General features: G+C 40.6%; 2 protein-coding genes and 1 long non-coding RNA gene across 3 annotated transcripts; 2 read left to right on the top strand and 1 right to left on the bottom strand.

Moving 5' to 3' along the window:
- Positions 1-26,500: 26,500 nt before the first annotated feature.
- On the bottom strand, positions 26,501-34,453 carry LOC105036241 (putative 1-phosphatidylinositol-3-phosphate 5-kinase FAB1D). Its single transcript, XM_010912005.2, has 12 exons — positions 34,141-34,453; positions 33,957-33,990; positions 32,786-33,541; positions 32,542-32,686; positions 32,110-32,454; positions 30,167-31,114; positions 29,736-30,070; positions 29,513-29,639; positions 29,265-29,432; positions 27,557-29,080; positions 27,201-27,461; positions 26,501-27,114 (listed from the first exon to the last, which is right to left on the bottom strand). The coding sequence occupies exons 1-12, from the start codon at positions 34,397-34,399 to the stop codon at positions 26,770-26,772; spliced, it is 5,247 nt and encodes a 1,748-aa protein (XP_010910307.2). The 5' UTR covers positions 34,400-34,453; the 3' UTR covers positions 26,501-26,769.
- A 4,838-nt stretch (positions 34,454-39,291) lies between these two features.
- LOC140859755 (putative 1-phosphatidylinositol-3-phosphate 5-kinase FAB1D) lies at positions 39,292-47,137 on the top strand. Its single transcript, XM_073262255.1, has 12 exons — positions 39,292-39,605; positions 39,756-39,789; positions 40,195-40,950; positions 41,050-41,194; positions 41,282-41,626; positions 42,622-43,569; positions 43,666-44,000; positions 44,097-44,223; positions 44,304-44,471; positions 44,656-46,179; positions 46,275-46,535; positions 46,622-47,137. The coding sequence occupies exons 1-12, from the start codon at positions 39,347-39,349 to the stop codon at positions 46,964-46,966; spliced, it is 5,247 nt and encodes a 1,748-aa protein (XP_073118356.1). The 5' UTR covers positions 39,292-39,346; the 3' UTR covers positions 46,967-47,137.
- Positions 47,138-63,246: 16,109 nt separating this feature from the next.
- Positions 63,247-69,915, top strand: LOC140859763 (uncharacterized). The gene is made up of 3 exons (XR_012143498.1): positions 63,247-63,556; positions 64,758-64,792; positions 68,362-69,915. It is a non-coding gene; the product is annotated as an uncharacterized lncRNA (long non-coding RNA).
- Positions 69,916-72,089: the final 2,174 nt, after the last annotated feature.

Genomic DNA, 72,089 nt, shown 5'->3' with positions numbered 1-72,089 from the left:
AAAAACCCTAGAAGAAGACCCTCTTCTTCTTCACATTTTTCTCTCTAGACACTCAAACTTGCATCTTTTATATCTCCACGACCCAAAGGTATTTCTCTTTGATTTTTGGATGGCACAAAGGTCTCTCAAATATCTATCTTCTCCTAAAATTTCACAAAGAAACTCATCTTATATAGAGAGATATGATAGAGTCCTTATCTAGATCAAACACCTAGTCAAGGCTTATCCAAACATGGCAAGTTAAGGGATGCCCAACTCTTGAGCACCTCCTTCATATTTTCATGCATGGATTATCAGAAAAGGGTACACAATATGTACCCTAAAAGCCATAAAAATTCCAAAAAAAATTTGGATAAATTCGGTGCAAAATTGAAAGACTTTTGGATTTCTAAAACTCTATCTCATAGAATTCGAAATCCAAACTTATTCCTTTTTGATTTGATCCAAACCACCTTCCATGTAAGAAAGAAGAGAGGAGACCTTTTGTGAATGTGGGAGAGATCTGGGAGAGGGCTTTTGTCACACAAAATAAGTGGAGATTGGCGTTGAATAAGAGAGAGGGCGTGGAGAAGGCTTATGTGGCGCAAGGTGGAATCCTAGTCTTACTAGGATTCTGTCTTATGACTTGTTCTAATTTGGTTTTCCAAACCAAATCAAATCAAAATTAGATCAACCCAATTAAAATAGGTCTTAACCCAATTAAGAACCTAATTTAATTAGATTAAATTAGATTTAAATCTAACTTAATTTTCTAATCAAATTAGAAATTAGATTGACCCAAGTCCTAGTTGAACTAGGACTAGTTTTTTCTTGCACTTGGCTTATCCAATAAATCAATTGGACTTGATCCAATCAAGCCCAAAATAAATCTAATTAAATCATATTTAATTAGACTTAATCTCAACCCATTGGCTTAATCAAATTAAGTCAATTAGCAATCGAATTGCTAATCGATCCTCCTGCAATACTTGCACTGGTTTAAATGTCAATCGTATTGATCATTTAACCCTAGAACGATTCTTAATCGTTGATCAACCATCCGATCGGATCATGAACTTTAATGTGTGTGACCTCATAGGTCCGAACCTAAGCCGGTAGTATAGGAATAAATTTCTATACCAATCGAAGTGACCATCTAGCAATGGTACCCGACGACCGGATAGGTCGAATGTGTAGAACAACATCCTTAGAACCCATGCGGATATAGTTTTCATATAATTCATCCCCTTGACCAAAATGATCATAGGACACCCCAGAGCTCAACTGTCAACTCTGATCAGGTTGTCCACATTATATTTCAAAATATCAAATCCATCTGATGGATTACCCTGGCCAAGGTTTTGCTAAATTGAAATACAGCGACTCATTCTTCTCCAACTCTTGGAGTGGTCAATCCCATCTCGATCACACTCTGACTTTGCAAGTACTTGACTGTGCCCAGAAGCCTTCCGTCCCTGAATTAGAAATTTAGTTAGTCCAGTACCAAAGCACAGTGAGTTGCTTGCAAGTCACTGAGGCGATCTCAAGTCTAAGGGACACTTATACCTATATCCCATCAGAGACATTCTCGACAGCAGAATGCTCTGGAGTTGGTCACGTTCAATGATGATGTACCCTTACATCTCACCTGTATGCCATACGAGTGTCTCCACACTCTTTGGTTAAGAGGACAACCAACCCATATGGCCTACCGCTGACCTATGCTCGATAGAAGCTGTCGTCCTTATTAACAGCCTATCATTTGGTCGTGAACAGTTTTTAAGGACTAATCGATAAATCCTCTCTTTATCGAATCTAAATAGTCCTAAGGACTTCATCATAACAACGGAGTTCATTAGAAGATGAAAGCTTATGATGAAAATGCCAAATATATTTTATTTATTAACAAATCAATTACAATACTTGGTTGCTCAACCGTCAACAGCTTGACGATTGACTTTTTGAGACACATTTCCCAACAACTCCCACTTGTCCTAAAGCCACTCGGCACAGTATCTAATATCCATCTTTGACTTGTGGTTGTCGAACTCCTTTATTGCCAGGGCTTTAGTGAAGGGGTCAGCTAGGTTCTCTTTTCTGTCGATCTTCTGAAGGTCGACGTCACCTCGATCCACGATCTCTCAGATCGATTGGAAGCAGTGTAAAATGTGCTTCATCCGCTGGTGTGCTTTGGATTCCTTCACCTGAGCTATGGCACCAGTGCTGTCGCAGTAGAGCAGGACTGGACCATCGAGGGAGGGTGCTACTCCGAGCTCGTTGATGAATTTCCTCAGCCACACAGCTTCCTTCACGGCATCTGATGCTGCGATGTACTCCGCTTCACAAACAGAGTCTGCCACAGTATGCTGCTTGGAACTCTTCCAGCAGATGGCTCCATCATTCAGAGTAAAGATATAACCCGACACACTCCTGCTGTCATCATGGTCAGATTGGAAGCTAGAGTCTGTGAACCCCACAAGTTTCAGATCTGACTCGCCATAAACCAACCATTGGTCCTTAGTATTTCTCAAATACTTAAGGATGGCTTTAACTACTTTCTAGTGGTTTTTTCCAGGATCAGATTGGTATCTACTCACTATTCCTAGTGAGTATGCCACATCTGGTCTTGTACATGTCATGGCGTACATGATAGATCCCATGGCTGAAGCATATGGGACTCTACTCATACGCTCTCTCTCTTCAGGAGTTGTCGGACAATCCTTCTTAGAGAGAGAAATTCCTTGGCCTATCGGTTGATAGCCCTTCTTGGAATTCTCCATGCTGAACCTCTTCAGCACAGTGTCATGTACATGGACTGGGATAACCTAAGCATCTTTTCAGATCTATCCCTATAGATTTTCATCCCTAGGATGTAGGATGCTTTACCCAAGTCCTTCATGGAGAACTGTGATGACAACCAAACTTTTATTCCCTGTAGTGCGGGGATGTCATTCCCGATTAAGAGAATGTCATCCACGTACAAGATAAGGAATACCACAACTGGACCATTTGCCCATTTATAGATGCAGGGCTCTTCTCCATTCTTAATAAAGCTATACGTTTTGATCACCTTATCAAAATGCATGTTCCAACTCCGAGTAGCTTGCTTCAATCCATAAATGGATCTCTGAAGCTTGCACACCTTGGACTCATCTGTGGATGTAAACCCCTCAGGTTGTATCATATACACCTCTTCGGTCAGCTCTCCATTCAGGAAAGTTGTCTTTACATCCATCTGTCAGATCTCATAATCTAGATGGGCAGCTATTACAAGCATTATCCGAATAGATTTGAGCATTGCCACAGGGAAAAATATCTCGTCATAGTCAATACCATAACGTTGACGACACCCCTTGGCTACCAGACGGGCTTTATAGATCTCCACCTTTCCATCTGCGCCCCTCTTCCTTTTGAAGACCCATTTACATCCAATGGGTTTAACCCCTTCAGGTGGGTCAACCAATGTCCATACATCATTGACCTTCATGGACTCCATTTCGGATTTCATGACTTCAAGCCATTTCTCGAAATCAGATCTCTACATTGCATCCATATAGGTGATCGGATCCTCATTATTCTCATCAAGTTCGATGGGATCACCGTCCCAGACCAAGAAATCGTAGTATCTGTCCGGCTGATGCGGTACTCTATCGGATCGCCTTAATGGTGCAGGTATATTGGGCTCCAGATCTGATCTAATCATATCCGACTCAGGTTCAGCTATTGGTGTCGGTCCTTCTACCTGTTGAACTTCATCAAGTTCAACCTTAGAGGCAATGGTTCCTTCACCGAGGAACTCCTTTTCTAAAAAGATTGCCTTAAGGCTGATGAACACCTTTTGTTCATCAGCATGGTAGAAAAAATATCCTTTTGTCTCTTTGGGGTACCCTATGAATGAGCATTTGTCAGACCTAGGTCCAAGTTTGTCTGTGACTAATCATTTGACATAGGCCGGGCACCCCCAGACCCTAAGGTGTGAAAGTGCTGGCTTACGTCCCGTCCATATCTCATATGGAGTCTTAATTAGAGACTTACTTGGAACCCTATTTAACAGATAACAGGCCGATTCGAGTGCATATCCCCAGAAGGATATCGGCAAGCTAGCAAAACCCATCATAGATCGGACCATGTCTAACAAAGTCCGATTCCTCCTTTCAGACACACCATTATGCTGTGGTGTTCCTGGAGGAGTCCATTGGGAGAGAATCTCATTCTCTCCTAGATATGTGAGAAATTCACTAGAAAGGTATTCTCCTCCTCGATCAGATCGAAGAGTTTTAATACTCTTCCCAGTTTGTTTTTCTACTTCACTTCGGAATCGTTTGAACATTTCAAATGAATCCGACTTATGTTTCATCAGATAGACATATCCATATCGGGATAGGTCATCCGTGAAAGTTATGAAGTAGAAATATCCACCTCTAGCACTGGTGCTCATGGGCCCACATACATCAGTATGTACTAGGCCCAAGAGCTCAGTAGCTCTCTCACCTTTTCCAGTAAAAGGTGACTTGATCATTTTACCAAAAAGACAGGACTCACAGGTTGGAAGTGATTCACAATCACTAACTTCGAGGATTCCCTCTTGAGTCAACCTGTTTATTCTGTTCTTGTTTATATGACCTAGCCTACAGTGCCATAAGTAGATATCTGACACACTATCTAATCTAGGGTGCTTGCCAGTTGAATAGACTACATTAACAGGTTGTGATAACATATACACACCATTGTTCAAATGTCCACAAAAAATAGTAACACCATTCTCAATGATATTACAAATTTGTTTCTTTATTGAAATTTCATAATCATTTTTGGCCAGAAGGCCTACAGAAATGACATTTAAAAAAAAACTGGGACAGAAATGACAATCATTAAGAACAACGATATGTGATTCAAATACAAGTTTCAAGATTCCTAATGCTAGAACTGGAACTGGTCTTCCATCTCCAATGTTCAGGAACCTCTCGCCTTGCTCGAATCTCCTACTGACCTGCAACCCCTGCAACGAATTGCAAATATGGTAAGGGCTATCGGTATCCAATACCCAGTCAGTTATATCACAAATAGAGAAATTGCAAGGAGTTATCATATAAATACCTTGCCCAGCAATAACTTGCTGCTTTCTCTGCCTGTTCGGGTCTAGGGAGGCAATGTACTGGGGACAGTTCCTCTTCCAGTGCCCCCGCTTCTTGCAAAAGAAGCATTCAGCTTGACTCTTATCGGGTTTGATCTTTTTGGTCTGACACTGCACAGATGTCCCAGCCTGAACTTGCACCTTCTTCACTTTCTTCTTCTTGTTCTTCTTCCTTTTCTCAAAGGGTTGAGAACCAGAAGACGAACCTCCCACTAAGTTCACCGACTCCCTATGGAGTTGGTGATCTTTCTCAAAGTTCTGAAGTAACCCCAGTAATCCGTGGTAGTTTACTTCAGACTTTATCATTCTATAATGAGTGAGGAATGGGAGATAAGACTTGGGCAGCGAGTTCAGTATTGCATCTTTCTCAAGCTGCTCATGCAAGGGAAAGCCGAGCTTGCTCAATCGTTCCATCAGCTCGATCATGTACAATACATGATCAGTGACAGAGGCACCATCCCGCATTTTAGCATTGAAGATGGCACAACTAGTCTTGTGCCTCTCCACGTCATCGGGTGTGCCAAAGGCATCCTCCAACACTTGAAGCATGTCCTTTGGTTGAGCCGTCTCGAATCTGTGACTGAACTCATCGCTCATAGCAGCCAGCATGATACAGCGCACCGTAGTCCGGTCACTGAGTCACTTCTGGTAAGTATCTCTGACTGTTCCACGTGCATTGACAGCTAGCTCCTCAGGTGCAGGATCCATTATCACATATAGGATCCGTTCATGCTCCAGGACTATCTTCAACTTTCGATACCAGCTACCGAAATTGGGTCCCACCAACTTATCATTGTCCAACAACGATCGGAGTGATAGGGAAGTGGCCATATCTGCACAAAAGAGAACCATAACCTAATTAGTAATTGATTCATTAAACCTAAAGATTTGGACTTTAATCAAAAGGTTTCTCCCACCATTTTATTCGAATTGATAGCCTCTACCTCCAATTCGAGGAATTACCCTAATTCCTTAGCGGGTACTAGAATCCACTTAGACTGCACACAAGCCCAACTTTGGTTGGTCAACCCATGTACATCTAAGGGTAGGTTCATAACCAATTATTTCTCTAAATAATTTCTAGTAATTTTAATTTTGCCCCAGAAACCTAATCAGTAGGCTTTGGCCTCCACTGTAAGGATCCGGTTAGGTCCAACCATTAACATGATCATACTTGGTGTATCTAACCAATGAATGATTAAGCCCAACTTTGGTTGGCTCACCTAACCACCATTAGAGAGCACTTCCAAGTCGTCATATGATGAGTGATAATTCCATTAGTCAACAAGCACCAGGCCTTTGGGTCTGCAATGATTATTGAGTTAATGGACTCATTATCAAACATCTTAATGGGAGGCTATGACTCAGTTATCTCCATAACTTTGTCATTTTAAGGACCTAATAATTTTAGAGGATTTAAATAATATAGAGGATGAGGTCAGATGAACCAGCTTATCATGATCCTCCCACTAGCTTCACCAAGTCAGCTTAAGGGAGACCATTAAAAGGACTGGTCTAGGAGCACCTAAATCAGTCACACTGATTTACCTAGCTGACATGGGTCAGCTCGAATAGTCAAGTGATCCTGATCAAAACATAATTTCACCAAGAGGTCAGGTAAGTTCGATCAGTGGGAGGGTCTGCCAAAGCTTGCCTTAGACACCATCAGAAATGGCCAGGTAAGCGGGCTCCCAATTAAAAACCACCGGTCTGGTTTACCTTAGACACCAACTGGTTTAATTAGTTTCAATTAGATCAACCTAACAGTTCGTGCTAGACCGCTTAGCCAAGAATCAAGTCCATTTGGTTCTCGTTAAAGACATGGACTTGACCAACTACAACTATTGTAAATGATCTAGAGAATCCTTACCTAATCTAAGACAACAATTGATTAGATTTAGTCAATTCTCTAATTAAGTCCATCTTTAATCTAACCATAGGTCTAACCCAATTAATGGACCTAATTCCCACTAACCCATTAACCCAATGTGTTATGATTTGTGTCTTAGGTTCTTCAATTCACAATCCTAGAACCTAATCAAACAACATCTTAATTCTTAATTAAGTTTTGGGCTGAGGGTTGGGTTTGGCTTTTCAAAAAATAATTTTCATATTTGTAAAATAATTTTACAATATGATTCTACCAACCATATTGCATGTTTGATTCATAATCAAGATACAAGTGAAATAAACATGAAACTACTTTAGATCTAATCTAAACAGGTTCATGTAATTGAAACAATTTCAACTTTAAACAATTTCTTTGCACAAAAATTATTAACAAAAAATTTTATTTTAGATTTAAATATCTTTTAAATCTAATAAATTATAAATTTAATCTAGAACATATCTAACAAATTTATGATTAAAGATAGATCTACACAAACTAGGACAACCTTTGCACTATAAGGGGTAAACCTTACAGCAGGACAACCTTGCAGTTTGTGATTGATCTAAAATTTTAATTTTAGATTTAATAATCAGATTATAAATTAGATTTAATCTAAAAAATAATCTAAGCAAGTATAAATAATCATGTAATAAAGAACCTAGGCTCTGATACCAATTGTAGGAACCAGATCTAGGGTTTCAGGGTTAGATCTTGAAACTTTTTCAAGATCATACAGCGGAAGACTAAAATAAATCAAAATTTATTTTTTAAAACCAAAAAATCCCTAGATCTAAGATCTTATTACATGATTATTACATGGCATTAAATTAGAAATTAAAATATATAAATATAGCATGAACTACATGTTGATCATATCAACATATTTCTATACCACATCTAATGTATGTATTAAACAATAGATCAGATCTATTACCTTGCAAGTTAGATGATCTAACCTCGCTGATCCGGGCTTAAGGATAATGTTGCAAGCCGCACACACATCCGGCCTCTAGGAGTCGTCCACACGAGCCCACGAATCTCGATCAGAAGTCCTGCTTCAAGAAATCAGCACAGTATGCTAGTACTGCACTGATCCTTCTTTGATGGTTGATCAGGTGCCTCCTTCTTCTTGATTTGGACTCTTCCAAAGATAAAAAGTAGAAGGAGGAGTTTCAGATCTGAGACACTCTCAAGAAACTCAAGATAGAGGGAGGAAAGATATGAAAACAAAAATCCTAGAAGAAGACCCTCTTCTTCTTCACGTTTTTCTCTCTAGACACCCAAACTTGCATCTTTTATATCTCCACAACCCAAAGGTATTTATCTATAATTTTTTGATGGCTCAAAGGTCTCTCAAATCTCTATCTTCTCCTAAATTTTCACAAAGAAACTAGTCTTATATAGAGAGATATGATAGAGTCCTTGTCTAGGTCAAACACCTAGTCAAGGCTTATCCAAACATGGCAAGTTAAGGGACGCCCAACTCTTGAGCACCTCCTTCATATTTTCATGCATGGATTACTAGAAAAGGGTGCACAATGTGTATCCTAAAATCCATAAAAATTTCAAAAAAAATTTGGATAAATTCGGTGCAAAATTGAAAGAGTTTTGGATTTCTAAAACTCTATCTCATAGAATTCGAAATCCAAACTTATTCCTTTTTGATTTGATCCAAACCACCTTCCATGTAAGAAAGAAGAGAGGAGACCTTTTGTGAACGTGGGAGAGATCTAGGAGAGGGCTTTTGTCACACAAAATAAGTGGAGATTGGTGTTGAATAAGAGAGAGGGCGTGGAGAAGGCTTATGTGGCGCAAGGTGGAATCCTAGTCTTACTAGGATTCTGTCTTATGACTTGTTCTAATTTGGTTTTCCAAACCAAATCAAATCAAAATTAGATCAACCCAATTAAAATAGGTCTTAACCCAATTAAGAACCTAATTTAATCAGATTAAATTAGATTTAAATCTAACTTAATTTTTAATCAAATTAGAAATTAGATTGACCCAAGTCCTAGTTGAACTAGGACTAGTTTTTCCTTGCACTTGGCTTATCCAATAAACCAATTGGACTTGATCCAATCAAGTCCAAAATAAATTAATTAAATCATATTTAATTAGACTTAATCTCAGCCCATTGGCTTAATCAAATTAAGTCAATTAGCAATCGAATTGCTAATCGATCCTCCTGCAATACTTGCACTGGGTTAAATGTCAATCGTATTGATCATTTAACCCTAGAATGATTCTTAATCGTTATCAACCATCCGATCGGATCATGAACTCTAATGTGTGTGACCTCATAGGTCCGAACCTAAGCGGTAGCATAGGAAAAATTTCTATACCAATCGAAGTGACCATCTAGCAATGATACCCGACGACCGGATGGTCGAATGTGTAGAATAACATCCTTAGAACCCATGCGGAATAGTTTTCATATAATTCATCCCCTTGACCAAAATGATCATAGGACACCCCAGAGCTCAACTGTCAACTCTGATCAGGTTGTCCACATTGTATTTCAAAATATCAAATCCATCTGATGGATTACCCTGGCCAAGGTTTTGCTAAATTGAAATACAGTGACTCATTCTTCTCCAACTCTTAGAGTGGTCAATCCCATCTCGATCACACTCTGACTTCGCAAGTACTTGACTATGCCCAGAAGCCTTCCGTCTCTGAATTAGAAATTCAGTTAGTCCAGTACCAAAGCACAGTGAGTTGCTTGCAAGTCATTGAGGCGGTCTCAAGTCTAAGGGACACTTATACCTATATCCCATCAGAGACATTCTCGACAGCAGAATGCTTGGAGTTGATCACGTTCAATGATGATGTACCCTTATATCTCACCTGTATGCCATACCAGTGTCTCCACACTCTTTGGTTAAGAGGACAACCAACCCATATGGCCTACAGCGACCTATGCTCGATAGAAGCTGTCGTCCTTACTAACAGCCTATCATTTGGTCATGAATAGTTTTTAAGGACTAATCGATAAATCCTCTCTTTATCGAATCTAAATAGTCCTAAGGACTTCATCATAACAATGGAGTTCATTAGAAGATGAAAGCTTATGATGAAAATGCCAAATATATTTTATTTATTAACAAATCAATTACAATACTTGGTTGCTCAACCGTCAACAGCTTGACGATTGGCTTTTTGGGACACATTTTCCCAACACAACTGTCTTTAGTATTTTTAACAACTCAGGCAAAGAGATATTCAGTTTGTTCATATAATAATTCATAACAAATTGAGAAAAAGATTTTAGAAGTAATTACAGGATTAAATCCTGACTCAACTCACGATCCATCACAGAATCTAATTGACTCAATCTAGTGATCAAATTAATTAACATAAGGATATGGTCTTTTACGGAGGTGCTTTCACTCGTTCTTGTACAAAATAAATGCTTAGATATCTCATATTTGGTAATCCTACTCTGTTCTCCATACAACTCTTTTAAATTGAGAAGTATAGACTGAGCATCCATGCTCTCATATTGCCTTTGCATCTCATTGTTCATAGAAATCAGTATGATATATTTGACAATTGAACTATCATTCTACTACATCTTGTATGTGGCTACCTCTTCTTCAGTAGCATCATCCCAATCAAATCTAGATCGAGGTATTGAGGATATAGGAGAGCTTCTCCTGAGTGAGAACAATTTTGAAATTTCTCAACTAGTCCATATAATTTGGATCGATCAATTTATTGGCATCTTAGATGCCTCATAGTGATAGTAAAAATGTCATAATACAGAATTAATCTACATAAGTAAAGAACATTACATAAGCAAACTACTCATGATGACATATAAATAATTAGATAAGGACTTTTATCTAATTGTTACTCTCACTGTTTTATGAATACTATAGTCCTCTCCTATAATCAACGAGAAATCCTAATAGATTTTTCTTAGTGGAGTTGAAATCTCAATTTCTCATAAAGGTCTTATGGTTGTATAAAAAACTTATATGAGTTCAAAGGTAGGAAACTCTTTTCAATTACATCTCATGTAACTCTCAACTTTATCTTGACCTCTAAAATACTTTTAGTGTTGTGGTTGCACAATAAACTATAATATTTTAGTTAAGTCAGATCCTTCATTACCATACAATCATATCGAATAATGTTGTCCTTGTGGTTGCACAACAAAGCAACATATCCAAATATACTGTAAGCATCTTTATGCACCAAGACAGTATTACATCAGTCTCCATAGCAAGTTTTGTGGTTGCACAACAAATGCACTATAGTTCTTGATATAATATCGACTTAGCATGAAGGAAGGCCCGAGTAGTGTCTTCAATACAAAGTATTATGAATTTAAAATTTAATTAACCAAATTAATCAGATAAGTAGGTGGGAGACTTCCTATACTTTTGCAACGGTCCTAATTAAGTAACCATCTTCGATACTTTTCTAAACATCAATCGATCAATCGATCTCAAACTCAATTAGCTCATAGTTTCTAGCACTATGAATTAATATAATTTTTATGAGGGCTTTCTAGTCATTCTATCAAAGTAATAACTATTGCATTTCTTAGATGCATGAAGCAATCATAGCAAGGGATAACAACATGCATCAACATATATATGTAAATTCATATCATGACATATGAAAACATATAACATTGCTATCACATAGCAAACAACAATCCCTAGGTGAACATCAATTCTACACATAAGCATGATCATTTGATTGAACCAACAAAGGGTTGCTCTAATACCACTGTAGGGTTTTGATGGCATGATGAAAGTGTGGATTTCAAAATTTTTATTATGAAATACCATAATATCAAACCTTAGACCTAGGAATTCCTTGGTGATTAACAATCAAACATACAAAGTAAGGTAGGAATAGAAGAATACTTGTCACGTTAATTTCAAAATTTTTCTACAAGGTCCCCAAGTGTTCATCCTCCAATGGTGATCCACTTTAGAACTAAATTAAAGACTCTAGCTCTTTAGTTTGATTCTTCTTGCTGAATTCTTGTTCAAAAAATTTTCTTGGCTTTCCTCTCTCTTGGCTTCTCTCTCCCTTTCTTTCTTTTCTCCTTATCTTTTCTAATTCTCTTCCTATGCCCTTATCCTAAAATCAGACTTGTCCTTTCCAAAAGGACTTTGTCTTAACAAGAGAAGGAAGGAAACTATTTGGATAACTTTGGAGAGAAGTTGGTAAGAAAGAAGAGATCAGAATGGAATGAAGAACCCCAGGCACGCCATCTATTTATTGTTGGCATGGGGATGCATTTCCATCGGAACAAATCCATTCATTCACACTTTTCCATAACATCTCATGCCCATCCATTATTTCTCATGCCCGTATCTAATTTCTCATGTTCCATCAAGAATAACCATCAAAGAATTTAAATGAAGAGAAGTATTCTCTCAGAAGGACTCTTCACGGGGGCACTTGTTTGAATTAGCATCTTTTCTCCCGGTGTTTCTCCGAAGAGGTGTAAGCCATCTCAAGGGGTGGCAACCATTTCCATGGTTGGATCTTCATCCAATGGCCAAAAAATCAGGCACCAATTCCCATGTGGGGTGTGGAACCAAGGAGAGAAAAGATTTCGCATGAAATATTTTAAGACACCATAACCACTTAGACTCTAAGTCCTTATCTGGTTATGGCAACAAGAGATAAGATCAAATCCAATCCAATTGAACTCAAATAAATTCTGAAGAAGCCAATTAGACGCCAACTCTTGGCTAACCTAAATTAGGACATGATCTAACTAAAAGATTAAGTTAATTAGATCAGCTCAAATCAAGAATCAAAATTGAATCTGATTCAGATCAGGAGCTAGGATTTGCAACACATGCTAGCATGTTCATCTTGCAAATATGATCTAATCCAATTAAATCTTTGATTAGTTTTTTTTATATATGATCCATTGGGTTCCATAACTAGCCAACAATAGGTTCGGGTGCAAGTTGATCTGACTATTAGATTTGTGCCCTAGAAGTCAATCTTGGCTGACATATATTTTTCTTTAGGATATATTTTATACTTGATGGGCAGTCTTTATAACCAATCATGTAATATATGTCCATGATTTGTTTTAAAAATTAACAAAGATGATTTTGTATATTCTCAAGGTATTGAGAATTTGAGACATACATCATTAGTGGTTAATTTCTAAATGCTCTCGATCGAAAGATCATTATGGAGGATAGTGATCAATCCATTCAAGATTGGTGCATGGATCACCTCCCTTTTGGACAGATAAATCTTGAGTCTATGGTGTAGAGACACTGGAGTGAGAGTACAAATGATTGTTAGAGAATAACTTACACTGAGCATGACCAATATGAGAAATCATTTGGATGTCTACTTACTCATCAGTGATTTTTTCGATGCCGTAGTGGTGTGACTGGTCCTTTGACCTGCAGTGTATTGGCTATTCGCAATGAGGCTATTTTGTTTGACTATATGTTCTCTTGATCCTTAGTCATTCAGATCCTTGTTGTGTATGTTGGCTATTGTAGGTTCAGATTCGCTGTTTGGAGTAGGATGCACCTAGATGGAATGTATCATCCTTGATAGAAAAAGAGAAGTCCTATGCGATTCGTAAAACTGAGTTCAGAAAATTTTTAACTAGAGTAAGTTTGAATACTGAAAAAAAAAATTTCATAAAATTCACAGATGAATTTGAGTTGAGAGTCAATCTAGCATATGACTGATGATGGGGTTTGACAAGTTCTCCATGACCTCCGTCAAGTCGGAACTCATGATAGAGAGATTGTATCACATGATAACTACACTTAGGGGTTCACTTTTCTGTTCTATTGGATTGCTACTATATATTGCTAGATGTCGCTAGTGGATCGTAAGAACTCATTAAGATCATTTTTGGATCAACGATCTTTGTTGAGGTGAGTTGGAATCATTTCAATCTATCGAAAAGAGTTTCGATGATACCGTGATGGACATCATGGTATGTCTCACTACCAGACAGAATAGAACTTGAGAGGTCACACACAAAAAAAACATGACCTGATCAATGGCTTAGATCATATTTGAATTATCAATTGGATTGATAGTTTGAATTTTAGAAACTGCTAATTTATAAGCATTACAGTTTTAGCAGCTACTAATTGTTATTGCAGAAATATAATTATAAATATTATAATTTTATTAAGATTGATTAAATTATGAATTAAATTTTAATTAATTTAAATCAAATTTAATTTAATTTAATTTAATATTAATTGGGTTCAATTATCCAAATTAGATTTGAATTTCAAGCTTGATTGGATTAGACTTAATAGTCTTTCAAATTTGACTTGATTCGGACTCGATTTGAACCCAATTGAGACTCAATATGAACTAGTAGAACCATGACTCATAGAACTCAGGTTTTCTAAGACTCTCTCTCCAAGTTTCATGCCAATAAAGAGAGGGCATGCATGAAAATGTGCCCCCTTATTTTCTTACACATGTGAAGAGAGGAGGGGTGCCAATAGTTGGCGCCCCATCCTTTTGGGACTCTCTCTCTTTAAGACATCTATCCAAATTTGATTTGAATAGATGCCTTATCAAGAGAACCTTCTAATCAGATTAGAAAAGGAGGCGTAGGATATTTTTGGTGCGACAAAAAATTTTAAGAAAGGGTGGATGTGCGCTAAAAGATTGGCATGTGATTTCTTTTTGGCGAACCACTTGTTTCATTCCATTTTTCCACACTATTCTTCCATATTTGGATAAGATTTGATCTTATCTCTTTTGGGACATGAGGGATAGGTGGCATGGAATTGGTTTTGTGCAACAAAACTTAACGTGAAGAGAGGGCGTGCGTGAGATATGAAGGGTCTTCTTTCTTACATCACAACCTCCTTTCCAACATCTCCTCCTCCCTTCTCCCCTTCATCCAATGCCCAGATCTGATAGTGATTAGATCTAAGAAGAGAAAAGAGAGAGAAGAAGAAAAGAAGAAGGATTCTTCTTCTCTTCATGGTGATCTGATTCAGATCCCATCGGATCTGCGTGAAAGAGTTCGTGCAGCGATCTTCTTCTTCGAGATCTAGAAGAAGAGATCTAGATCCAAAGATGAGAAATGAGATCTATAAGATGCTAGTACACCGATGATCTCGATGCTCTGATCAGATATCCTCATGTGGATACCAGTAGAGGTCAGGCATATGCACGGCTACGATCAGAATCCGAGACATCCGCATGATCCGAGGTATGGAGATCTGATCTTCAATTTATTTTTCTAACTGTTTGTTTTTTTTTTAGATTTTAGATCATGGTTGAATATTTGTATTAAGATTCTAACTATAATTTTCAAATCAAATTTGGTATGTGTGTAAATAAAAAATATTTTAATTTATTTATTTTCACTACTTTATATTTAGAAAAAATTTTGAACTTCACGTACAAAATCGTAGCGATTTCTAACAGTGGTATCAAAGCGAGGTTCTGATAAGAATATAAAAATCTCTCAGATCTAAAATCTGATTTGTAAAAATTAGATTTGAAGGTTAGTTTGATGATCTACTCATTCTGAAATAAGGTTGTCCTGGCATAATCTTGTTATGCTGAACGGTTATCCTAGAACGATGTAGAACATCGATTAAGATTAGATCTGAATTTTCTACATGTTGTAATATGATTATAGAATTATTTTGGATCTAAAATTATTTTAGATCTAAAATAAATCATGAGTTATTTAGATCTGAAATTGATTTTAGATCTGAATATATTAATTAAGATTTAATTTGGATCTAGTATGATTACTAAAATTTTTCTTACATAGATAAATTCAAAGTTATTGTTCATATGTTTGACATATGAAAGACAATTAGATCTAATTTTTAATTGATTATATATGTGATATGTTAGATTAAATTCTTAATAGCTTAGTAATCGAATTGGGATAGTCACCATGGTCGTTCGGTCATAAGATGATGAGGGGATTAAAGTTCCTCTCTTGCCCATTCGATGGATTTTCTCTTATGACGTGTAGGAGTGCTGACTGTGATGTTTCTCATGAAGATGAATAGTGAATAAAAAATTTATATATGATACATATTTTAGATTTAAATCAGATTATGCATATATTTTTATATATTTTTAGATCATTAAAATATTATATTTAATATATTATTTGACATACGATCTAAAATTTAATTTCTACAAAATTTTAGATCCAAAACCCTAGGCTTTGTTTGCATGAAAATATGAAACTATGACTGGTATGCCTGTGGAGTCGACTCGATTCTCAATTGGGTCGACTTGAGTGCTTGATGAGTTGACTTAATTCGTTGAAGTCGACTCGAGATCCTAGTAGGTCAGCTCATTTGCTGATGAGCCGACTCAATTGTATAGGCTAGGTCTACAGATTTCTATTTATCTCAGTGGTGCCGACTCACTGTGACAAGTCGATTCGGGTACCAGGATAAAATCGACTCGATTCTGCAAACAATAATATTATATGAGATACAATATAAATGATTTAGATTAAAAAATATTTCAAGATCTAAACTTAAATCCATGTATATAAATACTTAATTAAGAATTAAGATTTGAAATTATAAGATCTAAAATTATATATTTAAGATCTAAATTTTAATGCATAAAATATGAGTTTTGAATATGGGTTGAACAAATTAGGTTTAGAAACTAAACTATAACTAGGATCATTAATTAGATCAGGTTAGAATCCTTTTTCGATTTTGAGCAGTTGATCAAACATAATCAACAGTTGGTTGGGATTAGGTCAACGGGGCTCAAAATTAAATTTAGTTATAGTTGGTCAAATTGATTTACATGTGATGTGAATTGATTAAGTCAAGATCAATATTGGCTCAGCGGTTCAAACCTGGGTCTATAGGTCAACCTAATTAATTCTAATCAACCAATTTGGTGTCTAAGGTAAGTATTAGATGGTGGTTATTTAGTTAGTTTCGTTGTCTAACCTGGCTAATTCGTTGGTGTCTAAGGAAAGCAACAGGGGACCCCCACTCATCTTCACTTATTTGGCCATCTTGGGAGATTATGTTTTATATTAGGTTACTTGTTGATCCGAGTTCACCTATACCGACTAGGTTGGTTAGATATGAAATATGCTAATCCAAACCAGATTAGTCATTACATCAGATGTATGTGACTAATTAGAAGAAATCTGAATCCAAATCTTTTCACTAAATATTAAGTCTACTGGTCTTCCACCATTGTAGAGATGCAGGTGTCTTTTTCGATGTTGATCGTTGTCGGCTGATTACAGTAGTTCGGTTGCATCAAGAAGGCACAACCACTTTAGTGGCATTAGATGTCCTGGGATAAAAATGGGGTTGGACCCAATAACTGTTAGGTAAGGGATCCAATGATGGCTTTGCACTTGCTGGTAAATGGTGGGTTAGACTTAACTAAGGAATGTGCCAATAACTGTTAAGTGAGGCCACAGGACTTAGAGACCAAGTCGCTGTAATATGCTTAGAGAAGCATCTGGATAAAGAGTTATCCACACATTGATATATGTGTCACCAATAACTGTTAGGTAAGGTACCGTACATCGATGGGACCGCAGCACCTACTAGAACCACTTATTGCATTAGGGTTTCTATTTTTCCATCCGAGGAGTGTGAGAGACTCAAAAAATAAATGAGAGCTTTTTTATTTATTTTTAAAATTTCTAGAATAAACTATTATAAGTGCAATCATCTAATTAAATCTTTACTCTCTATGATCAATTCTTCAGCTTCCAATCTTCTAGCTTGAATCCTAGATATCAACCACTTAATCAAAATCAATTACATATTCTGGCTTAAAATCTAAGAATAGTTCTTAGCTTTTAGAAATTAAGCCATGTTCTTGACCAGGTTAGCCCAATGTCATCAATCTGTCCAATTCATAGTTAATGAGCTATACTTGACAAATGGTTAGACATTGACAATTAGGTTAGGTGCTATAAATTGGACTTCATAGTTGATGAAATCTAATATACGCATAAGGACATGTAGACTATCAATGATATGCTGATTCATCTACAATAATTATGAGATGATCAAAGTCATACAGTGCATGAGATGCATGATGGGCAGTTTGTCCATGATCGATGATCAAGGATATTGAAGAGCTTGAAAAGCTCGACATGACCATACATAAGAAATTGCTAATAGATTTGATCCTGCAATCTCTTATTCATACAAATAGTTTATGAAACTATTATATAAATCAATATTATAGCACCTTAACTGAATTGGTCAATATGCTGGTAACTAAGGGACCTTGAAAAGTTCAGAGGTACATACCTAAAGAACCTAAAGAAATATTTACACACTTTTGAAGGTATGTCGAATTGCTCAAAATTGATCTTACAGTTTTTTCTTTTTTATTAGACTCTAGTGCATATTACGCACTTTAATATAAGGTCTAAAGAAGGAAGAGGACTAAGAGAAGGTGAAGTAATTCTTATGAGTCGGTAATAGTGCAAACATTGCACTGAGGCCATGGGCACCTAACTTCGATGATTACCGTTTAGATTTAGTTCTTGATCATTTACATGGTGATGTATTTGTGAACTTATTTGAGCAAATAGTGAATGCCATTGGGTCTGAGAGATCCAGAACCAAATAACCTGAAGTATACAGATGGCTCTTTTGGCTAGGTTATGTATGAGAACAAATGATTTACTGACTGAAAAAAATAGACCTTTGAGCTCATTGACTGTTAAGTCATATTTTTATAAATCATCTCTTTGAGGATTAATGATCAAGCTATCTTTTATGGATTAAAGGGATAAGACCACTGAGATACTTATCCTGATACACATACGATGTGCATGGCCCATTTAATGAGCCAGACTAGGAGGTTATCACTACTTCATCATCTTTATCAATGAACTGTCATGATATAGGTATGTATGTGAGATACTAATATGAAAAATTTTGAAAGGTTCAAAGAATTCAGATGTGAAGTAGAAAGAATAAATAAAAAATTTCTAAAGATACTTTGATCAGATCGAGGATGCCATACCAAATGGAGAATTTATTGATTATCTAAAAGAATGGCATAGTTTCATGATGGAATTCTCCTTATACACCTTAGCTCAACAGTGTATATATAAGAAGCAATGATGCTATATGAGATATGGTCCAGTCTATCATGAATGTCACTAATTTAACTATTATTTCATTAGGAGCAAGATTTAATTTTTAAAATTTAAATTAGGTTTTTTCTAAACTTGGTTTCACCACACCATATGAGACAGCTTGATATGGTGGATAAATTAGAGGATAGGTCTGTGAGAACTCATTTATGGGGTATCCCAAAAGGATTTGAGATGTTGCTTTCTCTTCCTGATGGTTCACAATATGATTGTGAGCAATCATACTATTTTTTTGAAAACAGTGGGAGGATGAACTCAAAGAGAAAATCTTTAAAGAACAACGAGTCACAGAACCTGTACAATCTATTTAAGATGAGTCAGTATATGTAGTAAATCCTCCACCTCGTAGATCTAGTAGGAGCTCCAATCTTTTAGAAAGGTACTTGGTATTCTTACAAAGGATTCAGAGAAAGTATTTCTCGAGGGAGATTGAGAATATAGGGATGATCTCAAAAACCTACAAGGATGTGATGTGAGAAATCATGTAGTTACATGAAGGTTAGTGGGAGAGTCCCATACTGACATTGGTTATGATGTGGTTACATTTAGAATTTTTTTTTCAAAGATCTAGGTCAAATATTTTGAAAATAAAGGTCTATAGAGATAGATCTTAAAAAGATGTTTGATTTTTATAGATAAATACATAGAAGAGGTACTGAAAGGGTTTAGCATTGAAACCTTCAAGAAGAATCTGTTATCCTTTTGAGTATAGATGTATGCCATGCTATGTACTCAACTTGGTATATCTTACTGTGAAAGTCACGAGCTGATATTAGTCGAATCTAGATTGGGAGCATTAGATTGCTATGAAAATATTCTTAAGTACTAGAGAAGCACTAAGAGATTATTCCTCATCCTTGAAGAAAGGTTAGAGTTAAGAGTGGAAGGATTCACTGATGCTGATGATAGAATATCTACATCAGTATGTATTCTTGAGTTATATTGGTTTGATATGTTGGAAGGGTTCTAAGTAATCGACCAATGAAAGCTGAATATGTTATAGATGTACAGGATGCGTTCTGGTTCTTATGATAGTTACAGAACTGGTTATCATATCATTGGATACTTTGACATTATACTACAAAGATAATGGTCTATAGCCCTTGCTAAGGAGCCAAGGTCTCAGCAGAAATCCATGCACATAGAATAGATATATACGTGATTACCTCAAGTAGAAATAAATGGAGGTAAAGAGAGTAAACTCTACATAGAATGTGGTAGGCCCGAGTCACTTAGCTAGCTAAATACCGAAGCCTATCTTCAGAAGATGGGACTCAGGTATATGGCAGATTGGCTTTAGTGCAAGTGGGAGTTTGTTAGATGTGTGCCCTAGAAGCCAATCTTGACTGACATATATTTTTTTCTAGGGCATGTTTTATACTGGATGGACAGTCTTTATAACCAATCATATAATATATGTCTATGATTTATCCTAAAAATTAACAAAGATGATTTTGTATATTCTCAAGGTATTGAGAATTTGAGACATACATCATTAGTGGTTAATTTCTAAATATTCTTGATCGAAGGATCGTCATGAAGGATAGTGATCAATCCATTCAAGATCAGTGCACGGATCACCTCTCTTTTGGACAGATGAGTCTCGAGTCTACGGTGTAGAGACACTGAGGTGAGAGTGCAGGTGGTGGTTGTTAGAGAATAACTTGTACTGAGCATGACCAACATGAGAAACCACTTAGATGTCTACTCACTTGTTAGTAGTTTTCTCGATACTGTAGTAGTGTGACTAATCCTTTAACCTGCGGTGTGTTGGCTATTCGCGGTGAGGCACTTAGTTTGACTGTACGTTCTCTTGGTCCCTAGCCATTTGGGTCCTTGCTATGTATGTTGATTATTATAGGTTCAGATTTGCTATTTGAAGTAGGATGCATCTAGATGGAATCTATCATCCTTGGTAGAAAAGGAGAAGTCCTATGCGATTCGTAAGACTGAGTTCAGAAAATCTCTTGCTAGAGTAAGTGTGAATACTAAAAAAAAAATTTTATGAGATTCACAGATGAACTCGAATCGAGCCAATCTAGCATATGACTGATGATGAAATTTGACAAGTTCTCCATGATCTCCGTCAAGTCGAGACTCACTAAGATCGTGAGAACCCACTAAAAACTCACTGACCTTTCGAGACTCTCTCTCTTTAAGACATCTATCCAAATTTGATTTGAATAGATGCCTTATCAAGAGAACCTTCTAATCAGATTAGAAAAGGAGGTGTGGGATATTTTTGTGTGACAAAAAATTTTAAGAAAGGGTGGACGTGCGCTAAAAGATTGGCATGTGATTTCTTTTTGGCGCACCAATTGTTTCATTCCATTTTTCCATGCCATTCTTCCATATTTGGATAAGATTTGATCTTATCTCCTTTGGGGCGTAAGGGATAGGTGGCATGGAATTGGTTTTGTAAGACAAAACTCAAGGTGAAGAGAGGGCATGCGTGAGATATGAAGGGTCTTCTTTCTTATCGGATCAGCACGAAAGAGTTCATGAAGCGATCTCCTTCTTTGAGATCTGAAAGAAAAGATCTAGATCCAAGGATGAGGAGTAAGATCTGTAAGGTGCTAGCACACCGATAATCTCGATACTCCAATCAGACATCTTCGTGTAAATACCAGCAAAGGTTGAGTGCATGCATGGTTACGATCAGAACCCGAGACATCCGCATGATTTGAGATATGAAGATATGATCTCCAATTTATTTTTTTAACTATTTGTTTTTTTTTTCAGATTTCAAATCATGGTTGAATGTTCGTATCAAGATTCTAACTATGATTTTTAGATCAGATTTGGTATAAACTTCACATACGAAACCATCGTAGTTTTCCAACACTGACTTGATTAGAATCCTTCTAATCAATTAGGTCAAATCGAAATAATCTGAGTTTAGCAATTAAAATTCTTTTTAATTGATGATTAAAATAAATTTTTTAATTCGATCAAATTTATGAGACAAGATTGACATTTAGCAATATATCATGTCTACATGAAAGATATGAAATTTGATAAAAATATAAAATGTACCCTTCAGTGATAAGTTATCGTGCAATTCAATCCTTCGATCATCCTTGCGTCCCGAATATATTTATGAGTATGGATACATATCAAACTCATTTACATATTCAGGTCTCTCTCAATTTTATAATGATTATTTGATTAATAAAATATTAATTTTTTTTAATTTTTATTTTACTTTGATCAAAGACTTCTTGAATCATCATACGATTGAGTATGTAGGATACGATCTCCTCTTACTGGGAGTGATTGATTCCTTATTGATCTACTCATAACCTTCGTAGACAATCCATCATATCTAGAATACTCCATACATGACTTTAGTCATGAATGAGCATGAACCAAAATATGGATTTATATGCACAAGATACCATGGTGGTCTCAGGTCTAAAGATCAGTTGCACTACTCCCATTTAGAGAACTATCTTTTAATATGTAAGTAAGACTCCATAAGAAGTTTTCTTGATGGGTCAATTCATTAAACTCATTCTCTAATGAGCACCTTCATCCTTGTATTAGTATCTTCACATAAGTGATTATGAGATTAACCATCCTTTCTATTAAGCATACATAGAATATGCCAGTCTTTTTTGTATCATTGATCTCCAACTCAATGTACCAACGATTAAAAATATTTTAGATTAGGATTTTAGAATTTTAGATCTCACTGACATGATTTTATCATGATCCTAAAATCATTGTCCTACTTTATTGGGTTCATCATAATCTTAATAATTATAAGATACAACATATGATGAAATATAGTCTTTTATTTATTCATAAACTGTCATGTACATGAGCAGGAAGATCAAAGAAAATTCCATCGCAATACAAATCATGATTGGCTTATAAGGCATAATTCTTTTACTTGATGTTCCTTATCTATGATGACAATAATCGAGCTAACCCTCCCGAGGCTCTAGATGACCATTCGGTGCTCCTCATCCATGGATGAGTTGAGTGGAGGCTGAGGATGATGATGAAGGGGCTAAACCTTCAAAAATCTCTCTACATGGCCATCTGGTGCTCCTGATTCATAGACGAGTCAAATAAAAGCGAACGATTATGGTGACATAGGTAACCCTCTAGGGATGCTTCATGGCCACCTGGAGCTCCTCATCTATGGATGAGTGGAGCGGAGGTTTAGGATGACGTCATTGACTTGGCAAGATTTACTTCCAAGGATCAAACTTCTAATCTACTTCGAATATTTTGATTTTTGATCTTTTTAGATATTTCGACTTCTGATTTTTTTTGGATATTTTGACTTCAAATCTTTTTCGGATATTTCACTTCTGATGTACTTCAGATATTTCAATTTCTGACCTATTTAGGATATTTCAACTTTTGATTCTCTTCGGATATTTTGACTTTTGATCTTCTTTGGATATTTCGGCTCTTGATCTTCTTTAGAATCTCGCTTCTGATCTACTTTGGATATTTCAACTTCTGATCTACTTCAGATTTTTGACTCCTGACTATCTACTTCTTTTGCTCAAAGTAGTGAAACCATTTCAAACTTGAAAGTGAGGGATAACTATTATGAAGATTATCCATCTTTCGACCCGACCTTTCTCTCCTTAGTTTATGATTGAGCACTCATCGTTGACTCATCAAGGCTATCATAGAGAGCTAAAAAGCCACGATCGAATGAATTCATGCCATCGGCTTCTGCCTAAACTCCAACTCGGACGATTACTGACTCCAAGGTCAGAATCCAACTGACGACAAAGAATGGGGCTCGATGATCTACATGGGTATTGACACATTCAAAGTAAAGCTTCGGCTTTGTACCAATCTCAAGCCACCAACCTACTCAGCCATGTGGATAATCCCTGGGACTACTTAGACAATTCTCAGGATATGGGTACGATCTGCGTCTGACATGTATGACTAATAATTCTGATCCTCGAGTTAGTGGACGATTTTCTCATCCCAAAGAATTTCTCTTAGAAAATTTCTAGGGTGATGTTTGAGGGTCTTATAGGTGGTATTGGGAATGGCAACGGGCGGTCCAAGAAGGCAGGAAAGCCCGACAGACGGCGATGTGGTTCAACTTTCAGATGTGGGATGGTTGGGTCGGCTTCAATGACAGGTGTGTTCCTCCTTATTGAGCCTGCAGAAAGATGAACCCAGAGGAGGTGGGTCCCGATGTCTCAAGGTACCCGAAGGCACGATCCTTGATGTTGCTAGAACTCTCCGATTCAAAGGAATGGCATTAGCTCCAGTAGCATTAAGTTTTGGCCTTGTGGTGGTACCAAGTCGGGTGTGGACACCATTTTGGTTATGAAGTTGGGGGGTCTTGGGAGTTATAGGAGCAGTGCAGAGTGAAGCTTGAAGGCTTGAAGGGTGGTGGAATGATGCTTTCAGGGTTTGCCTCCTATAATTTCTAAAATTTCTCATTCTAGGATTGTAAACCTTTTTGTTTTTTGCCTTTCTAAACTCCATCTTTTTCTTCATGAAACGCACCTATCATTTTTGGAACGGGATACTTAATTTAAGTACCGCACGGTGCTGTGCACATATTGGGACGTCCATTAAAAAAAAAGATGATTATGTGATATTTATCTAAACTATTCTAATATCCCTGGGATTTATCTATTTTTTTTTTCTTAATATTTTAACACGCACGTAAGCGCGCGCGACCACTCATCTTTTGATGGATATCTCCGAAGCATGCATAATATCCTGTGGTACTTTTTGAGTATCGTAGAGGATCCGTTCCTGATGGGGTAGCTTTTATAATGAGGCAGATTTCGTTGTCGAGAAGGTTGTCAAGGCTGGTCGGTGGGAGGGGTGGTAAGAGGGTGGGGAATTTCACACTCTTGTTTCTCTGGAATTTCTCACTCTAAACATGGAGTTTCTCATTATTAATGTTGATCTGAAAACATATTGTGCTATTCAAACAGACAAAACCTGCAACAAAAATATACGATAATCTATTCTTTTTCTCTGTCATTCTGGAAGCAAGTCGAGAAACTCGACGGAAGAAAAAAATTCCACTGTAAAGATGAGGTTTAAGCCTTTTGGATTTCTAAAAAAGGGAAAAACCAAGAGATCACTGAAATGGCACGACAAAAATGTGAAGGATAAACAAAAACAGAAATATATACAGGGAAATTACAAAAGGTTCTAGTTTATAGTTGACATCTCAATATATTCATACATAAGTATTTCTCCTTGTTTTTGTTTTATTAATCATAGAAAGGGGATTTCCAAAGTACTTTTGCAGAAGAAGAAGAGGGTGCAAGCAGGATACACATGGCCAAATCATTAAAAACTGGACTTGATAAATAATAAACCAGCATAAAACACCCAGGATTTTGGCAAGCTCAAAAGAAAAAAGAAACCTAAAGACAAGCTGGGTCTAGAAAATGAATCCAAACCCAACTCCAACAAGAGAGGAACTTGCTGCCACAAAAATCAACAGCAAAGCTCCTTTCAAACCATGAACTGGCAGTAAAATAGGTGAGGGAAATTTTCAGAAAGCACCCAGAAGGCCAAAGTAGTTCATCATGCACTTCATAACTGCAGTTTGATTTATTTCATCCGTGCCCTTCATTAAAATTTTACCCTATTTGCTTTGCCGAGAGCTTAATATACATCATCAGAAGACAATGCATGTCACCATGGTTTAGCTTTCACACCCTACAAAAGTTGGTGAGCAATACACCACAACGAACCTGACAAAATCAGCAGCAAATAAAATTCAGAGATATGTAACTTCGAAAGAAACGAGGCCATAATTTACCAATTTATTCCAATAAAATAAATAAATCGTATGGATGGTTATGCAGCAAGAGATCTTCTGCGGCATGGCTAGATGGCGAGAAGAATACTCTAAGCACTACAATATGTCAACACCTGCCTTTCAAACATTGGAAAGATTGACTAACAAACACGCAATTTTAGCAAGTCTCCATGTGCATGGGCATGCCAAATGAAACAACTACTAATTCAAATGACCAAATGCCAGTGTAAGGATATGAACAAACAACATAGAGTACTTTGAATAAAACAAAAGGAAATGGCTTTCAGTTTTTAAGAAAACAAGATCTTCCATCTGAAAAGTAGTATATGTCTCAACAACGCACAGCTTGCACTTCAGTGTTAACACTGACAAACCAATTCTGAACCTAAAGAGTTACTAGGTTCAACCAGTGTAAAGTCGTGTCTTTGGGAGAATGAGCTGCATGACAAAGATACAAAACCGGCATCACCTCTATTTATTGAAAGCTTATTATTTCAGAAAATAAAACAAGTAATATGCATTCCTGACAAGAAATGTTGAGCATTCTTGCACCATATATATTTCCAAGGAACATTAATATAACTGATCATCTTTTCTAATTTCTTAGAGATTGCTATGTACGTATTAGTTTAAAAAATGTCTACAGATGTGCAAATACACATTATTGTGGACTCACTTGCCCCAGCAATTTGCCAAAAAATAACCGACATTGGGAGGACCCAATATGTGAAGAATATCAATATACAGCCCTCGCAAAACAAGAAAAAAAAAAAGAGAGAAGTTGCACGAAATAAAACTAAATATTGGTTTAACATCAAATAAATTTCAAGAAACTGTGATCTCCGAATTGAGATAAATGGAACTCATGCCTCATTTGGTGGTTCTGGAACCTTTGTCATGTGTGCATCAGACGAATTGATGCTGTCATCGAAACAAAACTTGCAGGGTTCTGAGCAACGTTCAGAACTCCAAGTATCTGGGATCATCATGAAATATTTAGTCATAAACTTCCTAAATCTTTTCTTGTACTCTTTTGGGGAAATCACAGTGGGCAATGAATTTTTAGGAACGATTAGAGAAGACTTCACCCATGTCTCAAGTTGCTTGTCCCATGTATACTGCCTCAAGTAATCTATAATGCCAAACACAAGCTTATGCTGCTGTTTATCCACTCCGACAAGTAAGGAATAATCCATGACATTGATTAACTGCAAAAAGAATCTAGGTTAAAAATCCCATTTGTAGATTCTAATTGCGATGATGTTAAGGGGTGAAAAGTAAACCAAACTCTTACAGTAAGAAAAGATGTATCATTCCAAATGGCACGTTGCAGAAGATGTTTTGTCTTCCCACCAATATAAATGGGCGATACACACATGTCTTCAACAAAGTTTTGATCCAAAAGAACCTTTTCATGTTCATTTGCATCTGAAACATATCGAGAAAAGACAGCTCCTTTAAGATCATATGTACGTGAAACATGATGTCCAAAGAGAAGATTTTCCATCACCATTAGATGAGTTTTAACCTCTTTGCCACTTTTGTAACGTCTAACCTGAAGTTTGAAAAAACCTACATTAAATAAGATGGGGTACACGTAAAAATGTACAGTTAAAAAGACAGAAAGGACGTAATAATCTAGTAGCAGACCTGGTATATTCCCAAGATTTTAGCAAGGCATGTTTGGCTTCCCGATTCTATAGAGTCAGAAATGTACTTAAAATAATCAGGGGCAAACTTTATAAAGGAATCAAGCTCTGTCTTCTTAATTTCTTTTATAATGAACCTGTCATCCATTGATTTTACAAAAGATGCTTTACTCTTCCCTCCTTGTGCATCCCACTTCTTGCAACGGCTTAGGGAAGATATATAAGCTAATTCTGATGGGCAGCATTTCTTCCTGAGAGCATAGAATTGTTCTGCATATATACACACTACCAAATATTTACACTTTCCAGCAACTTTTCCAGCTCCCACAGGAATTTCAGGATGCAGATCTTCTGAAGCTAACTGGCGATGCACAGATGATGAACCATCAGTGGATAACTCCTTGGACAAACATGATGAACCACTCTGCAATGAGTGGATTCCTTCATAGTCTAAGGATCCAGTGGATGACCAAACAGATGAATGGACAGAACCATTGGATATCTGGGTGTTAGAATTTACTGTTGTTTTATCGGTCTCTCCTTTGCTCTTCTCTGCTTCCTTTTCAGCCAAGTTACGGTACCGATCCTCAAGTATGGCTAGTCCACAAGCAATTATACTCGATATCTCATCCTCTAAAACTGACAAAACATTGCCACCTGGACCAACTGTGAAGTACAAGTTCATTTCTGGAGCAGATGGTTGACACATTGGAGATAGGTAGATTGGAGTGTAGGTATTAATAAATTCAAACTTTTGCAGTGAACCACCATGAAGATCCTTTTTGCATGCCCCACGCAATTCAGAAAAAGGAGGCCAGATCCATTTGTCTGGGTCTTCTACTTTGGAATTGCAAAACTCCTGGGACATTCTTAGATGTTCCTTGGACAAAGACATGGCAGGCATTAAACCACTATTAGCTTTTAGTTCTAGATCAGTAACCATTCCAAGGTTTGGTTCTCTTGTAACTTGGATAGAGCTGCCTACGCGCAGCATATCATCAGAAATAGGAATGCATGCTTCTTGACCATTCTTGCTACCTCCAGTAGGAGTAGAAACATCAGCTAGTCTACTAGTACAATGTTGTTCAAGAAAAGACGATGAATGCTCCTCAAATGTGGATCTATCAGAAAGCTGCCTTGATGCACTTCCAATTTCAGCAAACCCTGCATCAAGAAAATTTTGGGCTCTGCTGCTCGTGTCACCGAAGTCATCAGCTGATGCAGTTTCCGGCTCAGTTTGTATATCTTGAGCATGATAGTTTCCACTGGAAGAAGAGGACACATCAACGCCTTTAAGAATCTGACTTGCAGCTTCCAAAACCTTTTCACCATTTTCTTGCCTATCCCTTTCAGCATACGTGTTGCAGGTGCTGCCATCCTTCTCTTGCTGGACTTGTTTGTGCTGTACAAGGTGATGCAAACGACGGTCCCAAACATACAGCAGAAGGAGAAGCTCCTGGTTTAGCCAATTTAAACCAAGAACCTCATGCTGCCCACTATGATTTATAGCTTTTCGCAAATAAGCCTGCTTTGTTGACAGCAAAAAATACTAAGTAAAAGAACTGAATATTATGTTAACAAGATTGGTAATAATTTTTGAGTAAATGAAGTAAAATAACAGAATGACATGGAAATACTGAGCGAATTAGGAAAAGAAAATCGTGTTTCCAAACCAACAACTCTCTAAAAAAAAAAATAGTAAAAGCAACCTCAAACTCAGTTTCTTCTTGAATCAGCATCTCTTCCACTTCAGAAAATTTTTTAACTGAACCTGATATATCCATATAGTCTTTTGAGATTGGGCCAGAATCTTTAGGCTTCAACTTCAGCAGCAAGTTTGCAACCTCAGAGAAAAACAGATGTGCTCTAGCCAGAACCTTATAAGAAAACAAAGATTAAATGGTCAACTTGTGAAAAAAAATATGAAAGCAACAGAAACCACAACTTGATAACATACATTTTGCAATTCGTGCTTAAGCCACTCTTGTCCATGGGGATTTTGGAACTCTAGGACTGGTGGTGGCTTACACGCACCATAGATTTCAATCGATGAATATCTGAACATGGCAACTTTGGAGCCTAATCTGAGCATCAATAAGCATAAGTAAATAATTTTGAGATTAAAAAACAAGGAATGATAAACAATGTTCAAAACAAAAGATTCAATACCATGCACATACCCAAAAAACCGAAGACAGTCCCTGTGCAATGAATGTCCACATTTAGATAACCGACGGGCTGCAGAGTGGCTCGAAAAGCTGAGCTCTAAGAACTTCCCAAATGAGAGACCACGTGCTGCAATTGAAAGCACAACCCTTCGCGTAGATTTTGGGATCCCACCTTCATGCTCACAACTTAAGCATCGGGACCACATCCAGATCTTTCCTTCACCTTCGCCAGACAGACATGACTCTGGAGGAAGTCGCCTGACAAGAATACTAAGATTTCCATTCTGATGGGTGTAACAGTATACGTGTGATTCTGGTGGTTCACCACATGATAAGCAAATGTGTTTCTGCCGCAATTGCAAAGATTTCATTAGCACAAACAAGTATTGTATTGAATAATTTTTCACACAGTTTTAACAAGCAATGATATAAAAATAAGTAACCTGGTTGAGTAAAACATCTTGCAGATATCGCCCCAGCGATACATCAAAATTCCCATAATATTTTATACGAGAAAGATGGTTCTGCTCCGAAACAACTTGTTTTGTGATACACTGCCTAGACAGCAAAACCACTATGCTTTGAGGATCTGAGACACTCTGAATGTCATCCTGTTTTAGCACTTTAACTTTGTTGCCAACCTCAGAACTGCAATGCTCAATAGACTCAGAGAAATCGGAGGAAAGCCCAAACTTTTCACTGTTGTTGTTTCTTTCATCTGGCTTTTCTTGATTAATATTAGCAGTTTTAACTTTATCATGATCAAGCATCTGCAAAGATGAAGAAATAGGGAGATCAGGCATCTTCTCCTTGCAGCCAAAAAATGATGAAACAGACTCAGAAGTGTGAGACCGAAAGCTTTCTCCTAGACATTTCTCAAGAGAAACTGGGACAGATGATAGAAGCTGGCTAGGGTGAAACAATGTTGATGAATCAGACTTTGGGATTCCATTGTTGCAGGGTATGTCAAAATACAAATCTCTGCAATTAATACTATCTCCAGTCGAACTAACATCAGCTTCGAATTCAGGTGAGGCACAAGGCATTTCAGCAGCCACATCAGAAATTGATGGCATTTGACCATGAGCATATTTTTCTGGTTGTCCATCAGAAATTTGAACATCTAAAGCATGTGCTGAGGTAATGCTAGAAGTGGAACCTTCAATACTAGAAATATCTGAATAAGGTGCAGCATCACGACTAGCAAAAGGCATTGGCTTAGCCCTAGAAGAACCAGATCCCTCTCTTACAGAATTCTTATCAGATAAAAATAATCTTTGATCTGCAAAGAACGAAGTTTCAAGAATCAAATGGTACGCTGCGAAGACTGTGTACTGCATCACACGCTTAATCTTCTTCAGTTCATCACTATGTGCTCCTTTCAGCAATATCTGCAGCAAGAGACAATTGACACGTCATTGTAATCTGGAGTGAAGAGGAAAGCGTAACAAAGAGGGTGTTCCAGTAGTTTTAAGACAAAATCTTCAATAAGAGTAGATGCATCTCCATCTATGTAATACACTATTCAAAGCATTCCACTGAATCAGCATAGACAAGAGTATAAATGATGAAATGCAAAATAGATATAAAGCACAAGAACAAAGTAAACTTAGAAAACTTAATATGCAACAATTGGAATGTCCCACTGAAACTACTAACAACCAGCTGGCTACACTTCAGTTTTACCAATGGCCTCAAATAGGGAAACCTCAGAGGATGATGACACATTCATTCAAACATAATTATTCGGGTGCACACAGGATGGTTCAGATGCTATGAAAAGAAAAAAGGGCACATGATATTTGAAATAGGAAAATGCCACTGTAGATGTTTTCATAAGTAACGTATGTTGCATGCTTTTTTAACATTTGCCAGAGCTAGGAGGAACAGTGCTGGTAGATAAAGAACAATTAACAAGATAAGCTCTGAAAGTGTATTGCGATAATGAATACCAACATGATAGATACTAGAGTCATTAAGCATCTTTCCAATAGTCAAAATGGCAGTCCCTTTCTAATTGATTTTGATTGTTTTTATTTGTTATCAAAACAAAATCATGCTTTAAGTCATAAATTAGATCTACCTGTCTCTCTCTCTCTCAAAGGATGCATCCAACTCCAGCCAATTTTGAGTTGGGCACATGATGAAGGAACAAAAGAAAGTAAAACCCTTGTTTTCCGACAAAATGTAAAACTAAATACCATTTTTTTGCTTAATTGCATTTAGTCATTTATACAAAGTGACAAAAAGCATTACGGCATGGCAATTTTCATCAGTTATGAAGCCAAAGAGGCACAAGACATTTGGCCAAGAAATATATTACTAATGAACAAACATAACAGTGTCATGTCTGCTAATATAGGACACAAATGGGTACTGAACTTACTGTACAACCCAAAGGTTTTGGAAAACCCTCTAAAAACATTAAATTTTTGCAGGGCCTCTTTCCATCTTCACCACAGATGTTATGCTCATCCACAAACCTTTCAACATGGAAAGAGTCACATTGCCTCAGATTCACTTTCATCAGAACATCACCAGAAGAAATGATGGGAGAACCAGTACATTGTGCAATTCTTTGCAAGTGCGAGAGCTTCATATCAAAGACCAGAGTGATTCCTTTTGCAAGAAGAAATTCTTGTATGTCACGTGAAACAGTTTTCTCTACCAGAACTACATGTGGCTGCCATAAATCTATCATCTCAATTATAGACCTTGAATAATGCTTTTCCTGATCCCAAAAGAAAAAGAAAGAGATAAGCTGAGAATTTATGAGCACCACCATCAAGACATTCCCCAAAGAACTTCTTAGGCCTACCTGTACCATTGAGTCAAATGATAACAAACCAACTGAAGAATGCCCTAGGGCTCCCTGAAGAAGTAGAAGTCTAGGATTTTGAAACTTGGTCGGCATGTGCTTATGTGCAGCATTCTTCTTGAAAACTAAGCCTTTGATCACCTGACTGCAAATAAAATTTCCACACTTAACAAAAGGGCATTTTAGCCATAATCTAAAATACATATGAAAAACAAACATGCTCACTAACTACTGCAGCCTGTACCTTTGATTGCGAGTACCGGATGCAATGCATTTCACCATCACATATGATCCCGGATCCATTGCCTTTCCCTTACTAGCATCTGGCTTGACAAGCAATGCAGCTTCCCATGATAGTGAAGCCACAATGTCAAGCCAACTCTCACCCCCCTCTCTGCCACAAAAAGCAAGGCCCTCAGAGGCCAAAAATCTACTTACCATAATTTTGAACTGTCCATTCATTGCTTTCAACATTGCCTTTTGCCGTTCTTCTTTATAACTGTGAGTATTCCCATTTTCTACATTAAGACTGTTTAAAGAACTTGATTGAGCCCATTTTATACCATCACCATACTGATCATCATCATCATCATTATTAGCAACACTATCCATGTCATCTTCCACATATTCTGGTTCAGGTGGTTTCCAGATTAGAGAATCTTTTTCGAAACTGGATAAGAATTGTAGACTACTATTGTTGCCAGCAATCCCTGTCCCACCTGTATCATTACCAGTTCTCGAGGATTGAGCATCAACAGGCATGCCATTATAAACTCCAGAATTCTCACCACTACCATCTCCATGACCCTCTGATGCTAATGTAAGGGATGAATCTTTTCCTTCTGCTGATATAGGAATTCTTGATCCATCTACTTGGGCCTTAGCATAAGAAGGCTGAACATCTGTATCTTTAAATGAATTTCCATTTCCATGATCTTCGAATTGCTCGGTAAATCGTAGGTCTGGATGCTTTTGACCAGTATCCAGAGAATCATCGCCCCTGCCAAATGATAACCCATAAACAGCCATGTGTCAACCACCAATACATGTGTCAACCAACAAAACAATAGAAGTACAAATATTGTATCCACAATAATAGATCTTGCCATCATCGGTCACTCTCATTATAAGAACCATGGGAATTCATCCATATAAGAACGACTAGGCCAAAAAATTGAAGCAAAATAATTTAGAAAGATAAGAAATCAGTGTTGGATTTTTTGTCACACATTGTTAGGACTGGATTCTTTAAAGTATTTCTCACGTACCAAAATTGTTGGATAGAGTTAGTATGATCTCATTCTAAAAGCCTAAAATAAACCTTAAATCATGTCATGCTTACAGAATGTAGTACAGCAAGAAATAAGACTACATAATTTTCATTGAACCAGATGCAGATTAAAATTATTACATACCTGATTTGTGAACTCATATCAGCAGGGAAATCACCTGAAGAAAGAACAAATTTGGAAAGGGGAAAAAATGTCAAATGTTTTAAAGAGAAGAAATTTGGAAAGGGGGAAAACGCCAAATGTTTTGCAAGAGGTTAGGTTAGACAAAATCCAAAAGGTGGAATGAGATTAACAAAGAGGCAGTTACCAAAGCTTGAAAAACAACTCCCATAGCTTGACAGAGAGAGTACAGGGCTTCCCAGAGGAGTGGAGTAAGGACTCAAACCATCCATTTGTAACAACTCTTTGGCATACTTCTCCAGACAGGATTTACAGTACCCCACCGGGTATTCACCATCCAGGGCAAAAAAACTATCCCTTTCTTCACACTCCTGGCAGATGGGACGGTTGCATATTTTACAGTGATATCCACCATCTGAGCCACATGCAGGACACATTCTACTCATAAGTTCGAAACAGAACTTGGAAAAAACAGCAGATTCCAATTCCTCTCCCCACTACGTCCAATGTCCTGAAAATAAGAGAATAGATCAGTATCCACACTTCCATGCAGTAAAGCATATATTACAATCTCCATAGATAAAGTACCAAAAAAATGTTGACAAGATCCAAGGAACTATAAAGACCGCATTAACCTTCAAGAGACATGAAAAGCTGCAAAATGACAATTAGCAGAAATGAAACATAAAACTTCCAGTGGGAAAAGAAAAGAGAAGGAAACTCTCTGGCTAAAATCGATACACTGGGAAAAAAAAATTGACACAACGCCAAAAAATCCATGCACTGCAACAACAATTATATAAGATTGAAAATAGTACGATATCAAAAAAGGAATTATGTCCGAAACCCACATTACTACTTTATTCTTATAATGGAAAATTTAAACGTATTAAAAACAATACACGTGTTTAAAAGAAAAGAAAAAAAATCTAGATAGAACGAAAGAATGCAGAACACTGGAATGAGACTTCAGAATCTTGGAATGATAGCTAACAGAAGAAACTATAATAATAACTAACAACATCAACTCCAAACGATCTATATTATCTAATTATACACCTAATGCTGCAATATGGACTACAGGGCTTAGGAATCAAAATTGGAAACGAGGTCACCACAAACGGTGAATGGAAATTTAAGAATAAGAAATCTAATGCAAAACTACAATGGCATTGATAATAGAAGAGAAAAAGTCTAAAAAACAAAATCAATGAACCCCAAAGCCCTGAAGAACAAATACAAATATAGATGAAAAATCTAAACTTAACCATAATCAGAACTTCCTAAGGGACAGGAAGCCAAATCCTAAAATTTCAATAATCTACCACCTAAAGTAAATGAAACAAAATTAATGAGGGCATAATAAACCATCGTAACATAAGTGCAGTTAAATGATATAATTGGTAATTAGACCAAATTCATGCATCCATACAACTCGAGAAACTGACAACCAAACTATTCAACTTATCCAGGATCAAAACGATGACACAAAAATTCAGAAACAATTTTGGAATGATGGAGACATAAAAAGAAATTAGAAAAAGCCACCTAAAACCCATCACCTATATCGTTTATGAAATTAAAAAAAAAAAAGTACCAGTACCTACCTCCCGTTAGTGAAAATCCAACAGTACTTTTTCGAAAAACAACCCAGAATTAAGGACCAATACCCACCTTTGCTAAACCTCCATCCCGAAACTAACCAAAACCCAACAAATACATCAACTCAACTCCAGCTATTCGTACAAAAATTGAACAGAGAACCCAAATTCTTCAAGTACTTAAGTACCCACCTCTCACCAAAACGCAAATCCCACAAGCTGCTCAAAAACCAACAAAGTTCCAACTCTTAAGCCAGATTCAACCAAAAAAACACCCCAAAATTCTTCCTCCCCAGACCCAAACAGCGATGTCCCCGTTCCTTAAACCCTTCGAGGATATATATTAAGAGAACAGAATTGCAAAAAAGGAAAACTGAATCCAACAGGAGAACTTAAGGAAAGAGAGTATCTTGCGCGTTCTGGTCTTTCTATACCTATCGAGAGAATATATGCTGACTCCCGTGGTTGCTCGAAAATCCCGAATTCTCCTAAGAAAGGAGAGAGGATGCCACTTTTGGAACCCATCGGCTGTAAAAGAACTCTGCATCTTTGTTTTTGTTTTCTGTTTATGTTTTTGTTTCCATGTCGAGGATTACCTGCAGGTTGGAAGCCGGTAAAGGTGGGAACTTTTTTCCATAGTAGAGCACGGATATTTTTGTATGGAATGACGCAGGCGAGCGTATCTGCTGGAAATATTTCCATGCCAGAGACTACGTGCAGGTTGAAAGCCGGTAAGAGTAGAAATTTTTTTTCTAGTAGAATACGGGTATTTTTGTATGGAAAGACGCACGCGGGCGAGCGCATCCGCCGGTAAAAATGGAAACTTTTTCCGTTGTAGAATACGGATATTTTTGTATGAAAAGATGCGATCGAGCGTATCTGCTGGAAATAATTTTGGATACTTTGCGAAGAGATAGAAACCAAACTAGTATATAGGTCGCAACCTAAATAGGAAACAGTACTGACGGTTATTCTTTTTCCATAGTCCGTTGTTTGGAAAATATATTACCAATATTATGATAATGCTATAGAGTAGGGCACAAGAAATTGACCTTATTAGTGAAATTTGGATCACCTCTTTTGCTGCAGGATTTCGACGAAATCCTTTGGAGTTGTTAGATGTTAAAATTTCATATCTAAATTTTAGTTAACTTTTACAGTTTACTGTCTTGATCAACGTGTGTATCAATGATATTTCAGACGTTTCTTTTTCCATTTAGTAGGTGATGTTACAGGAAACTGGTATTTTCTTCATCGTGAATTTATAAATTAAGTGTTATTTTTTTGCTAATTTTAAGTTTATTTGGATTTTGAAGCTTTTCCCCCTATTTTAGATGCAGGAAACCTTTGATGATGTTTTGCCGAGTGAGACTAGACGATTCTTGTTTATATTCCCTCCCCTGAAACCATGCAGGAAACCTGATGTTTATTTCTCAAAGATTTTTTGACTTTGAAAGTGCAATATTTTTTAACTTCTCTCCAGAGATTCCAGTAAGGTAGTGAAGTATTAATTAAATGCTATATTTTCAAATATTTTGGCCTTTGTCTTCATCTGAAGTGTTAGTTTTAGTGATTAGAGTTTGTAGACGTACCTATTCTTCCAACTTAAGATGCCAATTTGTTAAGCTGCTCCATTACTATTTTCAGAGGGGCTTTCATCCTAGAATGATTTGAAGTTCAAACATATAGACAGTGGGATACTGTATGAAGATGGATATATGGAGCTTCAACAAGAAAGGTCCAACCTTGGGGCGTTGTCTGCCACCAACTTACGGAATCTGTCATCTTCTTCCTCAGCATTTGTCTCTGCATGTCAGTCGCCTTTCTTCTCCCCACGGTCACCACGTGCGTCTTTCCATTCAAAAATACCCGTATTCTACTATAAAAAAAATTTCTACTCTTACCGGCTTTCAACGTGCACGTAGTCTCTTGCATGAAAATATTTCCAGCAGATATGCTCGCCTGCATCTCTCCATACAAAAATATCCGTGCTCTATTATGGAAAAAAGTTCCAACCTTTACCGGCTTCCAACCTGCAGGTAGTCCTCGACATGGAAACAAAAACATAAACAGAAAACAAAAACGAAGATGCAGAGTCCTTTTACAGCCGATGGGTTCCAAAAGTGGCATCCTCTCTCCCTTCTTAGGAAAATTCGAGATTTTCGAGCGACCACGGGAGTCAGCATATATTCTCTCGATAGGTACAGAAAGACCGAAACGCGCAAGATACTCTCTTTCCTTAAGTTCTCCTGTTGGATTCAGTTTTCCTTTTTTGCAATTCTATTCTCTTTATATATATCCTCGAAGGGTTTAAGGAACGGGGACATCGCTGTTTGGGTCTGGGGGAGGAAGAATTTTGGGGTGTTTTTTTGGTTGAATCTGGCTTAAGAGTTGGAACTTTGTTGGCTTTTGAGCAGCTTGTGGGATTTGCGTTTTGGTGAGAGGTGGGTAGTTAAGTACTTGAAGAATTTGGGTTCTCTGTTCAATTTTTGTACGAATAGCTGCAGTTGAGTTGATGTATTTGTTGGGTTTTGATTAGTTTCGGGATGGAGGTTTAGCAAAGGTGGGTATTGGTCCTTAATTCTGGGTTGTTTTTCGAAAAAGTACTGTTGGGTTTTCACTAACGGGAGGTAGGTACTGGTACTTTTTTCTTTTTTTTTAATTTCATAAACGATATAGGTGATGGGTTTTAGGTGGCTTTTTCTAATTTCTTTTTATGTCTCCATCATTCCAAAATTGTTTCTGAATTTTTGGGTCATCGTTTTGATCCTGGATAAGTTGGATAGTTTGGTTGTCAGTTTCTCGAGTTGTATGGATGCATGAATTTGGTCTAATTACCAATTATATCATTTAACTGCACTTATGTTACGATGGTTTATTATGCCCTCATTAATTTTGTTTCATTTACTTTAGGTGGTAGATGATTGAAATATTAGGATTTGGCTTCCTGTCCCTTAGGAAGTTCTGATTATGGTTAAGTTTAGATTTTTCATCTATATTTGTGTTTGTTCTTCTGGGCTTTGGGGTTCATTGATTTTGTTTTTTAGACTTTTTCTCTCCTATTATCAATAACATTGTAGTTTTGCATTAGATTTCTGATTCTTAAATTTCCATTCACCGTTTGTGGTGACCTCGTTTCCAATTTTGATTCCTAAGCCCTGTAGTCCATATTGCATTAGGTGTATAATTAGATAATATAGATCGTTTGGAGTTGATGTTGTTAGTTATTATTATAGTTTCTCTCTGTTAGCTATCATTCCAAGATTCTGAAGTCTCATTCAAGTGTTCTGCATTCTTTCGTTCTATCTAGATTTTTTTTTTTTCTTTTAAACACGTGTATTGTTTTTAATACGTTTAAATTTTCCATTATAAGAATAAAGTAGTAATGTGGGTTTCGGACATAATTCCTTTTTTGATATCGTACTATTTTCAATCTTATATAATTGTTGTTGCAGTGCATGGATTTTTTGGCATTGTGTCAATTTTTTTTTCCCAGTGTATCGATTTTAGCCAGAGAGTTTCCTTCTCTTTTCTTTTCCCACTGGAAGTTTTATGTTTCATTTCTGCTAATTGTCATTTTGCAGCTTTTCATGTCTCTTGAAGGTTAATGCGGTCTTTATAGTTCCTTGGATCTTGTCAACATTTTTTTGGTACTTTATCTATGGAGATTGTAATATATGCTTTACTGCATGGAAGTGTGGATACTGATCTATTCTCTTATTTTCAGGACATTGGACGTAGTGGGGAGAGGAATTGGAATCTGCTGTTTTTTCCAAGTTCTGTTTCGAACTTATGAGTAGAATGTGTCCTGCATGTGGCTCAGATGGTGGATATCACTGTAAAATATGCAACCGTCCCATCTGCCAGGAGTGTGAAGAAAGGGATAGTTTTTTTGCCCTGGATGGTGAATACCCGGTGGGGTACTGTAAATCCTGTCTGGAGAAGTATGCCAAAGAGTTGTTACAAATGGATGGTTTGAGTCCTTACTCCACTCCTCTGGGAAGCCCTGTACTCTCTCTGTCAAGCTATGGGAGTTGTTTTTCAAGCTTTGGTAACTGCCTCTTTGTTAATCTCATTCCACCTTTTGGATTTTGTCTAACCTAACCTCTTGCAAAACATTTGGCGTTTTCCCCCTTTCCAAATTTCTTCTCTTTAAAACATTTGACATTTTTTCCCCTTTCCAAATTTGTTCTTTCTTCAGGTGATTTCCCTGCTGATATGAGTTCACAAATCAGGTATGTAATAATTTTAATCTGCATCTGGTTCAATGAAAATTATGTAGTCTTATTTCTTGCTGTACTACATTCTGTAAGCATGACATGATTTAAGGTTTATTTTAGGCTTTTAGAATGAGATCATACTAATTCTATCCAACAATTTTGGTACATGAGAAATACTTTAAAGAATCCAGTCCTAACAATGTGTGACAAAAAATCCAACACTGATTTCTTATCTTTCTAAATTATTTTGCTTCAATTTTTTGGCCTAGACGTTATTATATGGATGAATTCCCATGGTTCTTATAATGAGAGTGACCGATGATGGCAAGATCTATTATTGTGGATACAATATTTGTACTTCTATTGTTTTGTTGGTTGACACATGTATTGGTGGTTGACGCATGGGTTATCATTTGGCAGGGGCGATGATTCTCTGGATACTGGTCAAAAGCATCCAGACCTACGATTTACCGAGCAATTAGAAGATCATGGAAATGGAAATTCATTTAAAGATATAGATGTTCTGCCTTCTTATGCTAAGGCCCAAGTAGATGGATCAAGAATTCCTATATCAGCAGAAGGAAAAGATTCATCCCTTACATTAGCATCAGAGGGTCATGGAGATGGTAGTGGTGAGAATTCTGGAGTTTATAATGGCATGTCTGTTGATGCTCAATCCTCGAGAACTGGTAATGATACAGGTGGGACAGGGATTGCTGGCAACAATAGTAGTCTACAATTCTTATCCAGTTTCGAAAAAGATTCTCTAATCTGGAAACCACCTGAACCAGAATATGTGGAAGATGACATGGACAGTGTTGCTAATAATGATGATGATGATGATCAGTATGGTGATGGTATAAAATGGGCTCAATCAAGTTCTTTAAACAGTCTTAATGTAGAAAATGGGAATACTCACAGTTATAAAGAAGAACGGCAAAAGGCAATGTTGAAAGCAATGAATGGACAGTTCAAAATTATGGTAAGTAGATTTTTGGCCTCTGAGGGCCTTGCTTTTTGTGGCAGAGAGGGGGGTGAGAGTTGGCTTGACATTGTGGCTTCACTATCATGGGAAGCTGCATTGCTTGTCAAGCCAGATGCTAGTAAGGGAAAGGCAATGGATCCGGGATCATATGTGATGGTGAAATGCATTGCATCCGGTACTCGCAATCAAAGGTACAGGCTGCAGTAGTTAGTGAGCATGTTTGTTTTTCATATGTATTTTAGATTAAGGCTAAAATGCCCTTTTGTTAAGTGTGGAAATTTTATTTGCAGTCAGGTGATCAAAGGCTTAGTTTTCAAGAAGAATGCTGCACATAAGCACATGCCGACCAAGTTTCAAAATCCTAGACTTCTACTTCTTCAGGGAGCCCTAGGGCATTCTTCAGTTGGTTTGTTATCATTTGACTCAATGGTACAGGTAGGCCTAAGAAGTTCTTTGGGGAATGTCTTGATGGTGGTGCTCATAAATTCTCAGCTTATCTCTTTCTTTTTCTTTTGGGATCAGGAAAAGCATTATTCAAGGTCTATAATTGAGATGATAGATTTATGGCAGCCACATGTAGTTCTGGTAGAGAAAACTGTTTCACGTGACATACAAGAATTTCTTCTTGCAAAAGGAATCACTCTGGTCTTTGATATGAAGCTCTCGCACTTGCAAAGAATTGCACAATGTACTGGTTCTCCCATCATTTCTTCTGGTGATGTTCTGATGAAAGTGAATCTGAGGCAATGTGACTCTTTCCATGTTGAAAGGTTTGTGGATGAGCATAACATCTGTGGTGAAGATGGAAAGAGGCCCTGCAAAAATTTAATGTTTTTAGAGGGTTTTCCAAAACCTTTGGGTTGTACAGTAAGTTCAGTACCCATTTGTGTCCTATATTAGCAGACATGACACTGTTATGTTTGTTCATTAGTAATATATTTCTTGGCCAAATGTCTTGTGCCTCTTTGGCTTCATAACTGATGAAAATTGCCATGCCGTAATGCTTTTTGTCACTTTGTATAAATGACTAAATGCAATTAAGCAAAAAAATGGTATTTAGTTTTACATTTTGTCGGAAAACAAGGGTTTTACTTTCTTTTGTTCCTTCATCATGTGCCCAACTCAAAATTGGCTGGAGTTGGATGCATCCTTTGAGAGAGAGAGAGACAGGTAGATCTAATTTATGACTTAAAGCATGATTTTGTTTTGATAACAAATAAAAACAATCAAAATCAATTAGAAAGGGACTGCCATTTTGACTATTGGAAAGATGCTTAATGACTCTAGTATCTATCATGTTGGTATTCATTATCGCAATACACTTTCAGAGCTTATCTTGTTAATTGTTCTTTATCTACCAGCACTGTTCCTCCTAGCTCTGGCAAATGTTAAAAAAGCATGCAACATACGTTACTTATGAAAACATCTACAGTGGCATTTTCCTATTTCAAATATCATGTGCCCTTTTTTCTTTTCATAGCATCTGAACCATCCTGTGTGCACCCGAATAATTATGTTTGAATGAATGTGTCATCATCCTCTGAGGTTTCCCTATTTGAGGCCATTGGTAAAACTGAAGTGTAGCCAGCTGGTTGTTAGTAGTTTCAGTGGGACATTCCAATTGTTGCATATTAAGTTTTCTAAGTTTACTTTGTTCTTGTGCTTTATATCTATTTTGCATTTCATCATTTATACTCTTGTCTATGCTGATTCAGTGGAATGCTTTGAATAGTGTATTACATAGATGGAGATGCATCTACTCTTATTGAAGATTTTGTCTTAAAACTACTGGAACACCCTCTTTGTTACGCTTTCCTCTTCACTCCAGATTACAATGACGTGTCAATTGTCTCTTGCTGCAGATATTGCTGAAAGGAGCACATAGTGATGAACTGAAGAAGATTAAGCGTGTGATGCAGTACACAGTCTTCGCAGCGTACCATTTGATTCTTGAAACTTCGTTCTTTGCAGATCAAAGATTATTTTTATCTGATAAGAATTCTGTAAGAGAGGGATCTGGTTCTTCTAGGGCTAAGCCAATGCCTTTTGCTAGTCGTGATGCTGCACCTTATTCAGATATTTCTAGTATTGAAGGTTCCACTTCTAGCATTACCTCAGCACATGCTTTAGATGTTCAAATTTCTGATGGACAACCAGAAAAATATGCTCATGGTCAAATGCCATCAATTTCTGATGTGGCTGCTGAAATGCCTTGTGCCTCACCTGAATTCGAAGCTGATGTTAGTTCGACTGGAGATAGTATTAATTGCAGAGATTTGTATTTTGACATACCCTGCAACAATGGAATCCCAAAGTCTGATTCATCAACATTGTTTCACCCTAGCCAGCTTCTATCATCTGTCCCAGTTTCTCTTGAGAAATGTCTAGGAGAAAGCTTTCGGTCTCACACTTCTGAGTCTGTTTCATCATTTTTTGGCTGCAAGGAGAAGATGCCTGATCTCCCTATTTCTTCATCTTTGCAGATGCTTGATCATGATAAAGTTAAAACTGCTAATATTAATCAAGAAAAGCCAGATGAAAGAAACAACAACAGTGAAAAGTTTGGGCTTTCCTCCGATTTCTCTGAGTCTATTGAGCATTGCAGTTCTGAGGTTGGCAACAAAGTTAAAGTGCTAAAACAGGATGACATTCAGAGTGTCTCAGATCCTCAAAGCATAGTGGTTTTGCTGTCTAGGCAGTGTATCACAAAACAAGTTGTTTCGGAGCAGAACCATCTTTCTCGTATAAAATATTATGGGAATTTTGATGTATCGCTGGGGCGATATCTGCAAGATGTTTTACTCAACCAGGTTACTTATTTTTATATCATTGCTTGTTAAAACTGTGTGAAAAATTATTCAATACAATACTTGTTTGTGCTAATGAAATCTTTGCAATTGCGGCAGAAACACATTTGCTTATCATGTGGTGAACCACCAGAATCACACGTATACTGTTACACCCATCAGAATGGAAATCTTAGTATTCTTGTCAGGCGACTTCCTCCAGAGTCATGTCTGTCTGGCGAAGGTGAAGGAAAGATCTGGATGTGGTCCCGATGCTTAAGTTGTGAGCATGAAGGTGGGATCCCAAAATCTACGCGAAGGGTTGTGCTTTCAATTGCAGCACGTGGTCTCTCATTTGGGAAGTTCTTAGAGCTCAGCTTTTCGAGCCACTCTGCAGCCCGTCGGTTATCTAAATGTGGACATTCATTGCACAGGGACTGTCTTCGGTTTTTTGGGTATGTGCATGGTATTGAATCTTTTGTTTTGAACATTGTTTATCATTCCTTGTTTTTTAATCTCAAAATTATTTACTTATGCTTATTGATGCTCAGATTAGGCTCCAAAGTTGCCATGTTCAGATATTCATCGATTGAAATCTATGGTGCGTGTAAGCCACCACCAGTCCTAGAGTTCCAAAATCCCCATGGACAAGAGTGGCTTAAGCACGAATTGCAAAATGTATGTTATCAAGTTGTGGTTTCTGTTGCTTTCATATTTTTTTTCACAAGTTGACCATTTAATCTTTGTTTTCTTATAAGGTTCTGGCTAGAGCACATCTGTTTTTCTCTGAGGTTGCAAACTTGCTGCTGAAGTTGAAGCCTAAAGATTCTGGCCCAATCTCAAAAGACTATATGGATATATCAGGTTCAGTTAAAAAATTTTCTGAAGTGGAAGAGATGCTGATTCAAGAAGAAACTGAGTTTGAGGTTGCTTTTACTATTTTTTTTTTTAGAGAGTTGTTGGTTTGGAAACACGATTTTCTTTTCCTAATTCGCTCAGTATTTCCATGTCATTCTGTTATTTTACTTCATTTACTCAAAAATTATTACCAATCTTGTTAACATAATATTCAGTTCTTTTACTTAGTATTTTTTGCTGTCAACAAAGCAGGCTTATTTGCGAAAAGCTATAAATCATAGTGGGCAGCATGAGGTTCTTGGTTTAAATTGGCTAAACCAGGAGCTTCTCCTTCTGCTGTATGTTTGGGACCGTCGTTTGCATCACCTTGTACAGCACAAACAAGTCCAGCAAGAGAAGGATGGCAGCACCTGCAACACGTATGCTGAAAGGGATAGGCAAGAAAATGGTGAAAAGGTTTTGGAAGCTGCAAGTCAGATTCTTAAAGGCGTTGATGTGTCCTCTTCTTCCAGTGGAAACTATCATGCTCAAGATATACAAACTGAGCCGGAAACTGCATCAGCTGATGACTTCGGTGACACGAGCAGCAGAGCCCAAAATTTTCTTGATGCAGGGTTTGCTGAAATTGGAAGTGCATCAAGGCAGCTTTCTGATAGATCCACATTTGAGGAGCATTCATCGTCTTTTCTTGAACAACATTGTACTAGTAGACTAGCTGATGTTTCTACTCCTACTGGAGGTAGCAAGAATGGTCAAGAAGCATGCATTCCTATTTCTGATGATATGCTGCGCGTAGGCAGCTCTATCCAAGTTACAAGAGAACCAAACCTTGGAATGGTTACTGATCTAGAACTAAAAGCTAATAGTGGTTTAATGCCTGCCATGTCTTTGTCCAAGGAACATCTAAGAATGTCCCAGGAGTTTTGCAATTCCAAAGTAGAAGACCCAGACAAATGGATCTGGCCTCCTTTTTCTGAATTGCGTGGGGCATGCAAAAAGGATCTTCATGGTGGTTCACTGCAAAAGTTTGAATTTATTAATACCTACACTCCAATCTACCTATCTCCAATGTGTCAACCATCTGCTCCAGAAATGAACTTGTACTTCACAGTTGGTCCAGGTGGCAATGTTTTGTCAGTTTTAGAGGATGAGATATCGAGTATAATTGCTTGTGGACTAGCCATACTTGAGGATCGGTACCGTAACTTGGCTGAAAAGGAAGCAGAGAAGAGCAAAGGAGAGACCGATAAAACAACAGTAAATTCTAACACCCAGATATCCAATGGTTCTGTCCATTCATCTGTTTGGTCATCCACTGGATCCTTAGACTATGAAGGAATCCACTCATTGCAGAGTGGTTCATCATGTTTGTCCAAGGAGTTATCCACTGATGGTTCATCATCTGTGCATCGCCAGTTAGCTTCAGAAGATCTGCATCCTGAAATTCCTGTGGGAGCTGGAAAAGTTGCTGGAAAGTGTAAATATTTGGTAGTGTGTATATATGCAGAACAATTCTATGCTCTCAGGAAGAAATGCTGCCCATCAGAATTAGCTTATATATCTTCCCTAAGCCGTTGCAAGAAGTGGGATGCACAAGGAGGGAAGAGTAAAGCATCTTTTGTAAAATCAATGGATGACAGGTTCATTATAAAAGAAATTAAGAAGACAGAGCTTGATTCCTTTATAAAGTTTGCCCCTGATTATTTTAAGTACATTTCTGACTCTATAGAATCGGGAAGCCAAACATGCCTTGCTAAAATCTTGGGAATATACCAGGTCTGCTACTAGATTATTACGTCCTTTCTGTCTTTTTAACTGTACATTTTTACGTGTACCCCATCTTATTTAATGTAGGTTTTTTCAAACTTCAGGTTAGACGTTACAAAAGTGGCAAAGAGGTTAAAACTCATCTAATGGTGATGGAAAATCTTCTCTTTGGACATCATGTTTCACGTACATATGATCTTAAAGGAGCTGTCTTTTCTCGATATGTTTCAGATGCAAATGAACATGAAAAGGTTCTTTTGGATCAAAACTTTGTTGAAGACATGTGTGTATCGCCCATTTATATTGGTGGGAAGACAAAACATCTTCTGCAACGTGCCATTTGGAATGATACATCTTTTCTTACTGTAAGAGTTTGGTTTACTTTTCACCCCTTAACATCATCGCAATTAGAATCTACAAATGGGATTTTTAACCTAGATTCTTTTTGCAGTTAATCAATGTCATGGATTATTCCTTACTTGTCGGAGTGGATAAACAGCAGCATAAGCTTGTGTTTGGCATTATAGATTACTTGAGGCAGTATACATGGGACAAGCAACTTGAGACATGGGTGAAGTCTTCTCTAATCGTTCCTAAAAATTCATTGCCCACTGTGATTTCCCCAAAAGAGTACAAGAAAAGATTTAGGAAGTTTATGACTAAATATTTCATGATGATCCCAGATACTTGGAGTTCTGAACGTTGCTCAGAACCCTGCAAGTTTTGTTTCGATGACAGCATCAATTCGTCTGATGCACACATGACAAAGGTTCCAGAACCACCAAATGAGGCATGAGTTCCATTTATCTCAATTCGGAGATCACAGTTTCTTGAAATTTATTTGATGTTAAACCAATATTTAGTTTTATTTCGTGCAACTTCTCTCTTTTTTTTTTCTTGTTTTGCGAGGGCCGTATATTGATATTCTTCACATATTGGGTCCTCCCAATGTTGGTTATTTTTTGGCAAATTGCTGGGGCAAGTGAGTCCACAATAATATGTATTTGCACATCTGTAGACATTTTTTAAACTAATACGTACATAGCAATCTCTAAGAAATTAGAAAAGATGATCAGTTATATTAATGTTCCTTGGAAATATATATGGTGCAAGAATGCTCAACATTTCTTGTCAGGAATGCATATTACTTGTTTTATTTTTTGAAATAATAATGTAATACCCGATCCATTTGAGTCTTGGATCAAGCCCAAAATCTCAGAAGCCCAAATGAAAAAAAAAAAAAAAAAAATTGAAGAAGACTCCAGTGAGTCTCCTTCTTTCTCCCGACCGGCTCCTAATCGGAGTCAGAAATGCTGCTGGGGAGGAGTCAAACTCCTCCCTTCGGCTCTATTTAAGGGGGAGACCCCTTCTCCCTTCTTCCCACCAAGGAATCCGGAGCGAAACGGCGAGGATCGTCGGAATTTGCTCGCAGAACCCGTCACCGTGCTCGCCTCAATTTCTCGTCGGAGACATCACCGGAGCTCGAGGTAAGCCTCGGTTTCTCTCCCTCTCTCCTTCCCTTTCCTTTCCGTGCCAGTGTGTATGATCGCCGGCGATTGGAGCCGTCAAATTTTGTTGGAGAAAAAGTCTCCTATTCCACCCTTCTTTTCTTGGCTTTCCGGCACCGATGGTCACCGCCGACCACCGGTTTGGTCCCTCCGAGCCACGAGATCGTCGTCTCCTTGCCATCGGCCACCGCCATGCCGGCTGCAGCTCCTGATCGACCGACCAAAGAGGGGACCACACGATCCCCTGTTTTTGCCCAAGTGAGCCACGGGAAGGAAGAAAAGAAAAGAAGAAGAAGAAGAGAGAGGATTTTCTCTCTCTCTCCCTCCCTCTTTTTTTTCTTCTCTCTCCACTTTATCTCTCTACTTTCTCTCTCTAAATATTTTCTCTCTCCTCCTTTCTCTCTCTAAGAAAGACCTATAGATCTCATGCCTAGGGGGTTTATCTGACAGATCATTCAGTTAATCAATTTCTATTATTTTTTAATTTTTTTGAATACATAGAATGAAAATTGATCTTGATTTAATATTTTAAATAGGATTATCTGATTTATTTAAGGAAGACTAAATATCTAGGATGATTGAGGTAAGTGGATCTTATACTCCTTATTTATTTTAAAATAATCATATTTTTCATGCAAAAAATTATTATTGATGAAATCTTATTTTTCATAAAATAAGGATCAGCGTATGTGACATGAAAAAGCATGTTTTATTATTAACATTGATTTCATGAATATGTCTTATGAAAATAGCATGGTTATGAAGTATGAATTTTATGATTTTGCCACCTATGTATATGTATGTTTTAAGAAAAAGATATAATGATTTCAAAGACTCTCAGATAGCTATGAACAAATTCCTTCGAGAAGATCGACATCTGGAGCTAGCATCCATAAGAACACAGGCCCTGCCAGCAGATATAAAGTTGGCATATGAAACATGAATTTGTCGATTAAGAACACTGGCCCTGTCATGGGTATAAAGTAACTATAGCACAAATATCTGTGAGCAAGATTTGAAAACATGACATGGACACATAACAAGAATGATTTTTAAAACATGTTTATGAAATGTTCATGATTTATGCATGCATAATTGGTTTATGACTTGTTTTATTATATGTTCTATGAAATACTTTATTTTGTATTATCTGTTATTTTTTAAATAGTGCATTATCATGTAAAACTTATGCTGGATCTGATAAGGAAGTGTAGGTTCTACTTAGTGGGCTAGTATAGCTCATATTCTTTTTATTTTTTTTTTTGTTTGTACAGAGAAATAAGGTGAGGACCGGCAAAGAGAATTCAGATTTGGAGATCTGCGATGCAAGCTTGAAAATTTTGTAGATGAAGTTTAGATATATGATGATCACAAACTTATAGTAAATAATTATAGATTTTGAGGTATGGATTTGTATTTGATTTTGGATTAGATGCTCTGAACCAATATTGGTTTAATTATTTGATGAATAATGAAATTAAACTTTTATTTGATGGATTTTAGATGATTCTGATGGATTGGCTTCGTATTATCATGGATCCTATCTCTCGGTAGCATCCCAGATTTAGGGCATGACAAATAAGGTTTCAATAAATAGAGGTGATGCCGGTTCTGTATCTTTGTCATGCAGCTCATTCTCCCAAAGACATGACTTTACACTGGTTGAACCTAGTAACTCTTTAGGTTCAGAATTGGTTTGTCAGTGTTAACACCGAAGTGCAAGCTGTGCGTTGTTGAGACATATACTACTTTACAGATGGAAGATCTTGTTTTCTTAAAAACTGAAAGCCATTTCCTTTTGTTTCAATTTATTCAAAGTACTCTATGTTGTTTGTTCATATCCTTACACTGGCGTTTGGTCATTTGAATTAGTAGTTGTTTCATTTGGCATGCCCATGCACATGGAGACTTGCTAAAATTGCGTGTTTGTTAGTCAATCTTTCCAATGTTTGAAAGGCAGGTGTTGACATATTGTAGTGCTTAGAGTATTCTTCTCGCCATCTAGCCATGCCGCAGAAGATCTCTTGCTGCATAACCATCCATACGATTTATTTATTTTATTGGAATAAATTGGTAAATTATGGCCTCGTTTCTTTCGAAGTTACATATCTCTGAATTTTATTTGCTGCTGACTTTGTCAGGTTCGTTGTGGTGTATTGCTCACCAACTTTTGTAGGGTGTGAAAGCTAAACCATGGTGACATGCATTGTCTTCTGATGATGTATATTAAGCTCTCGGCAAAGCAAATAGGGTAAAATTTTAATGAAGGGCACGGATGAAATAAATCAAACTGCAGTTATGAAGTGCATGATGAACTACTTTGGCCTTCTGGGTGCTTTCTGAAAATTTCCCTCACCTATTTTACTGCCAGTTCATGGTTTGAAAGGAGCTTTGCTGTTGATTTTTGTGGCAGCAAGTTCCTCTCTTGTTGGAGTTGGGTTTGGATTCATTTTCTAGACCCAGCTTGTCTTTAGGTTTCTTTTTTCTTTTGAGCTTGCCAAAATCATGGGTGTTTTATGCTGGTTTATTATTTATCAAGTCCAGTTTTTAATGATTTGGCCATGTGTATCCTGCTTGCACCCTCTTCTTCTTCTGCAAAAGTACTTTAGAAATCCCCTTTCTATGATTAATAAAACAAAAACAAGGAGAAATACGTATGTTTGAATATATTGAGATGGCAACTATAAACTAGAACCTTATGTAATTTCCCTGTATATATTTCTGTTTTTGTTTATCCTTCACATTTTTGTCGTGCCATTTCAGTGATCTCTTGGTTTTTTCCTTTTTTTAGAAATCCAAAAGGCTTAAACCTCGTTTTTCTCTTCTGTCGAGTTTCCCGACTTTGCTTCCAGAATGACAGAGAAAAAGAATAGATTATTGTACATTTTTGTTGCAGGTTTTGTCTGTTTGAATAGCACAATATGTCTTCAGATCAACATTAATAATGAGAAACTCCATGTTTAGAGTGAGAAACTCCAAAGAAACAAGAGTGTGAAATTCCCCACCCTCTTACCACCCCTCCCACCGACCAGCCGTTGACAACCAGCCTCCTCCTCATGACGGTCCGCATCTTCTCGACAACGAAATCCCCCTCACAGCAAAAGCTACCCCATCCCTTTCACGTACCAACCATTTCTTTAAGACCTCTGCCCCACGTAATGGAGACTGGGCCTGCGTACAACCTAAGGAAAGCAAACTGTATCACCCAAGAAAACGACAGGTGCGTTTCATGAAGAAGACGGAGTTTAGAAAGGAAAGGCAAAAAACAGAAGGGTTTACAACCCTAGAATGAGAAACTTTAGAAATTATAGGAGGCAAACCCTGAAAGCATCATTCCACCACCCTTCAAGCCTTCAAGCTTCACTCTGCACTGCTCCTATATCTCCCATGACCCCCCAACTTCATAACCAAAATGGTGTCCACACCCGACTTGGTACCACCACAAGGCCAAAACTTAATGCTACTAGAGCTAATGCCATTCCTTTGAATCGGAGAGTTCCAGCAACATCAAGGATCGTGCCTTCGGGTACCTTGGGACACCGGGACCCACCTCCTCTGGGTTCGTCATTCTGCACGCTCAATAAGGAGGAACACACCTGTCATTGAAGCCGACCCATCCATCCCACATCTGAAAGTTGAACCACATCGCCGTCTGTCAGGCTTTCCTGCCTTCTTGGACCGCCCGTTGCCGTTCCCAGTACCTGTAAGACCCTCAAACATCGCCCCAGAAATTTTCTAAGAGAAGTTCTTTGCGCACCACGTGCGGTGCAGAACCGGGTGTACAATCCATGGTGGTTGGCTCACGTGCAGGATTGAAGAGAAATTTTTTTTTTTAACACACCGTATTCTGATTCTATGCATAAGTCAATCATCATAGATGGTGTACGCATTCTGCACTACTTGCGGTGCACAAAAAATTTTCCATTTTCTAATTCAGTTTGATTCGACAGAAACCCATGCTGGCCCAGCGTGGTTCGCCTCGTTCGGTGGGGAGCAGCGACGGACGGCATGGACCTTGCTTGGGTGCTATTAACGGTGACCAAATTTGGGGTGACAGTGGCAGATCTGAAAAGACAAATGCTGCTCCACAGAGAGCTGCATTTCAAGATAAGTTTTCAAGCTGTGTGACAGACAGGTGCTGAAGCCACGATCTCAGCCATCCTAGAAATTTGTGCACCACTCGTCGGACATCGAAGGCCACCCTAAACCTTTCCCTATCGGGTCATATTTTTAGATATCATGATAAAGATCACTCACGAGAGGACTGCCGTAACTCTATAAAATACTTCTCTTGCAATCGATTTCATCATGCAAAACTTATCCTACTACTAAGATTGAGAAGGTTAGCCGATGAGATTCAAACTGATAGAATATATAATTGTTGGTGCAAAAATCTGTCTGCACCAGAGAAGTTGGAGTTGAAGAAGCCGCGGTCGCCGTCGGGACCTGCAAGAGAAGTCTAAACCGGAGGTGGGATTGCTCCGGCAAGACCCTCCGACGCTCAAGTCAGTTCTCTGCCTCAACAAGAATGGAGTGCTCGAACGGAGAGTTTAGCAGAGTTTTGAGATAAGGCAAAAGAGCTTAAAGAATAACGTATCTGAGTCCCCCTTTTATAGGCGGGGGAGGCAACGGACTGATGGCGACGTTTGTAACTGCCTGGTAGTGGGCCGCCCACGGTCAGGGGAATTGATTGCGAAAGATAATGGAGCAGACACGTGGGCATCACCTCGACTCGCCACGTGGAATCTGTTATGAGGGGTGGAGCAGCGTCCGTCGTCAGGAGAATCGCATGGTATCCGTCACAGGAGGTGGAGCAGGTTCGTGGCCGTCACTGTGGCCTGCCAGGGGATAGTGGAGCTGTGCGGAGTCCGCCACAGGAAGTGGAGCAGGGCGGCTATGGCTACTGCGGCTTGTCAGGGAATGATGATACTGCGCGGAGTCCGCCACAGGAGGTGGAGCAGGGTCGCGGCCGTTTTGAGGGCCTGTCAGGGGGCGTGGATCTGTCGATTGAAGCTCGGTAACGGCCGGAGCCTAGTTTCTGTTGAGGTCCGGGTGAGGCCCTCCGGAAGGTAGGGGTCGTGAGCGGAGCCCAGCCCCCGTAGGAGTCCGGTCGGAGCAGCAGTTGATACTGAGAGAGGAGCCCGGCTCCCGTGGGGGTCCGGGCGGAGCTGCAGTTGATACTGAGAGCGGAGCCCGGCTCCCGTGGGGGTCCGGGCGGAGCTGTTCTGATGTTGGCGGCCAAGTCCGGCTCCCGTAGGAGTCCGGGCGGAGCTGCGCTGATGTCGTCGGTGGAGCCCGGCTCCCGTAGGAGTCCGGGCGGAGCCGCGCTGCAAACAAAGTTAGGGGTGAAGTCCGGCTCTGATAGGAGTCCGGATTGAGCTTACCTGCAGTTGATACTGAGAGCGGAGTCCGGCTCCCGTGGAAGTCCGGGCGGAGCTGTTCTGATGTTGGCGGCGAAGTCCGGCTCCCGTAGGAGTCCGGACGGAGCTGCGCTGATGTCGTCGGTGGAGCCCGGCTCCCGTAGGAGTCCGGGCGGAGCCGCGCTGCAAACAAAGTTAAGGGTGAAGTCCGGCTCTGATAGGAGTCCGGATTGAGCTTACCAGCAGTTGATACTGAGGGCGGAGCTCGGCTCCCGTGGGAGTCCGGGCGGAGCTGTTCTTGATACTAAGAGAGGAGCCCGGCTCCCGTGGGGGTCCGGGCGGAGCTGTTCTGATGTTGGCGGCGAAGTCCGGCTCCCGTAGGAGTCCGGACGGAGCTGCGCTGATGTCGTCGGTGGAGCCCGGCTCCCGTAGGAGTCCGGGCGGAGCCGCGCTGCAAACAAAGTTAAGGGTGAAGTCCGGCTCTGATAGGAGTCCGGATTGAGCTTACCAGCAGTTGATACTGAGGGTGGAGCCCGGCTCCCGTGGGAGTCCGGGCGGAGCTGTTCTTGATACTGAGAGCGGAGCCCGGCTCCCGTAGGGGTCCGGGCGGAGCTGTTCTGATGTTGGCGGCGAAGTCCGGCTCCCGTAGGAGTCCGGACGGAGCTGCGCTGATGTCGTCGGTGGAGCCCGGCTCCCGTAGGAGTCCGGGCGGAGCCGCACTGCAAACAAAGTTAAGGGTGAAGTCCGGCTCTGATAGGAGTCCGGATTGAGCTTACCAGCAGTTGATACTGAGAGCGGAGCCCGGCTCCCGTGGGAGTCCGGGCGGAGCTGCGCTGAGGTCGACAGTGGAGCCTGGCTCCCGTAGGAGCCCGGGCGGAGCTGTAACTGCCGTCGGCGGTGGAGCCCGGCTCCCGTAGGAGTCCGGGAGGAGCTGCACTTGCTGATGGCGGTGGAGCCTGGCTCCCGTAGGAGTCCGGGCGGAGCCGCACTTGCTGATGGCGGTTCCGCCGTGGGTTCCGGCTGTGGGTATTTTATACCCAACACCAGTCCCCCTACATCCGAGTTTTGAATTTCAAACGAAGGAAGTACACAGAAGTACAGCCGGAACCGTCCCTTCGAATCCCGCGCTCCGCCGCTCCCAGATATTTTGGCATTAAATGAGCGCATGCCGGAGTCTTTTCGAATTGGGGCGGTACGAGGGGACACTTCGAAGACCCCGCAGGTACGCTGGCCTAGGTACGGTGCAATTATGACCCTGCCAACCGCCAGCCGCCTTCAGCCGTCTGCCACGGGGAGTGGGACACGTGTCGGATGCGGACTGGCCTGGGGGGATTCGAGATCATTATGGCGCCGGATCCCAGGGTCTATTTAAACCCGTCCTCCCCCCTTCAGGCGCCCCACTCCGCTTCTGATTTCTTGCTGGCGTCTGTCATCTTCCCGAGAGTCTGCTCTAGCGAACGCCCTCTCGAGCCGTAGGCGCCTTCCGTTTCTCGCTCCCCAGGCCCCCAGTGCAAGATAGGTTAGTGCCCACCTTCTTCTTCTTACCGCCTAGGGTCCTCTCCTCCTTCCACTTCTTTTGTGTCTTCTCCTGAGTTGACCTCCGGCGTCTCCCTCCCTTCTCGGCTTGCTTTTCTAGGGTCCTTTAGGTTCTCCCCCAAAGAAAAAATATCTTCCGATTCTTCTGCCCCCGTAAGTTCTGGGAGTTCTTCTGCTTCAAACCTCCAGGCCCCTGTCTCTGCGGACGAACCCGCGTTCGGGGCAGGGTCTCGCCCGGTTTTCGCACCGGGCGCCATTCCTTGTTTGTCGACTCCGGACGAACTTCTCCTGATAAGGGCTCGGTATGGGGTCCCTTCAGAGTACGACCTGGAGCTTCCTGGCCCTTCTGACCGGGCCAGCGCTCTCCCTCCTGGTCGCTTTTGTTTGTACCAGGAGGCATTTCGTGCCGGGCTCCGGCTTCCGCTTCCTGCTTTTGTTGCCACCTTCTTTCGTTTCTTAGACATTTCTCTCGCCTCTGTCGCCCCGAATTCCTTTAGGTTTTTGATAGGGTTTCTCTCTCTCTGTCATATAGCCGAGGTCCAGCCTTCCCTCTCCCTGTTCAGACATTTCTACACCTTCAAACGCCATCCTTCAGCGAAGGATTGGTGGTACTTCTCCCCCCAGTTCGGTAAGAAGGGGTTGCTGAAGGGCGCCCCTTCTTCGATTCACAACTAGAAGGAGAAATTTCTCTTCATTTACTGTCCGACCCTGGAACTGGGCCTGCCCCCTTGGGGGTCTCTGAGGGATTCCGTCCGCCGGGCTCCCAGCCTGGGAGAGGACGACCTTCAGGCCGCTCAGAAGCTCCTGAGTTACCCCACTCCTTCCCTTCCAAACCTACTGAGGGAGCAGCTTCTTTTCAACATCGGCCTGAGCCCTCAGGATCCAGCAAGTATATATCTTTCCTTTTCTTGTCTCCTTCTTCTCTCTCTTTCTTTCTCTCTCCTTTTTCCTCTTTTCTCTTTCTCTTTTTTCTTTCTTCTTCTTTTTTTTTTTTTTTTTTTTTTTTTGACTCTGGACTGATTGGTGCCGCTTTTTCCTTCTTCTTTTCTTTTCCTTCTTCTTTTTTTTTTTTTTTTAGCAATGGACGCCGAAGCCACACGGATGCTCGCCAAGGCCATGAGAGCCCAGAAAAGGAAGGGAGCGACGACTTCTGGCTCGGCGAAGAGGGCCAGGGTGGAGGAGACGAGCTTGGCTGCGCCCGTCCAGGCGACCCCGGCAATCGACATTCCTTCGGATGCCGAGCCAGCGGTCCCCCCGGGCTCCCTCAAGCAGCCCGCCGACCGGGGTCCCCATTCCGGAGGTCCGCCCCGCGGAGGCGCCCGCCGCGGGGAGGAGGAGAAAATCGGTGGCCCGTAGGCCGAGCAGCCACCGAGCCGCTGCAGACGAGTCCGTCTGCTCCGAGGGTGGATCGGAGAACCCCTTCAACGACAAGGCTCTGATCCGTCGGCTGCTCGATGGTTGCATTCTGTCCGATGTCGTGGAGAGGATCGACCGTGCCGATCCCGAGCAGCGGGCCTGGGACACCTTGGGGTCCTTTCTTGAGGTAAGCGGATTTTTACTGGCACAGTTGCTCGGTCTTCGTTGTGATTCTCTATCTGTCCCTGCAGATCGGGCACCAGCTCTTCGCCTATGTCGAGGCGTCGGGCCGCATGAGAAGGGATCTTCTTCGGGCGGAGGAGCGCTGCCAAGACGAGGTTGCTCGTCTTCAAGCGAAGACGGCCGAGGTGGCCGCCCTCCGGGAGGCCCTGGGAGAGAGAGAGACAAGACCGGGAAGAGGAAAGACGAGTCCGGGAGGAGGAGAGGTGAAGCCGGGAGGAGTCGGCAAGGAAGGCGGAGGCCGAGGTCGCCCATCTGGCCGAGCAAACTCCGGTTCTGATCTCGGAGGCCAGGACCCTTGCGGTGGAGGAGTTCAAGACCTCCGCGGAGATGAGGGAGCTGAACGTCCAGTTCGGCCTGGAGGCGTTCACCAAGGGGTTCGAGCTCTGCTGAGAGAGGGTGGCCAGCAGATATCCCGACCTTGATCTCGGCTTTTTGGAGGAGTCTGACGATGAGGCCGCCCCTTCGTCCGCTGCTGCCGCAGTCGCGCCCCCCGGGCCGAGCTCTCTACCCCCTGCCCCCGAGGTCTGAGACCTCCGATCTTGTATCTTTCTTTTGTCGCCATATTTCCTTTCTGCTTGTCTTCAAAATTAATCAATAAAGTTGAATTTCTTATTGTGGATGGCCTTTCCTTCCCCCTGCTCCTTCTTTTCTGCCTTTCTTCTTGTAATAAGTTGGTCTTTAACGTTTGCTTCTTCCGATGGCAGTGTCCCACCGAAGCACTCCCCTTGCCCCTGGGGGTCCCGCTGAAGTCAACTATCCAACGGCTAAAAAAGGAGGTCCTCCACCTGACGAAGAAGTTGAAAAAGTCGGAGGACGAGCTTCGCAAATCGAAAAAATGCTATTCCGAGGCCGCCGCTGAGGCCGCCCACTTCAGGAGTCTCCAAGTGAAGGCAATCATGGACTACAGCCGGAGGAAGGCGAACTTCGCAAAGGAGCTCGAAGAATGCACGAAGAGCGCCAGCGACCGAACTTGGGCTCAAGAAGCCAGGATCAGCGCCCTTAAGGTGGAGCTGTCAGCTGCAAAGAGGAGGATCGGCCAACTGGAAGGGAACTCATCCCGGCTCACAGCGCGGGATGAGCAGATATGGTCACAAAAAGTTTCTGACCTCCAGAAGCAGCTTCAAGATGCTGAGGTGAGCCACGACGTGCAGTGGGCCAGCTGGCGCCGGCAGGTAGAAGAGTACAAAGGGAGATTCCGTCGGGCGGCGGACGAGGTTGTTCGTCTCCAGGGGCAGTTGGTTACTAGGGCGCAGCTTGCTAACGCCCAAGATACCGAAGAGCTCCAAGCCCTGAGAGGCACTGTCGAAGGGATTTCTGTCTTCCTTGGGAGAAGACAGCCGAGCTTCAACAAGTAAAAATCCAACTGGGGCTTGAGCGGAAGGCCGTCGCGGACGCAGAGGCGGAGTCCGAAGTTTTGCGGAAGTGGCATCGGGAAGTGGAGGCTGAGAGCCGGCGACTTCGTCAGGCGCTCCAGGATATGCTGCAAAAGAAGGAAGAACTAGAGGAAGCGGTGGACAGCCTGAGGCAGTCCTGGTTGAGGGATGGAGGTGATCACCCTAGGTTAGAGGGAGCAGGACCTCCTTAGAGTTCTTTTGTGGTCACCCCCTTTTTGTAGCTGCCCCTTTTTTTCTTGTCGTTTTGTCCCTCTTTCTCTGGCCGTCCTGGTCTTGTAGTACATATATCGGAAATGAGGAAAAAGCATTTTGTGTTACCTTGTCCGCGCGTAGCACCAATATTGTCGTTCGTTGACCCTTTCTCGTCGTTTGGCCTGTTTGGCTTAGAGGTCGTCGTGGGAAGGGGCTCTTCCCTTCCATCCGATCTCGTCATGTGGCCAAGCCTCGCCACCATTCTTAACCCTTGCTGGCGAAAGTAGCGGATGGAGCCCGGCTTTCTTGGCGGCGGAGGCTCCCGTAGGTGCCCGGGCGAAGCTTTCCTGGCGGCGGAACCCGGCTCCCATAGGAGTCCGGGCGAAGCTTTCCTGGCGGCTGAACCCGGCTCCCGTAGGAGTCCGGGCGAAGCTTCCCTGGCGGCGGAACCCGGCTCCCTTAGGAGTCCGGGCGAAGCTTCCCTGGCGGCGGAACCCGGCTCCCTTAGGAGTCCGGGCGAAGCTTCCCTGGCGGGTGAAACCCGGCTCCCATAGGAGTCCGGGTGAAGTTTACCTTGGCGGCGGAACCCGGCTCCCGTAGGAGTCCGGGTGAAGCTTTTCTTGGTGGCAGAACCCGGCTCCCGTAGGAGTCCGGGGTGAAGCTTTCCTGGCGGCTGAACCCGGCTCCCGTAGGAGTCCGGGCGAAGCTTCCCTGGCGGCGGAACTCGGCTCCCTTAGGAGTCCGGGTGAAGCTTCCCTGGCGGTGGAACCCGGCTCCCTTAGGAGTCCGGGTGAAGTTTACCTTGGCGGCGGAACCCGGCTCCCGTAGAAGTCCAGGCGAAGCTTTTCTTGGTGGCGGAACCCGGCTCCCGTAGGAATCCGGGCGAAGCTTACCTTGGTGGCGGAACCCGGCTCCCGTAGGAGTCCGGGTCTTCCATTTTGCTTGAGCCGGCGCGAGGTTCTCGTTATCAGCCTGGTTTGTGGGGGCGCGTTAGGGCGCTGTAAGGCCTCTCCCCCCTCCGATCTAAAAGAACCGGGCCTTCAACTTTGCTCATGTCAGGACGAGGTTCTCCTCCTGTTCCTGACATGGCTGTGGGGGCACATTAGGGCGTTGCAAGGCCTCTCCCCCCATCCGGTCTAAAAGAACCGGGCCTTTGACTTTGCTCAAGTTAGGGCGAGGTTTTCCTCCTATCCCTAACAGGGCTGTGGGGGCACATTAGGGCGTTGTAAGGCCTCTCCCCCCATCCGGTCTAAAAGAACCGGGCCTTTGACTTTGCTCATGTTAGGGTGAGGTTTTCCTCCTGTCCCTAACAAGGCTGTGGGGGCACATTAGGGCGTTGTGAGGCCTCTCCCCCCATCCGGTCTAAAAGAACCGGGCCTTTGACCTTGCTCATGTCAGGACGAGGTTCTCCTCCTGTTCTTGACATGGCCGTGCTTTTGGAGGAATCATATCCGGTCATAATACATCCATGCTAGGTGGGAGGAGCATGTTAGCTAAAAAGAAGGGTAGATTCAAAGCAAAATAGTAAGCGATACATTTACAGTATTCCCGCTCCTTCTTGAGGCCCTCCGGACATGGAGTCGATGATCCCGATAGGAGGTCCGGTCCCCGGGCTGCTCCTCCCTTTTCTGCAGTTCGGGCGGTGGGAGGGCTCTTGGCCGGTCTCCTCTACCCTCAGGCCGGCGGCGGATGAATCTGTCGAGCCGACCTCGCCGGATGAGCTCCTCGATCTCGTCCTGGAGCTGGATGCACTCTTCGGTGTCGTGGCCGTGATCGCGGTGGTAGAGGCAGAACTTGTTGGGGTTGCGCTTTCCGGGGTGCGTGCGCATCCTCTCCGGCCTGGGAGCAGCTCCCTGACCTCCATCAGTACCTGGGCCTTTGAGGCGTTGAGGGGGGCGTAGCTGTGGAACTTCCTGGCGGGGAACCCCGCCGAAACCTGTTGTCCGGGCTCCTCTGCCTGCGTGCCCGGGGGGAGTATGGGCGCGCTTATGTCCAGGAGGGGACCGAGAGCGAGGCCGGGCTTCCTTTAGCCTCTTCTCAACTGCGGGCTTACTAGAATCTCCCGCCTGACGCTCCCTCGCCGTCTCTTCATCCTTCATCTTGAAGGCCTCTTCCGCTCGGGCGTATCCTTCAGCCCGAGCCAGAGATCAGCAAAATCCCTGGGGTACTTTTCTCCAGGGAGTACAAGAGATCATTCTTCTGAAGGCCGCCTTTCAGGGCGGCCATGGCAACCGACTGGTCCAGGTTCCGGACCTCCAACGCCGCGATGTTGAAGCGGTTGATGTAGGCCCGTATGGACTCCCCTTCCCTCTGCTTGATGTTGATGAGGGACTCCGAACCTTTCCGGGGACGTCGGCTGCTGACAAAATGGGCCACGAATTGGTGGCTCATTTGGTCGAAGGAGAATATGGTGCCCGGCTTCAGGGCCGAGTACCAGTTCCTTGCCGCTCCCTTCAAAGTAGACGGGAAAGCCCGGCACAAGATGGCGTCGGGAGCACCATGAAGCAGCATCATCGTTCGGAAGGCCTCCAGATGGTCCATCGGATCCGACGTCCCGTCGTAGCTTTCAAACTGGGGGAGCTTGAAATTCGGCGGGATCGGTTCCTGCATAATCATTTGGGAGAAGGGAGGGTCAGTGCAGATATCCTCACCGTAAGCGGGAGGCGCATGGCGGAGTTCTTCGATCCGCCGGTTCATCTCCTGGAGCCTCCGGTCCAGGAAGTCCTCTCGACTCCGAGTTTCAAGGGTCCTTTGGCAGAACGGGGGCAGGGATCTCCCAGGGGTGGAGTCGTGGTCCGATTGAGGGCTCTCCACCCTTGGATTCCCTTCCCGGGAAGGACGGGGCGGCTGGCCCAGGTGGCCCGCCCCACCGCGGGTTCTGGCATTCCGGGGATGCCCCTTCCGGATGCGCTGACGCCTGCGGCGGCTGCTGCTGCATTGCCTGTACGGCCTCGACGAGGCCCTTGACCTGCTGCGCCAGCAAGTCAAACTGCTCCGCCCGACCGCCGTCGCCGGAGGGGGAGGAGGAGCTGGCTGAGAGACGGGAGGGGAGGCCGGAGCCTGAGACCTGGCCGCGGAGGCCGTGGACCGCCGGGTGGACGCCCTGCGTGGAGGCATCGGGTGTCGATCTCGCGGGGGAGGATTAGGAGTAGATGAGGAGAGATGGCCGGAGACGGCTCCGTCGAGCGCTCCTTCAAGAACAAGGGTGCTGCGAAGACACAGGCCCCCTTCCTCTAGCGCCAATCCGGTTGGTGCAGAAATCCGCCTGCGCCGGAGAAGCTGGAGTTGAGGAAGCCGCGGTCGCCGCCGGGACCTGCAAGGGAAGTCTAAACCGGAGGTGGGGTTGCTCCGGCAAGACCCTCCGACGCTCAAGTCAGTTCTCTGCCTCAACAAGAATGGAGTGCTCGAACGGAGAATTTAGCAGAGTTTTGAGATAAGGCGAAAGGGCTTAAGAATAACGTATCTGAGTCCCCCTTTTATAGGCGGGGGAGGCAACGGACTGATGGCGACGTTTGTAACCGCCTGGTAGTGGGCCGCCCACGGTCAGGGAAAATGATTGCGAAAAATAATGGAGCAGACACGTGGGCATCACCTCGACTTGCCACGTGGAATCTGTTATGAGGGGTGGAGCAGCGTCCGTCGTCAGGAGAATCGCATGGTATCCGTCGCAAGAGGTGGAGCAGGTTTGTGGCCGTCACTGTGGCTTGTCAGGGGATAGTGGAGCTGTGCGGAGTCCGTCCACAGGAAGTGGAGCAGGGCGGCTATGGCTGCTGCGGCTTGTCAGGGAATGATGATACTGCGCGGAGTCCGCCACAGGAGGTGGAGCAGGGTCGTGGCCGCTTTGAGGGCCTGTCAGGGGTCGTGGATCTGTCGATTGAAGCTCGGTAACGGCCGGAGCTCAGTTTCTGTTGAGGTGCGGATGAGGTCCTCCTGGCGGTAGGGGTCGTGGGCCGAGCCCGGCTCCCGTAGAGTCCGGGCGGAGCTGCTCTGATGTCGATGGAGCCCGGCTCCCGTAGGAGTCCAGGCGGAACTGCGCTGCAAACAAGTTAAGGGTGAAGTCCGGCTCTGATAGGAGTCCGGATTGAGCTTACCAGCAGTTGATACTGAGAGCGGAGCCCGGCTCCCGTGGGAGTCCGGGGGAGCTGTTCTGATGTTGGCGGCGACGTCCGGCTTCCGTAGGAGTCCGGGGAGAGCTGCGCTGATGTCGTCGGTGGAGCCCGGCTCCCGTAGGAGTCCAGGCGGAGCTGCGCTGCAAACGAAGTTAAGGGTGAAGTCCGGCTCTGATAGGAGTCCGGATTGAGCTTACCAGCAGTTGATACTGAGAGCGGAGCCCGGCTCCCGTGGGAGTCCGGGCGGAGCTGTTCCGATGTTGGCGGCGACGTCCGGCTCCCGTAGGAGTCCGGAGGGAGCTGCGCTGATGTCGTCGGTGGAGCCCGGCTCCCGTAGGAGTCCGGGTGGAGCTGCACTTGCTGATGGCGGTGGAGCCCGGCTCCCGTAGGAGCCCGGGCGGAGCTGCACTTGCTGATGGCGGTGGAGCCCGACTCCCGTAGGAGCCCGGGCGGAGCTGCACTTGCTGATGGCGGTGGAGCCCGGCTCCCGTAGGAGTCCAGGCGGAGCTGCACTTGCTGATGGCGGTGGAGCCCGGCTCCCGTAGGAGCCCGGGCGGAGCTGCACTTGCTGATGGCGGTGGAGCCCTGCACTTGCTGATGGCGGTGGAGCCCGGCTCCCGTAGGAGTCTGGGCGGAGCTGCACTTGCTGATGGCGGTGGAGCCCGGCTCCCGTAGGAGTCCGGGCGGAGCCGCACTTGCTGATGGCGGTTCCGCCGTGGGTTCCGGCTGTGGGTATTTTATACCCAACAGGCACACTACCAATACTTATGTCTGCTAAGAGCATGTGCGTGTGTGGTAATTAGACAATATGAATTTTTTAATAGAGATTTCAAAAGCTAACAACCAATATTATCAAAATTACATTTATGTTCTTTGCAATAAAAAAAAAAAATGTGCCTATTTAGATGATGGTGCAATAGTTCAAATGTTGAGCTAAGAAATGCATTCGTACATATTCATCATAGCTCTTACAAACAAGTAAATAAACATCCAACTTATAAGTGCATCGTCAATCATATTATTCATATCATAAATGAGATAATGTTCATAATCCATACCTATTAAACATCAACATGCCATGGGAAAAACCACCGGTGCTAAACACTTGGAGATGACGGCTCATCAGATTTCTGCAACCTTAAATGCTTGTTTGGGTTAATTAGGAAGGATCTAGTGGGATGGGCTAGGAGAGAGCATAAGGAGTGGAACGAAGGGCACCGAAGAGGAGGAAGTGTAATAGGAGTCATAGGTCTGATCCTGGCAAGAAGTAAAAAAAGGACCACTTGAGGTCTTTTTTTCTTGCTAAGGAGATTAGGCCACACCCCTTACTCTCTCCCCTCGCTCTCCTGCTCCATTTCTTCCTTCGCTCCCACACTCTCCTTGGTCCATCCTACTGCATCTTATGGGATTTTAATAAGCCCTACTCTGGATTTTAGTTCAACATCATAGACCTCTGGTTAAGGAATGCCGAACTGGGTGATTTGGCCATACCAAAGCGAACCTATGCCAAGCCAAAACAATTTGCTCCGGTAGATCAGTTCGGCCTATAAACTCTCCCCTCGCACTCCGCCGCCGCCACACCCCCCCCCACCCCACCCAAACTCTCGAAGGTCTTCCATCTTCTAAGATGCTCGGATCGTGCCCTAGCTCCACCGACTTCTCTCTTTTGACACCAACTCACCAACGAGGTAGTCCTCTGTATCCCCCTCTCTCTCTCCTCCTCCCTTCATCTCAAGGCCCTTGTCAGTCGCCCACATCGAAGCCCTCATCCAATAAATCTCTCTCTCCCTTGATCCCCTCTCTCCCTTCCTCTCTATCCTGCGCCCCCCCCCCCCCCCCCCCCCCAACTCTCCCTCTCTATTTCGATATGCTTTAGTATGACATTGTACCGACCCTTACCATATCAATAGCTGACCAATACAACTTGCAATACCAGTTCGACGAACATTGCCTCGAGGAATATCCTTAAACTCAGAGTATGTAATAAATGCGGAATAGCAACAGTAAGAAAGGACAATAGGTATAAATTTGGAATGCAATCAAAAGTTAAAAGGCAATCGTTCAATGTAGTTCCACGAAAGTAAGAAAATATGAAGCTCACACCCTATGGAGCTGAGACTCTAGTTTTTTACCTTCACACAAATTTCTTCATAATGCAATATGAATCATAAAAAATACTAACCTAACTTTGTCAAAATTGCATTGGTTACTTAGTACGGATCACCAAACACAATATTTCCAATATATATACATGATTTGTCAATATAGAAAACAACAAATATTGGATTAGACAGATATATATGCTACAATCACATAGTTCATGACACCGCATGACTTTTCAATGCGTAGAATGAGTTGAACAATGTTTTTACATACAACTGACTCTTTAAGCACTTTACATGTAGCAAAAGACATGTTTACACAAAAAGTGATATTTAAAATGCAATTAAGAAAGATTGTCTACTAGTTTAAATTTTAACCCGATTGGACTCCAAAGCAGCTGAAGTCCACAAAATCTTCTATTAAAAGCTCCTTGACAACCGAAGAAGGCATCGGTTTTCTTGAGAGATCCCATCCTTTAGAAGAACCTCTTCCACCAAGAAGCAGAGTCTCTCTCTCTCTCTCTCTCTCTTTGTAGCCTTGTAACTCAAAACCTCTTCCTTGTATCCCAAAAAACCTCTCCCTTCAATCAAAAAACCCAAGACCCTTGTAGCTCCAACTTTGTGGAACCAAGTTTGTAGCTTCAAGCCTCAAAAGTCCAATCTGGATGGCCTCAAAACTTGAAGGGTTGAGTGTATCTTTATGTTTTAAAATTTCAATTATCAATAAAATTTTAATTTTATCAATCTGATGTGTTAACATCATTTTGTTCCTATTGTCAATTCGCAGCTGCCAATTTCCACTGGTTCAAAATCTTCAATCTTGTAAGCAATGTTTTAAATTCTCTCAAAATTTTATTTTTCGTGAAATCTTCAATACTGTTTCTACAATTTACTATTGCAATGTTTTGATTTTACTATTCCAATTTTACTATTTTTCTCAAAAAATCAATAATCAATTCAAAGTTGTGGTTTAACCCAATACCTTAGCGGGCCCTAGTTGCAACTAGGAAGGTATTAGGATTAGATCATAGAACACCCTATAGCAGTGTCTTGGCGGGCCTAACTCTCTGATATCTTAGAGTCAACAAAATCCTGTTCATAGATCCTGGTCTGGAGTAGTATCAGAGCACCTTAGACAGGAGCTTTGATTCTATTCTGCAGGCTGGTATCAGAGCCTTGAGCTTTGATACTATTCTGCAAAGCGTGTGCTGTGAATTTGGGTTCTTCCACATGAATTCCAGGTTGGACTCACCAACTTGAGCTTCATTTGTGCATGAATAAATCAAATCAAATATAAGACATGGCATCTGCATGTAGCAGGATGTTGCTGAAATGAGACTCAACCAGGAGCTGAGGCTGTGCATTTGATTGGCCGGTTTATATATGCAATGAATTATGAAACCACACCGTATTTTGTTCAAAATGATGATTAATAGAAACAATGGAATAACGGGGAACAACCAAGCGAATATAGGTTACTATAAATATATAACAATGAACAATCAAATACCATCATCAGCAAGTCTATTTGGAGCAAAACAAAGTTTGGAATGCCCAATCCATTCTACAAATCATCCAAGACTTACTAAGACCTGACAAAACTGATACATAACCACTATCCAATCATGACCGGACAACCATTATCAGGCAATTATGAACCTTTCAATATTGATACACATCCACTGTCCAGCTACCAGATTAAGAGAAAGGTTGTCAAAGTCTCAAACTCTCAACAAAATGTTACAATGGATGAACATAGGTTAGCCTTTCCTAAGGAAATCACAAGGTCAAGAAAGAGGAGAGAAATACCTACAAGATTAGGGATGGAAGTTATTTTTCAATAAGCTAGAATGATAGATCATGTTGCCAATAACAAGAATAAAATGACTAGGAATATCTTTCCATTAGGAAGAAGAAACTGCCAAAACAGACCATATAAAGGTGACCAAAATAGTTGGGAAGAGGCCAGTTAACTGTGATTGCACAATTTTTCGAGAAGTAGAACTCAAATCTACAATCAACTTCAGATCAGCCTCATCATCTAAAGCATTTAGAGACTATCAACTCCATAATGCATAACATATTGACTTCTTGAAATCCTGCGTATAAAAAATATGCTATTTCTACACTTTGAGGTCTCCAAGTCAAAAGAATTCTAACAGAGGATGTCAGAGAAAATTAAATTATATCATTATGCTTGCAGTCACCTGTTCTCTTACCATTTGCATGGCTAAAATTATCTTGATGAGCTATTATTGAGAGACTTGACTAGCATAGGATATGAAGTGATTGAGGCTGCTGAGCAATTATTGTGAGACTTGACTAGCATAGGATATGGAGTGATTGAGGCTCCTTATGGTAATGAATCACTTATTCCACAATTGCAGTTCAATAGTTAAGGTGGCTGCTGCTGTCACTTCTTTCTCAAAGTATTGCTTGTGCTAAAAGCATAATACATAGATCGGTTGATTAATTGCATGAGTTAAACATGTGTTGATTAATCCTAACTAAAAATCAAGTATCAGTAATGTATCTAGTTATGAGATTACAACGTGCTCTGACACATTCTACACGACCTTCTTACATAATAATATTGTATTTAAGAAAGAACGATCTAGAGAATCTTACATAATATTGTTGAACTTAAAGTGACAAGAGAAATCAACTTTCAAATTGCAGTTGTCAAGATTTATAAAACAACCACCTGATAGAGTTTAAGTTAATTATACAGCTAAACATCTCAATCATAGTGGGGCTAGAAGTAGATTAGTGCATGATTTAAATCATGATTTGCATGACATGACTAGATCCATAATAGAAACGTTGAAGAATTATAATCATTATTCATTATAGTTCATAGTAAAACTGAGAACCTATACATGTTTTATATCAAAGCCACACAGGCCAATCAAGACAAAGATAACCTTTTCAAAGAAGGTTATGAATGGAATCAAAATCAAAAGGAGAACCAATCCATAGATGAGGGCTACAACATCTCCTCAGCGAGAGCATTTTACCATATAGGACAGAAGATCGAAATCAAAAAGAAAGGGGGAACGAATTTCTCATTAATCAATATTAGATACAATTGTAAATTTGTAATAGCTGTGTGATTGGGTTTGGCCTTTAGGTAAAAGTAAAACATAATCAATCAAGATGTGTTAAAAATCATATGATTGTAATCATATTCAAATCATAATAATGAATCTAGTGTGCTCTATAAAATTATGATGAAGAATTGAGGATAATGATCAAATTATTTTAGCACATACAAAAAAAAGTAAAAGCCTTCCATAAATTCTTTATTTATATAAGTATATCATGAACAATATCAAATGCGAAAGGCAAATAAAAGTCAACTTCCTGGTCACTTTTCAAGTTAGAACCATTGCTATAATCAAAAGCAAAGCAGAAAATACCTGCCCAAGCCCTTGCATTCAGGAAAAATATAAGAAATATTATTTATGCTGGCTGGTTATTGTACCATGTGCAACTTTAGCTTCAATGGCTTTTCCATCACGACACACCTAGAACAAATGAAGAAGCCAATTAAACTTCCAGTAAGCATCACCAGTAGCACGAGTATTGTAGAACACGTACAGCAACCAGACAAAGTAAGAGGTAAAATATGTCTAAAGCACTACAATATGGACATTTATAGATTCATGATGCCATAATGAGTATGACCAGGCATCTCTTTCCCAGGAGCATAGTCAGTAGTTTGGTTCTTGTTCAAAAAACTGATTTCCTGGAATGTTATGGCCTTACATAAAGCTATTTCAAAGACAAGAAACAATGAATCAGGCAACCATCATGTTAAGTGTGAAACAAAGTAGTTCCAGACCATAAAGACTTAATACTCAATGGTTAAAATGAGAAATAATGAAAGCACAGTATAAAGCAGTTCCACTTCCCACAATATAAACTCTCATAAAAACTTCACAAATATGCATAGATATTCTGAGATCCGGACACATGGTTATATTTAATGCATATTCTGCCAAGCACATTAAGACTACCTGGGCTTCAAGTGCTACCACATGTCACACCATTTTGCCTGAATAAAAGTAAACTTTATTTTAGTAACTTAAAAAGTCAAGGATTTTCATGGACAAGCAAACCAGATTTGCTGCAGGCACAATACCAATAACGATCTCATCTTACTCGTAGCAAAAATATGTGTTAAATGAAATATGGTTACCCAGGCGCTATTGACCTTCAATATTCAGTGAATGCAGATTATCTGACCATTTAAATTTTAAAATACCCTGATTTTCCCATTTCGGCTCTGCCAAATGAATTCCATGTTAAACTTGTTAACCCTAGCTTAATCTGTACAGTGTACATAGATATATTAATCAGAGCTAAGCCATGGCTTTTGAATGTATCAGGATATTGCAGAAATGAGACTTTACCCAAAGTGACAGTTGCGCATTTGACTGCTAGTTTGAAATGGAGTAACACTATATTTTTTTTGTTCAACATGATCAAACAGAAGCTACAGAATAATGGGGAACAGTCAAGTAGGTTGCTGAAATATAACCATGAGCAATCTAACACCATCATTAGCAACTCTTTATAGACCAAAGTAGAGTTAGGGACAAAAAAGAAGCTCTAAAGTATGAATAATAAGATAGCAGTCCATGCGAAAAAATTGAAAATAAGATTTTAGCAAGCTCTTGTTTTCATTTTAGGCAAAGAGCATTAATGGACCAAATACACAAGCCTTAACCTTTACTCCACAAACAAAGTAGAGCTAGGGAAGAAAAAGAAGCTCCAAAATATGAACAAACAGTAGTCCATGAGAAAAGGAATGAAAATAAGTTTTTAGCAAGGCATTCTTTTTTCCATTTTAGGCAAAGGCATTGAAGTCATCTTGCAACTTTAAAATGCTGCGCCTACTTAAGAGTAGCTTCTGCAATTTCTATTGCAACTTAAACATATGTGGCATCACAAATTAGGAAGCCCCAAGTCAAACTACTGTATATCAAACTCCAAGAACGGGTAAATCGGCAGCAACCAGCAATTCCAAAAAACAACAACAGATTAAATCAGCTGTACAATGATGTTTATAACCAAAAAAAAAATGCATGGCATTCCTGGGGAAATTGATAGAAAAATAGTATAGCACACACAATTGAAATAAGAAAAGCTAAAAGGTCATCACTTGCCTTTTTTAATTGATTTCCGAAAGACACGGGTCATTTCATCCCCTGCACCCCAAAGCTAGCAAAAAAAGAATGATGTTAGGCTAAAATATATTTACAGGAGTCTGCAAACAAGTTAAAATGCAATCATGGATACAGCACTGTAACATTTTCGTGTGATTTGTCCATAAAGATTTTAGATAACACAATGAATGACAACTTCCTATCACAATGAAACAATGATTTTAAATAACACAGCATTTGAAATCATAAATACGTACTACCTGGAACCCCCCATCCAATGTAACATGTCAGTGCAATCTGTCCATGAAGACGATTTACAAATGAATGGCAGTGTTTTATCATGATGATACAATGAAGTGAAGTAAATAGCACTGCATTTGAAATCATTTGACAATGAATGTTTCAGAGAAAAAGCATATAAATCTGAAACAATAACAAGTGGTATATGAGAGCCAAGTCATATCCAAAGATGAGTAAATTAAGACTGTAAAAAAGAGATAAAATTACAATAAAATAGATCAGTCCGGTCAGTACAAAATGTTCAGGCACCAAAAGAGGGAATTGCAATGTTTTCCAAAACCCAGATCAAGCTGTCGAAAATTATTCAGATAACTGGCTCTCTAACTACTGCACATGTAGAAAACATGTGTTAAGAAAAAATAGAAAGAAAGATAATTGCCCAAAAAATTTGGTTATCCAGGCACCCATACACTAAAATGCAGTCAAGGCGGAGACTCATCTGCACACAGATCAAATAAAGCATAAGTCAAGGCTTATACATACAGCGGATGTTGCAGAAACGAGACTTTAGCTGAACCTAACATTTTGCATTTGATTTCTATTTCATATTTGTAATGGAGAAACACTATTTCTGTTTAATAGGATGGTAACAAAACTATAAAACCATAGGGAACAGTCAAGGGAATATGGGTCGATAATCAGCAACACTATTCTAGAGAAATATAGTGAGGGTGGGAATGCAATAGTCCAATCCATTCTACTGAGATCGGTTAATAGATATCCAACAATTCAAAAGGAAGATAACTTGTCCATGAAGATAAACTGTGAATGAATGACAACTTCCTATCACCATGAGTCAATGATGTGCAGTGAATAATACTGCATCTTGAAATCATTTGACAATGTAAATGTTTCAGAGACAAAATAGGTGAATCTGAAATGATCTCACGTGGTATACAACAGCCAATTCATATCCAAAAGTGAGTAAACTAAGAAAATAAGAAAAGAAAATTGTAACTAAATAGCTCAGCCTGGCAAGTGATAAAATATTCAGGCACCAAGAAAGAAGTCAAAAGAAAACTGAGCTCAATATAGGACCATAAACAGGAGTTTATCATTATAAGATTGATTTGCATGCCACAACATGATAATCATGACCAAGAATCCAATTACAAAAATATCAGAATGATAACCAATAGTGCACAGAACATGATACTTCACAACATCAGCACACATACAGCAGACAAGCCAGGTTCTGGAGGAAAATTTATTGAAAATCTCCAGTAACAGATACCATAAAGAAATTGATTGCCGTTAAAGTATTCACAACAAAAAAGACATTGCAAAAAGATCAGACAATTTAAGACCACTAATACCATAAAAGGACTGATATTAACATTGCATATATAGAAAACAAACTCTTCAGTAAACGTGATCCCTAAAAAGTAAATCCTTTGTAAAAGATACTATTGTCAGCAATAAACACAAGTCAACTATCAAATCAATATAACAGAAGTTCAGACCAGAATACACCTCTAGAGAGCGCAGGTATTCCATTTCTCCAGCTTTGTCAGCAACAGAGCTTTGTATTCTCTTCCAGGGCATCCTCATCCATTTCCTTCAGTGGAGGCTGCATGAACCTACATCATATGTAACATACATGAAGCAGAAAAGATTTCTGCAGACTGAACTTGGAAGGAATGACAGTCAATCATCTATGAATTTGGTTTGATGGATACACTGGAACACTCTCAATTTCATGCTTTATTTGCTCAACAAGCTGCTTCCACTGTTAAGAAAGAAAATCATTTGCATTTTCTTATTATAAAATGTTGACTTATAGAACATTAGACCCCATCTTTGTAAATTAATTCCATCAATTGTGATCAAAGACATACCTTGCTGCTTGCTATATGAATTTCAGATTTTTTTTTTTTTTTTGCTTCTATTCTTCAAGCTTAAGCAGACTCCAACAGAGTCATCAGGTCCTTGCTTCTCCCACTTATCTCATGTCCCTGCTTTTAAAGAAAAATAATAAACACATGGTAATTAAGAATTTTAATAACAGCATCTCATTCCATATTCTCCAAACTTCCTTTTTTGGAAAGCACAATGCTTCTGTTGTATGTAGACAACCCTGATTACGGATCATGCAAAAGCAAATAAAACAAAGCCTAATTACGGTTCAAGAAAACCCTCAAAAAACCCAATTCGGAACTTTCTTCTTGGTGCTTCTTCTCGAGGGGTATGATTCTTGGCCTTCTCCTTTTTATTTCCCGATCGTTGATCTTTCTTTTCTGCTTCGATCATTGTTTTATGTTTCTCGAGATCGTTCTTGGAGATCTTTCCTAAGAAATTTTGGTTTTCGACTTAGGATTTCAATGGGTGTTCCTCCATGCTTTTTATTTCTTTTTATATCTCTGGACTAGAGTTTTAATGGAGAAAATAAAATTCGATGAGTCTGAACATCAAATTAGGAGTCGCCATGACATGGAACGCAAAGAACAGCATATCCGATACAAGAAAGGTGAGACTTGCACTCCCATTTCTTTTGATCGGCATTCTAGTGAACTATATGAAGGATCACTTAACCAAACCGAATACTCGCACTCATCATTGGTGATATTTCACAATATATGATTTGGAGAAGTACCCAAAGATAGCCATGCTTATTAAATACAGCATTATATATGATCTCATGAATGCAC

Source organism: Elaeis guineensis, chromosome 8, assembly GCF_000442705.2.
Source record: "Elaeis guineensis isolate ETL-2024a chromosome 8, EG11, whole genome shotgun sequence".
NCBI lineage: Eukaryota > Viridiplantae > Streptophyta > Magnoliopsida > Arecales > Arecaceae > Elaeis > Elaeis guineensis.
Note: the sequence above shows the minus strand (reverse complement) of the source record. Positions and strands in the feature narration are given on the sequence as shown.

What these genes read in the sequence shown, in the direction of transcription:
- LOC105036241 (XM_010912005.2), bottom strand. Translation starts at nt 34,399, where the DNA reads ATGAGTAGAATGTGTCCTGCATGTGGCTCAGATGGTGGATATCACTGT. An exon ending in GATATGAGTTCACAAATCAG is followed by an intron (nt 33,542 to 33,956) that starts GTATGTAATAAT and finishes ATCATTTGGCAG; the next exon opens with GGGCGATGATTCTCTGGATA. An exon ending in TCCGGTACTCGCAATCAAAG is followed by an intron (nt 32,687 to 32,785) that starts GTACAGGCTGCA and finishes TTTTATTTGCAG; the next exon opens with TCAGGTGATCAAAGGCTTAG.
- LOC140859755 (XM_073262255.1), top strand. Translation starts at nt 39,347, where the DNA reads ATGAGTAGAATGTGTCCTGCATGTGGCTCAGATGGTGGATATCACTGT. An exon ending in GAGTTGTTTTTCAAGCTTTG is followed by an intron (nt 39,606 to 39,755) that starts GTAACTGCCTCT and finishes TTCTTTCTTCAG; the next exon opens with GTGATTTCCCTGCTGATATG. An exon ending in GACTGTCTTCGGTTTTTTGG is followed by an intron (nt 44,001 to 44,096) that starts GTATGTGCATGG and finishes ATTGATGCTCAG; the next exon opens with ATTAGGCTCCAAAGTTGCCA.